The 66521-nt window shown below is 32.4% G+C and overlaps 2 protein-coding genes across 2 annotated transcripts; both read right to left on the bottom strand.

The window, feature by feature from the left end:
- Positions 1 to 32837: 32837 nt before the first annotated feature.
- Positions 32838 to 39138, bottom strand: LOC149414244 (uncharacterized). Its single transcript, XM_089644007.1, has one exon. It carries the CDS (start codon positions 39097 to 39099, stop codon positions 35638 to 35640), a length of 3462 nt encoding a protein of 1153 aa, XP_089500133.1. The 5' UTR covers positions 39100 to 39138; the 3' UTR covers positions 32838 to 35637.
- Positions 39138 to 60620, bottom strand: LOC149414243 (uncharacterized). Its single transcript, XM_089644008.1, has 2 exons — positions 60398 to 60620; positions 39138 to 41131 (listed from the first exon to the last, which is right to left on the bottom strand). The coding sequence occupies exon 2, from the start codon at positions 41097 to 41099 to the stop codon at positions 39198 to 39200; it is 1902 nt and encodes a 633-aa protein (XP_089500134.1). The 5' UTR covers positions 41100 to 41131; positions 60398 to 60620; the 3' UTR covers positions 39138 to 39197.
- Positions 60621 to 66521: the final 5901 nt, after the last annotated feature.

Below are 66521 nucleotides of genomic sequence, written 5' to 3'. Positions count from 1 at the left end.
TAAACACGGCTCAAGCCATTTGGAGCAACGTTTCAATTCTGAATGGTGGTCTTACACCAGGGCGATACTGGTAGTATCTTCCACTCTGGAACGTGCCGCAAATATACTATATATTATTTTAATTAATTAATTGTGAAATAACACAAATTAATCAAATAAAATTTATTTGCGCACGCCGGGTTCGAACCCGCGACCTTCGGAATGGCAGTCCAATGCGTTACCACTGGACTATGCCGGCCGTCTATTTGATTCTACTATCGTAAAAAAACTATTTCTGTAATGGATCATATTTGTAATTCGAAACACAAAGTAGCAAATATCCGTACTAGGTATTTACTAAACATTTCGAATAAAAAAATAATTTTTCCGTTTATTTGGGTATTTTGGCCTCAAATACAAATTTAATTTTTGCATGAAAAGGCCGAGCAAACGTTCCACTTAAGGCCCCCGTAGTAAACATTCAAAGGTGGTTTGAAATGGAGATATGTAAATGCGAATGTTAGAGGGAGCGCGCTAATATTAAAAAAACGATAATAATTAAGTGAAAATGGTGAAAATATTTAATGAAACACGACTCGTTTGAAATAGAGCAAAAATCTCTCTATGCATTTAAATTAAAAATTTTTCATACCTATAATATTATAATAGAATTTCATATAATTAGTGTTTCGGCATAACAAATGTATAGATATTAATTTTTTTTTATTTATTTAATACATGTTACATTGTTTTGAAATTTACATAAAGTAGATATAATGAATCACCATACTAGGCGGCTGCCTGTTTCATGGTGACCAATTGAGTGTAATTACTTTGTATGAAATATGAAATCTAGTGTAAACATATGAAATTAGTAACTATAGATGAAGCTAAAATTTTGGAAAAATTGTAATAAAAAGTAGAAGATAGAAATTAGAAAGGAGAAAGAAGTAAATTAGCATTAGATTGTAAAAATGTACATAATTATATATATAATTTTTAATATGTGTGCATGCAAGCACACATGTGTATATAGCAGCAGACATTCCTATATACATATAACAGCACATGTATACATACACCCATATGACGCATCCTCACGCATATAAACAATATATACACCTCTATCTGAGTACTTGGAATAAGCTACTAACACTATAACAATCACACATCAAAAAATCCCCGAGCGCTTTCCTGAAACTGTCGTATTTGGCTATTGATGTTATTTCTAAAGTTAAATTATTGAATATTTTTGGAGCAAGAAAGTTAAATTGTCTTTGTGCCATTGAGGTTTTTATTGGGGGAATAGTATAATTCGATTTGTTGGAATATCTTGTATTATGGGTCGATTCAAAAATATATTTTTTCGTATGTTTGAATTTATAGTAGGAGGATATGTTTTTGACGTATAAGGATTTTATGTTGAGTACTTTGAAGTCGTTAAATAAGTCCTTCGTGGGGTGAATATAGTGTACTTTGTAAATAGTCCGCATTATCAATTTTTGAGCTTTAATTAATGGATCTAATATCGTGTTAGAGCATCCTTCCCAGACTACTATACCGTAAGATATAATTGATTGGCATAAAGAAAAGTATACCGTTTTTAGTGTATTTTTATTTAGAATATTTCGTAATGACCTGAAGATATATACCAGTTTCCGTATACGGTTTGTAACATTTATTACGTGATCTTCCCATCGTAGTTTATTGTCAATTATTACACCCAAATATTTAATGGAGTCTACTCGTTCTAGTGGATTGCACAGACAACTAGAGTTATCTCTACAAGAATGTATTTTTAGTGTATGATTGATTGAAGGCTGACTCGGAATATTAAGACTAAACGTTATATATTTCGTTTTAGTTATGTTTAAGGTGAGTAGATTATCATCCAACCACTGTTTAATATTTTGCAATGTTAGATCCGCTCTGTGAAATGTTCCTTCCCATGTCTTACTTTTTAGTACTAGGGCAGTGTCATCGGCGAAAGTGATTATATTGCCATCAATAATAGATAGTTTACATAAGTCATTGATATAAATGAGAAAAAGTGTGGGACCGAGTACACTGCCCTGAGGCACACCAAAGTTAATGCTAGTTGAATGGGATGGTTTATGCGATGGTAGCTTAACACATTGCTTTCTGTCTGTGAGGTTCTTAAATAACATATACATATTAAGGATTATAAAAAATCGGAGAGCAAAAATTACTGATCTCATGTCAAAAAAAAGAAGATGCAGAAAAGTTAACCGAAGAAATTAATAAGGCAATTGGAAAAGAAATATTGGCCGAAGAAATAAAAAAAAAGAAACCGTGTTTAATGTTCAAAAGGCTGCAATGCCAATTGACTGAAGAGGAAATAATAGATGAGATTGTACAACAAAATGAAGGATTAACCCTGGAAGACAAAAACAACATCAAGCTTATCAAGGAATTAAAAAACAAATACAATGAAGGAAAAGAAAACGACACCACTAACTTTACATTATTGAAACAACCGGTAAATTAAGAAAAACACTACTAGAAAAGAACAAAATAAACATCAAATTCCAAAGAGTATACATAGAAGACTGTAACCCGCTTACTCAATGCTACCACTGCCTATAGTTCGGCTACACAGCGCAAAGATGTCTCGCCAGGACGCAGCCCCCCCATTTGCCCTCATTGCACAAAGGAGCACATTCTGTCTAAATGTGAAAATAAAGAACAACCTCCAACATGCAACAATTGCTGTGTTCAAAACAAAAGATTTAATATGAATTATTCTACAGAACACAGAGTTGATAGCATGAAATGTCTCTATCGGCAAAAAATGCTTCAACTAGCTAGAGTAGAGAGCGCATCGACTATGAATAATACGGTAAATTTCATTTCTTTAAACTCTAATCTAAAACTTAAAAAATGGATGATTTTTTATGTAACGCATTAGATAAAAAAAATGTATGTTGAAGAAAATTTATGTCAATCTATGAAAGATTTTAACTTAATTTGCACTGAAAAAGGATTTACCCTATTTCATGTAAATATTAGAAGTTTAGAACGAAACATGGATGAATTAGTTATAACATTAAAAGAATTAAATTTTTTCCCGGGCCTGATTGTCTTAACAGAGACACACTCTGCAGGCAAAATCAATTACACTATTCCAGGCTACACATACCATGCGACAATAAACAAAATAAACAAAAACTCAGGTATCGGATTATTTATTTCTAACCAGTATAATGTTCTCAATATTAAAGAAATAATTAATGTTAGTGTTAAATAACTGTTAGACTGTTATTTACAGACTTGGTGGAACACAATAATTATAACGCGTGTTCCCATATAATGATTTATTAACAATTAAGTGCGGATTGTCTACGTCTTATCTCTGAGCTGTCGGTTTGGGTAAGAGAGCGAGCAGATGCATCCGTCATCTTTTATACCCCTATCAGTCATCTCGCTCTTACGCATTCAACAAGCAGGCGTACCACCAAAAACCTTTCTTACATCCTCCCCTACTAAAATTGAATGCCCCTATCTATATATATCATACCCTATTACTACATATTTCATTTACAATTTTATTTTATATATTTCATTTACTAAACAATTAACACAACATTTTTTTTTATAAAATTAACTATCATATGCCGCGTTTCTTTCTGCTTCCCTTCTCTTGTCTCGTCGCCCGTCCACTCCTCCTCCTGGACTGCGAGGTCCTCATCTTGGCCGAAGTCTTCCCTGCCATGGGTTAGACCTGAAACATGGAGAAACAGTATTAGAGTCACTTCTATTACGTAACATACCTGAGAGATTAACTTCATCCATCGACAGTTCCCTAGTGTCAGACGTACCGACTTCCGGCTTATCTCCCTCCTGCCATGAAACATGTAATTCTTTTATCTGGTCTAAATGTCTTTTCCACACCATATTAGACTTGTTAATTTTTATGATATATATTTTTCTACCTTTTTTTTCAACAATAACCCCAGGGACCCATAACCTATTACCCTGAGCTCTGAAATCTCTAGTCATCACTTTCTGACCTATATTCAAATCTGACTTATTTCTACCCTTATATTGTCTTTTCTGATTGACTTGACTCTGAATAACCTTTCTTATTACTTTTTGTTGACGAGTAGAACTTGAAGTATTCGTTCTTTCCTCAACCTTCCTAGGAATCAGAGAGTCAAATACTGTTCTAATTTTTCTTCCCATTAATAATACAGATGGTTCACACCCTGTTGTTGCATGAACGGTATTTCTATAGTCAGTTAAAAAGTTACCTAACTTTTCTTTATAATCTGAAGGAAATCTATTATTTTTACAAATTTTTTTAAGAAAATTTTTACAGGTTTTAACAGCATTCTCAGCTTGCCCATTGCTACTCGGGTGGTTAACTGGACTAGTAATATGTTTCATACCATTTTTCTTACAAAAATTTTCAAAATCCTCAGAACAAAAACACGTACCATTATCACTAACTAAAGTTGCTGGAAAACCAAATTGTGAAAATAATCTATGAAGTACTTCAACATTTTCTTTTGAAGACAGACTGTTCACTTCCAGACACTCGATCCACTTCGAAGAAGAGTCTATCACAATTAAAAAGTTTTTATTATGTAAGCTACCATGATCAATATGCACCCTGAACCATACTTCAGGTTCATAAGGCCATACTGCTAATGAACTCCTCAATTTATTTAAATCACTAGGCGCTGACGCGTTTAAAATGGCTTCTTTATTCCGCAGACACGGTTGAATTCCTTGCTCACTTATTTTATAACCTAAAAATTCAATAACTTTTAAATTGAATTCACACTTTTCACTATTCACCGTTAAATTACAACTTTTTAACCTATCTAAAACGAGACACACGTTTTTTTCTAAGTCGACTTCATCTTTTCCTATAACAATAATATCATCCAAGTAGAACGTAATGTTCCGTAATCCTGATAAACAATTTGCCATTGCTTTAGCAAATACTGCTGGCGCTGGTGATAACCCAAACACTAAACGTTTATATTGAAACAATCCCAAGTGGGTATTTATTGTTGTGAAACGTCTACACTCCTTTTTCAAAACAAACTGATTATATGCGGATTTTAAATCAATTTTAGCAAAAACCTTGCCTCCATTCACTTTGGTTAATAATTCCTCAATTCTAGGTAACGGATACTTGTCAATTAATAACTGATTATTCACTGTAGATTTATAATCACCACATAATCTAATGCTACCATCTTTCTTAATCACAGGTACGATTGGACTCGCGAAATCACTATACTGAACTTGTTCTATAATACCGTTAGAAAGTAAATTACTTAATTCTTTTTCAACTTTATCCTTCAAAGCAAACGGCATTATTCTGTGATTACGAAATATCGGTACAGCACAATCTTTTAAGGTTAAATTCACTTCGTACTTGTTAAACTTTCCTATTTTATCCGTAAAAACTTCTGGAAATTTTTTCACTAATCGCTCTTTTAATGTATTCTGTTTTACACAATTAACGATCCCTGCTATTCCCACGTTAAAGAGATTCATGAAATCACGTCCTAAAATCGAAAGTGACGAACTACGCACGACAATAATTTTTAGTCGGTGTTGTAGACCATTATACTCTAGTATCGGTGTGAAAGTACCTACCACACCAATGAGCGTATTGTCAAAACTCCGTAAGCTCACGTTTTCGTGCAATAACTCAATACTGCTGAATTTATTGAGATAACATTCTTCCGGAATTACGCTACAAGATGCTCCAGAATCTACCATGAATTTATTATTTATTCCGTCGAGTGAAACTTCTATATAATATGGCTCAATACTTAGTACATCACCAACCATTCCATCCGATAACAAAATATTCACGTTTTTACGTGTTGTCACCTGTTTACACTGTTTTGCTAAATGACCTTTAGTACCACAAATTTTACATACATAATTTTTGAATCTACATTCTACCGCCGTGTGATTATTATAACCACAAACCGTACAATTACGCTTTGTAACATGATGAATCGGCGAACGAGCCCGATTACAGCTACTGCTTCGCTTGAAACTATATTCATCTCTCTTTTTCACATGCGTATTAGGTGAGACACGACCTCCGCCGACTGTTAAATTAGCTAAAACTCTGTTATCAGCTGATTGAGATTGGGTTGATGCTACAAGTTCAATACACTCTGCTACTTGCACACATTTTTCGAAAGTATATGATTCACTATCGAGAAATAATTTTTCTCTAATCTTACCGGGTTTACAACCTAATCTTTTTCTCTGATAAACTATTCCCGAATTTGCAATTGCTAGAAAGAGATTTTAAACGAACAGCAAAATCGCGAACTGATTCGTCATTCCTTTGTTTAGCTGAATAGAACTGTGACCTTTCTTCAAAGAAACATTTTGTCGTACAACAATATTCATTGAGCTTAGATATTAAATCTTTTAAATCAACCTCTGTTACTTTTTTTGGAATACACAAATTTACCAGTAAAGAAAAACAATCATCTTGCAAAGCATTTAGGAAAATAGCTCTTTTTTTAACATCCGATGCGTACTTTTCATCATTCACAAGGAGGTACTGCTCGAGACGGACCTTGAAGTTCTCCCAGTTACCGTCACGCAAACTGAAGGACCCCAATCCTGACTCCATGCTTCCTCCACCCAGAAGGTACCCACAAGACAAGAAAAGAAAAACAGAAAAAAAACTTCCCAAAGATTTCTCCGCTCTCCAATCTGCTCCTTGGACCCTCTCAGGAAATCGCTCCTTGACCCTTGTTGCTGGATGGCTCTTCCCAGACCGCTCTGAGACCTGGCAACACCGATCCTTGACCCTGGTGCTGCTGATGGCTGCCCCCAGACCACTCTTGTGGCCCGGACCCCTCCGATCCTTTGACCCTTGGAGATGCTGCCGCTTGACGCCCTGGACCCTTCCGTGCTTCCCCCTTTCGAGAAGCTGGTTGGCTCCAGTGGCTTCTTCTTCTTCTTCACTCCTTTCAGTGAAGAAAACAATATTTTCGGTCCGGCCTTTTTTACCGACCCGAATAATATGTTGCAATCCGAACTTTTCGATAATATCGCGTATTTCCTTGAGCGAAATCTCGCGCGTTGATTCTTTTAATCAATGTTTTACTGATTTCCGTAGGCTGCGCCACTGTTAAATAACTGTTAGACTGTTATTTACAGACTTGGTGGAACACAATAATTATAACGCGTGTTCCCATATAATGATTTATTAACAATTAAGTGCGGATTGTCTACGTCTTATCTCTGAGCTGTCGGTTTGGGTAAGAGAGCGAGCAGATGCATCCGTCATCTTTTATACCCCTATCAGTCATCTCGCTCTTACGCATTCAACAAGCAGGCGTACCACCAAAAACCTTTCTTACATCTAGTAATGTTAACATATTAAATATAGAATTTAAAGACGTAAATAAATATTATAACATTATTGCTATTTATCGTACGCATACATCGATAGTACCTCAATTTATAGATGAATTAAAAAATATTCTGTTAAATTTTAGAAATAAAAATACTATTATTGTTGGAGATATGAATTTAAATATTGCAAACGACTATTCTAGTAAAGATAAAGACACATATCTAAATATTTTAGCAGAACTCAATTATTTATCGTGCATAAATTCTTATACTAGAAATGTTAAAGGTCAACGCCCCTCATGCTTAGATCACATTTTTTAAAATATTCCTGATATCCAAAATATAAAATCAGCTGTCATTCATACAAATATCACTGATCATTATTCATGTATTTTTAACTATAAATTAAGCAATCCAACTTTGCCATTATTTAAACAAAATAATTGCTCAAAAAGTACTTAATATGGATACATTAAAACACCAATTAGAATCAGAAAATTGGAATAAATTATTAAAATGATATCAATATATGTTGTAAAATGTTTGAAGAAAAAATATCTAAATGCATAAATGACTCGACAAATAATAATATAATAACCAAATCCAAAGTGTCGAACTTGAAACCTATAAAACCATGGATTACTCATGGTTTAGTAGTATCTGTACGACATAAGCAAGCTCTTTACAAATTAACTACTCAACAACCAAATAATAAAAATTTACTAAATCATTTTAAAGCATATAAAAACAAACTTTCATATATTATAAAAAATACAAAACAAAAGTATTATAAACAAAAGTTGAATCAGGCTGAAAATGATAGTAAAAGAGTGTGGACAGTTATAAATGAAATAATTGACAAGAAAAAAAAACAAGAATAACGACATCGCTACTATATTTCATGAAAACATGTTGTAAAGAAAATCCCTCAAAAGCTGCAAACATATTTAACACCTTCTTTGCGAACGTAGGGGAAAATCTTGCCAATCTCATTCATACTGACCCAAATATAACATTTCCAGACTGTCGTATTGATACTGACAATAATATAGCAACATTCCAAGTCACCACAGAGAACAAAATAATATCAATCATAAACGGTATGCAAGGAGGTTCTGCCCCGGGTTTTGATGGAATAACAGTTAATATTTTTAAAAATATTTAAAATCAAATTTCTAAACCGTTAAAACACATAACAAATGTAAGTTTCCAAAGCGGAGTGTTTCCATCAATCTACAAACATATCCATTACTCCAATATTTAAATCTGGTAACCCAGAAGAAGTTAGCAATTACCGACCCATATCAGTAATCTCAAACATAGCAAAATTTTTTGAAAAGATAGTTAAAAAAGGATAAACCAATTTGTAAAATTTAATAAATTAATTAATGAAAATCAGTTTGGTTTTATGGGAGGTAGAAGCACTCAGGATGCAATTGCAAAATTAACTAGTCTTGTTCATAATTCATTAGATAAATCATTAAAATGCATTGGAATTTTTATAGATCTTTAAAAAGCTTTTGATAGAATATCACACGACAAACTTATAAGTAAATTAAGAAACATTGGATTAAGTGGTACAGCTATAGAATGGATAAAAAGCTACCTTTTCAAACGCCCTCAAGTCGTAAAAATCAACGATGTACTTAGTCAACAAAAAAACAAGTCACTTCGGCATACCTCAAGGTACAGTCCTGGGACCGTTACTGTTTATCATTTATGTAAATGACATATTCAATCAAAGATTAAATGGAAAAATAATATCTTATGCTGATGACACTGTCATAATAATTGAAGGTACTGATTGGAATAATGTTAATAACTTAGCAAATACTGAAAAATAGGTTCGATAAAAACCTCCTCTCATTAAACTGAAAAAAAAAAATGTATCCCATTCTCTATCAACAAATTTAAATTAATACCAGAATTAAAAAAAATATAATACATCAACTTAAATGTAACAGAACTAATTGCAATCAAGAATGTTCTATAATTAGTCTAACTTCTGAAATTAAATATCTTGGTATATATATAGATCAACATTTTAAATGGATATATATTTATAAGACTTAGAAATATTCTTAGACTAGAAAACCTAAAAAGAATGTACTATGCAATTGTACAATCTATATTACAATATGGCTTGGGCAATCTATATTACATTGGCTGGGGAGGAACTTATAACAATATATTAAATCCACTTAAAATAGTTCAAAGATTGATAATTAAAATAAAATTGAAAAAACCATCCAAATTTTCTACTGAGATTCTCTTTTCAATATTCAATGTACCCACAATAGACAATATATATAAAAAAATATTCAATTCTACAAATTTATAAAGAAATACAGTTAAATAACTTACAATTCAATTCATCAGCAAGATATCAAAATCCCAAAACTTAATACAAAGCACACACAAAATACCTATCTCTATCTAGGTATAACATATTTTAACATCCTTCCATTATATCTAAAAAATATTGAAGATATTCAGGAATTTAAAATAAAATTACCTAAAACTACTATAAAAGTCCATATCTTACTCTTCCTTCAAATCTTGAAACTGTATTATTGATAAATCTTGCCTATTTCTTACTTATCCCTTTGGTTTTGCAAATATATTATTTACTTACTTACATGATTCCATATAATTGAGCTAGGATTCACTCACCAAACACAAGAGCCTCGTCTCTTTATGGTGAGGAAAAGCTATTATTATTTACCTTTATAACACTGTATAATATGTATAAATTGTATATTTATTGTAAAAAACTAACAAATATTAAATAAAAAAATAAAAAAATTATTAGGATATTAAAACCTTTTTATTTTATTTTTCGACTTTATGTCCGGGTTAAATCTTCCCCATAGGAAAAACTAAACCCTTTCACACACTTTTCCACAAATGATCATCTAGTCAATCCACATTATGCAAGTGCATTATATAAGCAAAATAAATACAAAACAATACAACAACACGTCAACTCACCAGAGATCAAATGGGAAAATAATTCACCGACTCCAGATATTTTCATATCAGAGGGTTCGGCTCGGTAGAACTTCTAACAGGGCCTATAAATCCTACTGATCCCTCAACATATTATTATTTATTATTATTATTAACGTATTTCTTATTTAACAAAAAAAACAATTTATGGATTTTTACGACACCAAAAACACATAGGTATGGTGGATTATTTAGATTAACATTAATAGCCAAAACAAAAACTGTACGGAAAAAATTTAGCTATCCATTTTAGCGAAACAATCGACATGGGTTGTCAAACTAAACGATACCAGATCACACTTTTTCATTTTATCTGTTCTGAGAATAAGAACTTTTATCAAATGAAAGGTAAACTTGAATATCAAATTTTATACCTATTTACGTCTTGCAATTTGTGCGTTGCAATTTATTTTTAGTTTTTTGACATACTTCGTATTGTGGCGCAACTTGAGATTTAAAAAAAAAAATTCTCAAAGTTGAAAAAAAAACTTTTTAATGTTGATGATTCATTTTAATGCTTAAATGCATCTTGTATGCTTTGATTAGTTAACAATATTTTAACACTGCAAGCCTACTCATATGAAAAGCATATAAGCATTAAAATGAATCATCAACATTAAAAATTGTTTTTTTCAACTTTGAGGATTTAAAAAAAAAATCGCACGTTGCGCCACAATACGAAGTATGTCAAAAAATTACAAAAAAAAGTAGTATATCTGTGTGTAAGGATAGAATGGCCAACCTTATGATTCCAGAGATAGCCTCATTTTTAATGTCAATGCCATACAATTTTTTCTTAAAAAAATGATAACTCCTTCATTTGTACACGCAATTGCTTCATACGAAATTTTATAGCATAGTAATGATCAGCAGAATCCATTTCTAGCCAAAAAAATACCCTTGAAAATTCAAGTTTCTATGTCTATGAAAGGCGATTTTCAGCCCACTGTGCGGCGTTCACACGTTGGTCCAATACTCACTTCTTCTTGAGTGGGTTCTAGAGGCTTTAGGAATATTTCAAAAGTCAAGTTGAATATAACTCCTCGAACTAGTTCCCCCATTTAAAAATACATTCAAAATCCCATGACACATTTTATTTTTAAACTCTTTATTCCCATTGCGAGCAAATACTATAATAACTTGATGAAATAATCAAAACTCTCAGATCGAAGAATTGTATCCGTATATTTATGTTCAAATTGTAACTGGCAGTATAGACAGTCCTGATTTAACTAACCACATAAATCCTGTTTAAATGTAACAATATCAGTTATATAATATACAGGTCATATATAAAAATAATAAAGTGATGTTTAACCGGCGTTTAACTCGAATATAAGTATTTCTCTATAACGCATTGTTACTATTAAAAAAATACATTTTATCAACTGTAATTGGAGCAAGTATCTCATTCCATTGCAAAGATAATGTGTTAAGTCTTCCTCGGATGTCCCCGACTTATTTTACCGTTCAAACACCCCTGACACCAATAAGAACAAATATTTGAATTTTCAGAGAATTCAGTCCAGTAGTTTTAGTCTATAGGGGACAAACAAACAAACAAACATTAATTTATATAAATCTAGATTTATTTACACCCGTCGGACTTTTACATAAAACAAGTATAAATTAATTACATTACACAGTGAACTCAAATGAAAGATGGGAATAAAACTTAATACACATAAGTACAACAAATACAAAAAAGGAGAAGAGAAAAATAACAAAAAAAACGACATTAAAAGAAAATGTTAATTTAAAGGTAAACATTTACACAAAAAAGTAAATAAGTTACAGATTAAACAAGGTGTTAATCCCGTTATTGACTTACTTTATCCAGTAATTTATGATGTGATTTTTTGTTTTTATTTTCAAACCAACCAAAAATGTTACAAATTTCTGATTTAAATTTTAGTATGGAACTAATGGAAATGTGAACGGAACTGCATTTATGTCTAAGCCTCTGTTGCCTTTGGGGCATTAATAAAATAGTTGGTTTTATATGAATAAACAAAGAACAACTAAGGACGTTATTTTTTGATGGATATATTTTGAAGTTGATAGCATATTTTTTGTATGGCAAGCTCTTCCGGAATGGATAGATTCGTGCGTGCGTGCAATTGAGATCAAAGCAGATCCTGGAGGGTCTGCGTGGAGGAAGTCGCTGGGGTGTGTTAGCGGGAAATATAGTGTGGTTTGCAAGGTTTATTTGATGGAGCTTTTGTAGGTGGACATTGAGTTACAGGCGAGTCTCCAGGTTGGCTGTCAATAGGGGAAGTCGACGGAAATTCAGTTGCAGTAGAATCTCTAGTTGAAGGTCAGAGGGGTTTGAGGGTGAAGTTTGTGGTTTAGTAGTGTCCGTCGTTGGCTGGTTAGTTACAGTTGAGACTGCAGGTGGGGTGTCAATAGCGGTCGTCGACAGAAGTTCAGTTGCAGTAGAATCTGTAGGTGCAGGTTCAGTTGCAGTAGGGTTTGTGATTGGAGTTTGTAGTTCAGTGGTGTTCGTCGTTGGCTGGTTAGTTACAGATGAGACTACAGTTGGGGTGTCAATAGGGGTTGTCAACGGAAGTTCAGTTGCAGTAGAATCTGTAGGTGGAGGTTCAGTTGCAGTAGGGTTTGTGGGTGGAGTTTGTGTTTCAGTGATGTCCGTCGTTGGCTGGTTAGTTACAAGTGAGACTGCAGGTGGGGTGTCAGTAGGGGTCGTCGACAGAAGTTCAGCTGCAGTAGAATCTGTAGGTGGAGGTTCTGTTGCAGTAGGGTTTGTGGTTGGAGTTTGTGGTTCAGTGATGTCCGTCGTTGGCTGGTTAGTTACAAGTGAGACTGCAGTTGGGGTGTCAATAGGGGTCGTCAACGGAAGTTCAGTTGCAGTAGAATCTGTATGCAGAGGTTCTGTTGCAGTAGGGTTTGTGGGTGGAGTTTGTGTTGCAGTGGAATTAATGGGTATAGGTTCTGTTACAAAGGAATTTGTCGGTGTAGGTTGGCTTCCTGGAATTGGGGATTGAGTAACGGTCACGTTCGTGGGTGGAGCTGCTGTGGAATTTTTCGGCGGTGGTCTTGGTATACAATGCCTACAACGTTTACGTTGCTGCAACAATCTAACGGATAGCTCTGGAAAGAACTTCCCATGGGGACTCAACTTGGGCCAACGGTCATTCTTCTTTTCACCATCTCCAAATTCACTATGTTCTTCTTTGTCATCAGCTTCGTGTTCTGGAAGATAAAGAGAAGGAAGTCATCATTAACTTCTGATTTATTTTCACAGTTTTTCTGAATATCTCCAACTAGAACATTGTCTCTACAGAAATCCTTCAGATACGACAAAGGGTCTTTAAAAGACTTCTCAGATTCTTTATCAGGCTTTAAAGACAAAGGTTTTGGTGGGAGCACTGGCTTAGATAACTCTGTAATCTTTACTTCCTGTGTCTGGCGGTGTTTTGATGTTGTGTGTTAATCGTTTTTAATTATTTCATATATGTCTAAATCTTGTGGTTTACCGTTTTGTGGGGAAGTTGGCGGCAAATATTTTTGCGGAACTTGTGGCAAATCTAGCGGCAATTGTTCCAGTGAAGACGCACCCGCTAGTGTCATCCATAGTTCCGAAAGTTTCTTCAAACACCCTCGCGGAATGCTAATATTTTGCCCACCGGTTAGAAACACCTCATCATTGGGTTGGTCTCCCTTAAAACAAACAAACAAAAACAATATAATAACCATTAACACGATGAATCATCAACTCCGAAATCCGTATAGCATTGTAAGATTTGGTAGGTCCTAAATATTGAGATTAGTAATTGTGTATAATGCTCGCTTAACATTTCATAATCATATTGAAAAAATCTGCAAATCAGCCACAATGTATTGGGTTTTGTCATACACAATTCAAAGGAGTTAACCAACCTTGCAATTATAATACTGATTTACTTTAGCTTAGTGTGTCGCATTCTCCAGAGTGGATCTCAGAAAATCTAATATAATTAAAAATGTAAATGATAGTTTGTTGGACGTAAAACCACCATGCGCTATTGTTATTATATCTACACAGACAGACTGAGCCATAGCAACGCGTACAGACAGTACAAAAAAAACGATATTTCTACATGAGAGAGTTCGGATTTTACCCATTGTTGTTTCCAAAATTTATCTCTGTAATGGTGGGGATCTGCAGCCTTACTTCTAGGAGAGATGTTACACAATACCGTACATTCTGTCATTATGTCCCGGATAATTTCACGCGAGGCCGCCAACACAAGCTTTTAATTCTTCCCAGGTGCAGAACAAACTTACCGATGGTTATGCCCCTGGGAAGAGTCTACAGTGCTACAACGAAAGAACGTCGTCGAAAGAACGTCTGATGATAGGGCGTCGGAAGAACGTCAGATGATGTTTCGGCGTCGAAAGTACGTCTGATGATAGGGCGTAGAAAGTACGTCTGATGATAGGGCGTCGAAAGTACGTCTGATGATAGGGCGTCGGAAGAACGTCTGATGATGTTTCGGCGTCGAAAGTACGTCTGATGATAGGGCGTCGGAAGAACGTCTGATGATGTTTCGGCGTCGAAAGTACGTCTGATGATAGGGCGTCGGAAGAACGTCTGATGATGTTTCGGCGTCGAAAGTACGTCTGATGATAGGGCGTCGAAAGTACGTCTGATGATAGGGCGTCGGAAGAACGTCTGATGATGTTTCGGCGTCGAAAGTACGTCTGATGATAGGGCGTCGAAAGTACGTCTGATGATAGGGCGTCGAAAGAACGTCTGATGATGATTCCTAGTTGTGACCGTTTTCTTTGTCTTGTTCTGTTTCATATTTTGTTGAGCGTTGTTAGTATTATCTTCTTCTTCAATGTAAAGAAATGCATGTTCACATATAACTATCAACAAACACCGATTCTGAATATACAGGGTGCCCTAAAAGTCAACGTTATCCACTGGAGTATTTGTAAACCAACTCATAACATGTATGAATTTAGTAAAATGTTCTTAGTATATGAGATGTTGACACTTAACTTGATTAACATCAAAAGTGGATAGAATGCATTGTCATTGAATACAAGTCTATTTGCTGAGTTTCAGCTCGATCGCATATCGGAAAGTGGGTTAATATCGACAGTAAAGAATTGCATTCACGAAAACCAAAGTGGAATTTTGAATTTATTTGCTAAAACCAAGTAGAGTTGGAAAGTCTAGTGGAAGAGGATTGTAGAAGAACGGGAATAAGTTTGATTTAGCACATCTTCTACGTGATTTCTGCAGTAGTAAAGGACAGCGCTTGGCGAGGCTAATAAGACAAGGGGAAGAAGATGAATTAAGATTAAAAATAACAATAATAATTACCTGTGCCAAAACCGTGAGTATTCCAAAAACCAATACAAACAATAGCGTCTTCATACTAACAGTGTGCGTAAAGACGTGCAGCTCAACTTAACGTATATTTTCATAAACTCCACAATTTATAGGCAGATTTTAAAAGATTAGAAAAATCTTAAAAACTTTAAAACGTGATTTCGTGCTATTTGGAAAAAAAATCCGTCACTTGTCTTTATACTAATCAGCATTATTTAAAACGTGTGAGAAATCAATTAAAATTTTGTTGACGGCATTTTTTTACGTATGATTTTGCATTCTTCACTTTAAGTAGATAAGCGGGTGGAACTATATTTTGTTACAAATTATTTTGAAAATGTTGCAAATTGTGGAGAAGGTTTGAAGGATGTTTATTTAATTTTCATTTCGGTGAAATATTTTAATTCACTACAAAAGTTGAAGTGATATTTCTCTGAACAGTGATTGACACGACTTGATTAAGCAGAACAGTGATAAAATAGAACATGATCAAATAGAACAATGATCAAACAGGATCTGGTAATGCAGAACATAATAAAACAGTAAGGATACGCTAAAGAGAACATAAAACTGAATATGTAAAACAGAGCATTGATAAAACAGGACAGCTTTAAAACCGAACATAGCTAAACATTACATGGAAATCAGAACATGTAAAACAGATAATTGATAAAACGGGGCAGTGTTAAAACCGAACATGGCTAGAAAGAACATGCAAAACAGGATATGTATAACAGAGCATTGATAAAACAAGAAAGTGTTAAAACCGAACACGACAAAATAGAAGATGGCAAACAGAACATGGAATAAAAGAACATATTAACACATAATATTGCTAGAACAGTGATAAAACAGGACAGTGTTTAAACCGAACATGGCAAAATATAAGAATGAAAGCAGAACATGGAATAAAAGAACATGTTAAACATAACATTGCCAGAACAGTAATAAAACAGGACAGTGTTAAAACCGAACATGGCAAATTAGAAAATGGAAAACAGAACATGGAATAAAAGAATATGGTAAAACATAACATTGCCAGAACAGTGATAAAACAGGGCAGTGTTAAAACCGAACATGGCAAAATATAACATTGATTAAACATAACATGGCGAACAGGACATGTAAAACAGAACAGTGATAAAATAGGAGAGTATTAAAAAAGAACATGGTAAACAGCGATAAAACAAACAGAGATAAATGAAACATAGCAAAACAGAACATGGCGAAAAAGAACATGAAAAACAGTGATGCAACAGAACAATGATAAAGCAGAACTATCAGATTTCCAGTGCCAGTTAGACAAGTATACTATGACATCCCCCCCATTACAAGGAAGGAAAAGTTCAACAAACTGGAAAAATTCAACTTTTAAAAATTGAAAAACTGGAACAATTCAACAACAAAAAAATCGAGCCATTTTTGGATTGAATGAAGATTGAACCTTCCTGTCCAGGAACTGAAGTCATCAACTCTACTAACCTCGCTAAATGGCGATCGGGTATTATGCGTAGTAATAATAAAAATGCAAAATCATCAATTTTCAATCCACCTACTTGCGTCATCTCGGTCGGCGTGTTTTGCTAGTAGCCAATTTCTAAGAAAAAATCTTTTTTTTTTTGGTTTGTCGGAGGACCTGTTAAATGTCTTTTAAAACTTAAAACAAAAACAAAAATGTTTCGATTGAGGATTGAATCTTCCTCCCCAGGTACTGGAGTCAACACCGCTAACACCTAAGCCAAATACTATTGGATAGTGCCGATATTAATTTTGTACCCAAAATGATGTAAATTTTTAAATACAACGTCATCCAATATTATGTGAGAATGCATTGTCATCGACAACGAGTCTTTCTGCCGTGTTTCAGCTCGATCCGATATCGGGAAGTGGCAATATTTGCATTCTTCTTTCCGAATACGAGTGAAATTTAATATATGTAAAAGAATAAGTACTAATAAGTACCTACCTAGAAATGCCTAGGATTCCTTTGTGTTGTGAATTATGAATTTTTATTTTATTTTATACGCTCTTCAAATTTCATTGATGTGTTGTCTTGGTTACACATTAAACAGCATTATTGTTTACTCGCTATGTGGCTGACATTTGAGTGATTGAAAAATTTGATTTGTTTATAAAAAGATCGACAAATAAACTTTAAATGTCGTTCAGGTAATGTTTGTAACGTTACGATAATTTAATTGGTATTTTACTAAATGTGAAATAAAAAATAAATCTTTGTATTTCAGAGCAACACATGGTTTAATTTATCTTATAGATATTTTAGAACTCCTTGGACTAATGTTCTTATATTCATTACCACAAAGATTCAAAAATATTAAAAATAATTTCAAAGTTTTTTTAATTTTAAAACTACATACCATATAAACGTTTTTCTTGCTTTGGTAAATATTCGGAATCGCTGGACACGGATTATACGAAATATTTTTTTAATAAAACCTTCTGATTTACTTTAATTACTATAAAAGGAATCTGACTGCATTTGTGATATTTTTAATTTTAGCATTTTAATTTTTAATTACTTAAATCTAAAATTCACTTTCGTTGTATGGGATGACAGCTGGAATGATTTCTGTTGATAAATTTTTCTGTTTTGACAACCGATTGTTTTCTGTGTTTGAACCTAACCTAACCTAACCTATAATATCCAATCTATCCTAACCTAACCTAAATCCTAATAATAAACCAACCTAACCTATAATAACCTCACCTTTTTTAATTTTTCTATTGTATAAAACATTCCTAAATATCTTTATAATATTTTTAGAGTTTGGCTAAAATAGTACCTACCTAGTATTTGCACATGGTAAAAAATCTAGCCACTCGTATCAGGAATACCAACAAAAGAAAAAATTATCAACAGAAACCATTCCAGCTGTCATCCCATACGAGAGTGAATTTTCGATTTACGTAATTAAAAATTAAAATGCTAAAATTAAAAATATCCCAAATGCAGTCAGATTCCTTTTATAGTAATTAAGGTAAATCAGAAAGTTTTATTTAAAAATATTTCGTATAATCCGTGTCCAGCGATTCCGAATATTTACCGATCATTTAATTAGTATTTTGCTAAAGGTGAAATTAAAAATAAATCTTTGTATTTCAGAGCAACACATGGTTTGATTTGTCTTACAGATATTTTAGAACTCATTGGACTAATGTTCTTCTATTCATTACCAGAAAGATTAAAAAATAATTTCAAGGTTTTTTAATTTTAAACCTACATACCATATGAACGTTTTTCTTACTTTTTATACCTAATTGTACGTATTATTTAATACTTTATGTAGTTATACTTATACAAATGGTGGAAAAGGGACTGCTTGGCCGAGCTCCAGAAGCGGCATAAATGGAAGGACAGCAACCAGAGAGGTGTTACCACCATGTGGAGGATGGCTCGCATCATATCCACACGTCCTGGAACTGACGGAGTAGTGCGGGTTGGCCTCAGAACCGGGAAATACATGAGATCTATCACAAACATTTGTTTGCTACCTATGGAACAGGATCCATTAACATTACGTGCCCTTCCTTTACACGCTAGTGCCGAGGTATCGCTCCCCCTTGGCCCGGATAGAACAAACGGATGATTTGCTAGCCAGTGGCGAGTGGCGTCCATTAAACAAATTCGAGTTATCGTGATGATTTGCTAGCCAGTGGCGATTCGAGCTGTCGTGATGGTTTGCTAGCAAGTGGCGAGTGGCGTCCATAAAACAAATTCGAGATATCGTGATGATTTGCTAGCCAGTGGCGATTCGAGCTGTCGTGATGGTTTGCTAGCAAGTGGCGAGTGGCTTCCATAAAACAAATTCGAGCTGTCACGATATCGTGATGATTTACTAGATAGTGGCTAGAGGCGTCCATTAAACAAATGTGACACTTTTTATCCCATGTGTTTTAATTTTTTATATTTTGAAAACAAAGACCGAAAATTTCAAGTGATTTACAACTTACTAATGACGTAAATCTATACATATTTTTATGACCGATTGGGTATTTACACAGTACCACTATAATGTGACTTTTAGAATTGACTAACATACATATTTATTTACGTTTGAAAATATATATTGTTATGATTTATGCCCGTGGTGTCAGTGGTAAGGTATAAAATAATACAAAAATAGTTTACGCATAACATAGGTCTGCGACTTTTTTTTCTTTGAAATAAGAAGTAATTCTGATGTATTTTTGATTGCTGAATTCGGTAAAATTATCTAAAAAATTCCATCACGTAAGTTTTTCTGCAAATCGCAAAATACTGTGGGATTGCCTATATTAAGACGCAAAACGGGGTTTATTGCAGAAATATATATTTTTATTAATTCCAACTTATTATAAGATAATGTTATGTTTTATAGACAGAAACAAAACATTTAGTAACTCATGACGATAAAATTAGTAAGCGTTGAATCATTTATATCGGAATTTTCCATTATAAGTATGATGAGAGAAAGCCAGAATTCTCAAGGTGCCCACTTCCTTCCATGTCCTTTCATTTATTTATTTCTGTTTCAACTTTCGTAACGTGCGTTTCAAAAATTACTTCAAGAGGTTGTGTAAATTCTTCTGAGAGTTTTTGCTATATTTGTGGTGAATTTGTAGTGAAAAAACTACAAAAAAATATTACTGCTTTTGTTTAAAAAGTGTATAGTGACCAGGACAAATCTTGGGCCCCGCATGGAGTTTTTTCAGGATGTGTTGAAGGATTTAGAATGTGCTCAAAGGATAAAGTTAAATCTTTTCGTTTTGGTGTTCCCATGATCTGGGGAGAGCCTCGAAACCACAGCGATGACTGCTACTTTTGTTCGTACAATGTGCAAGGATAAAGTACCAAAAAAAAAAAACCAATTTGTTACCCAAACATGGATTCGGCACTCCGCCCAGTCAAGCAAAGCACCCCAAAGCCTAAACGATTTACCATCATCAGAAAGTGAATAAGAAGAAAGTTCTAGTGACGAGTTTCAAGTAGGCGACTCCAGTGGACCTAAACTATTTTCTCAAGCTGAATTAAATGACCTGATCCGAGATTTGGGACTCCCAAAAGAATCTGCTGAGTTACTAGGATCCAGACTGCAAGAAAAGAATTTATTGACACATGGAACTTCTTTAGATTGGTATAGAAATAGAAAAAAAGAACCCTGGGGGACTCCAGAAGTCAGGGTCACTTAGGAAGAGTTTTTATCGCCCGCTTGTACAGATTGGGTTTGGCCACAGTGAATGATTATCCACTTAATAATTTCACTACCCAGTTCAAAAGTTTTTTCCAGTCTGTCGACAAATTGTGGTCAATGGTGTCGAATGCAGCACTCAAATCTAATAACGATAGCAAAGCTAGTGTTATATATTAGGGTCCTTTTAATTAAACTCCGTTATTGAGAGCAACTGAATCACTTTATTTAACAATAAATATCCACTATCACATGATATGACTAGGCACTTTTTACACTAAATACTGTAGATATAGCTAGTTCCTGTGGTTCTTTAGGAAAGGTGAAACCTTTGGTTGTTTTTGAGCAAGAGAGAGTTTTTGAGGAAACCCAACCTTTTATATGACAACAGACTGTTAATAACCTTCAAATTCAAAAGGCCGCAAAACAGGAATCGTCTTTGCTGACACAATTTAATCACAAACAAATAGCAGAGGCGAGAACCTTTCATAAACAATATAATCTAACCTTCATAGGTGTCACTAGTGGTACATAATTACTCAGTATTACTCTAAATTATACAGCTAGCTTACCTGACTCATTTGCAAGCAAAAAATCTGACAACACGCGCAGTAATCCAGTCTCTGTAGAATGGTACTTCCTATAAGCTGATTGGTACTTTGACAGCAGTTCATTTATCGCCAGATGGGCGGTTATCTGCCTGGTCAAATTTTTTTATAGGATTTTTGAGATAAACGGTATATTTGACACAGTACGATAATTACTTAAATCCTCAGAATCTAGTTGGGGTTTCTTTAAAATTGGTGAAACAAGGGCCGTTGGGCTAGCCTAAATCGAGAGTTTTGTTATACAGGTAACTACATGTTTCAGACACTTTTGTGAACCCACGTTGAGATTGAGTATTATTTAAAAAATATATTTTTAAGGTTTTTTATCCTTTGTATATCAAAGTTTGAGATTATTGTAGTACTAATATTTTTTTTCAAATCATGGTTTAAATACTGAAACTCTAAAATACGGAAAATTAAGATTTAAATACTGAAACTCTGATAGATGGTAAATAAAGGATTAAATACTAAAACTCTGATATATGGAAAATTAAGGATTAAATACTAAAACTCTGATATATGGTAAATAAAGGATTAAATACTAAAACTCTGATATAATGTAAATTAAGGATTAAAAACTATAACTCTGATATAAGGTAAATTAAGGATTAAATACTAAAACTCTGATATATGGTAAATTAAGGATTAAATACTAAAACTCTGATATATGGTAAAATAAGGATAAAATACTAAAACTCTGATATATGGTAAATTAAGATTTAAATACTAAAACTCTGATTTATGGTAAATTAAGGATTAAATACTAAAACTCTGATATAAAGTAAATTAAGGATTAAATACTAAAACTCTGATATAAGGTAAATTAAGGATTAAATACTAAAACTCTGATATATGTTAAATTAAGGATTAAATACTAAAACTCTGATATATGGTAAATTAAGGATTAAATACTAAAACTCTGATTTATGGTAAATTAAGGATAAAATACTAACACTCTGATATATGGTAAATAAAGGATTAAAAACTAAAACTCTGATATATGGTAAATTAAGATTTAAATACTAAAATTCTGATTTATGGTAAATTAAGGATTAAATACTCAAACTCTGATATAAAGTACATTAAGGATTAAATACTAAAACTCTGATATAAGGTAAATTAAGGATTAAATACTAAAACTCTGATATATGTTAAATTAAGGATTAAATACTAAAACTCTGATATATGGTAAATTAAGGATTAAATACTAAAACTCTGATTTATGGTAAATTAAGGATAAAAAACTAAAACTCTGATATATGGTAAATAAAGGATTAAAAACTAAAACTCTGATAAATGGTAAATTAAGAATTAAATACTAAAACTCTGATATAAGGTAAATTAAGGATTAAATACTCAAACTCTGATATAAGGTAAATTAAGGATTAAATACTAAAACTCTGATATATGTTAAATTAAGGATTAAATACTAAAACTCTGATATAAGGTTAATTAAGGATTAAATACTAAAACTCTGATATAAGGTAAATTAAGGATTAAATACTCAAACTCTGATATAAGGTAAATTAAGGATTAAATACTAAAACTCTGATATAAGGTAAATTAAGGATTAAAAACTAAAACTCTGATATATGGTAAATTAAGGATTAAATACTAAAACTCTGATATATGGTAAATTAAGTATTAAATACTAAAACTCTGATATATGGTAAATTAAGATTTAAATACTAAAATTCTGATTTATGGAAAATTAAGGATTAAATACTAAAACTCTGATATAAAGTAAATTAAGGATTAAATACTAAAACTCTGATATAAGGTAAATTAAGGATTAAATACTAAAACTCTGATATATGGTAAATTAAGGATTAAATACTAAAACTCTGATATATGGTAAATTAAGGATTAAATACTAAAACTCTGATATAAGGTAAATTAAGGATTAAATACTCAAACTCTGATATAAGGTAAATTAAGGATTAAATACTAAAACTCTGTTATATGGTAAATTAAGGATTAAATACTAAAACTCTGATATAAGGTTAATTAAGGATTAAATACTAAAACTCTGATATAAGGTAAATTAAGGATTATATACTAAAACTCTGATTTATGGTAAATTAAGGATAAAATACTAAAACTCTGATATATGGAAAATTAAGGATTAAATACTAAAACTCTGATATATGGTAAATAAAGGATTAAATACTAAAACTCTGATATATGGTTAATTAAGGATTAAATACTAAAACTCTGATATAAGGTAAATTAAAGATTAAATACTAAAACTCTGATATAAGGTAAATTAAGGATTAAATACTAAAACTCTGATATAAGGTATATTAAGGATTAAATACTAAAACTCTGATATAAGGTAAATTAAGGATTAAATACTTAAACTCTGATATAAGGTAAATTAAGGATTAAATACTAAAACTCTGATATATGGTAAATTAAGGATTAAAAACTAAAACTCTGATATATGGTAAATTAAGGATTTAATACTTAAACTCTGATATATGGTAAATTAAGGATTAAATACTAAAACTCTGATATATGGTAAAATAAGGATAAAATACTAAAACTCTGATATATGGTAAATTAAGATTTTAATACTAAAACTCTGATTTATGGTAAATTAAGGATTAAATACTAAAACTCTGATATAAAGTAAATTAAGGATTAAATACTAAAACTCTGATATAAGGTAAATTAAAATTAAATACTAAAACTCTGATATATGTTAAATTAAGGATTAAATATTAAAACTCTGATTTTATGGTAAATTAAGGATTAAATACTAAAACTCTGATTTATGGTAAATTAAGGATTAAATACTAAAACTCTGATATATGGTAAAATAAGGATTAAATACTAAAACTCTGATATATGGTAAATTAAGATTTAAATACTAAAACTCTGATTTATGGTAAATAAAGGATTAAATACTTAAACTCTGATATATGGTAAATTAAGGATTAAATACTAAAACTCTGATTTATGGTAAATTAAGGATAAAATACTAAAACTCTGATATATGGTAAATAAAGGATTAAAAACTAAAACTCCGATATATGGTAAATTAAGGATTTAATACTAAAACTCTGATATAAGGTAAATTAAGGATTAAATACTCAAACTCTGATATAAGGTAAATTAAGGATTAAATACTTAAACTCTGATATAAGGTAAATTAAGGATTAAATACTAAAACTCTGATATAAGGTTAATTAAGGATTAAATACTAAAACTCTGATATAAGGTAAATTAAGGATTATATACTAAAACTCTGATTTATGGTAAATTAAGGATAAAATACTAAAACTCTGATATATGGAAAATTAAGGATTAAATACTAAAACTCTGATATATGGTAAATAAAGGATTAAATACTAAAACTCTGATATATGGTTAATTAAGGATTAAATACTAAAACTCTGATATAAGGTAAATTAAAGATTAAATACTAAAACTCTGATATAAGGTAAATTAAGGATTAAATACTAAAACTCTGATATAAGGTATATTAAGGATTAAATACTAAAACTCTGATATAAGGTAAATTAAGGATTAAATACTTAAACTCTGATATAAGGTAAATTAAGGATTAAATACTAAAACTCTGATATATGGTAAATTAAGGATTAAAAACTAAAACTCTGATATATGGTAAATTAAGGATTTAATACTTAAACTCTGATATATGGTAAATTAAGGATTAAATACTAAAACTCTGATATATGGTAAAATAAGGATAAAATACTAAAACTCTGATATATGGTAAATTAAGATTTTAATACTAAAACTCTGATTTATGGTAAATTAAGGATTAAATACTAAAACTCTGATATAAAGTAAATTAAGGATTAAATACTAAAACTCTGATATAAGGTAAATTAAAATTAAATACTAAAACTCTGATATATGTTAAATTAAGGATTAAATATTAAAACTCTGATTTTATGGTAAATTAAGGATTAAATACTAAAACTCTGATTTATGGTAAATTAAGGATTAAATACTAAAACTCTGATATATGGTAAAATAAGGATTAAATACTAAAACTCTGATATATGGTAAATTAAGATTTAAATACTAAAACTCTGATTTATGGTAAATAAAGGATTAAATACTTAAACTCTGATATATGGTAAATTAAGGATTAAATACTAAAACTCTGATTTATGGTAAATTAAGGATAAAATACTAAAACTCTGATATATGGTAAATAAAGGATTAAAAACTAAAACTCCGATATATGGTAAATTAAGGATTTAATACTAAAACTCTGATATAAGGTAAATTAAGGATTAAATACTCAAACTCTGATATAAGGTAAATTAAGGATTAAATACTTAAACTCTGATATAAGGTAAATTAAGGATTAAATACTAAAACTCTGATATAAGGTAAATTAAGGATTAAATACTAAAACTCTGATATATGTTAAATTAAGGATTAAATACTAAAACTCTGATATATGGTAAATTAAGGATTAAATACTTAAACTCTGATTTATGGTAAATTAAGGATAAAATACTAAAACTCTGATATATGGTAAATAAAGGATTAAAAACTAAAACTCTGATATATGGTTAATTAAGGATTAAATACTAAAACTCTGATTTATGGTAAATTAAGGATTAAATACTAAAACTCTGATATATGGTTAATTAAGGATTAAATACTAAAACTCTGATATAAGGTAAATTAAAGATTAAATACTAAAACTCTGATATAAGGTAAATTAAGGATTAAATACTAAAACTCTGATATAAGGTAAATTAAGGATTAAATACTAAAACTCTGATATAAGGTAAATTAAGGATTAAATACTTAAACTCTGATATAAGGTAAATTAAGGATTAAATACTAAAACTCTGATATATGGTAAATTAAGGATTAAAAACTAAAACTCTGATATATGGTAAATTAAGGATTTAATACTTAAACTCTGATATATGGTAAATTAAGGATTAAATACTAAAACTCTGATATATGGTAAAATAAGGATAAAATACTAAAACTCTGATATATGGTAAATTAAGATTTTAATACTAAAACTCTGATTTATGGTAAATTAAGGATTAAATACTAAAACTCTGATATAAAGTAAATTAAGGATTAAATACTAAAACTCTGATATAAGGTAAATTAAAATTAAATACTAATACTCTGATATATGTTAAATTAAGGATTAAATACTAAAACTCTGATATATGGTAAATTAAGGATTAAATACTAAAACTCTGATTAATGGTAAATTAAAGATAAAATACTAAAACTCTGATATAAGGTTAATTAAGGATTAAATACTCAAACTCTGATATAAGGTTAATTAGGGATTAAATACTAAAACTCTGATATATGTTAAATTAAGGATTAAATACTAAAACTCTGATATAAGGTAAATTAAGGATTAAATACTAAAACTCTGATATAAGGTAAATTAAGGATTAAATACTAAAACTCTGATATAAGGTAAATTAAGGATTAAATACTTAAACTCTGATATAAGGTAAATTAAGGATTAAATACTTAAACTCTGATATATGGTAAATTAAGGATTAAAAACTAAAACTCTGATATATGGTAAATTAAGGATTTAATACTTAAACTCTGATATATGGTAAATTAAGGATTAAATACTAAAACTCTGATATATGGTAAAATAAGGATAAAATACTAAAACTCTGATATATGGTAAATTAAGATTTTAATACTAAAACTCTGATTTATGGTAAATTAAGGATTAAATACTAAAACTCTGATATAAAGTAAATTAAGGATTAAATACTAAAACTCTGATATAAGGTAAATTAAAATTAAATACTAAAACTCTGATATATGTTAAATTAAGGATTAAATATTAAAACTCTGATTTTATTGTAAATTAAGGATTAAATACTAAAACTCTGATTTATGGTAAATTAAGGATTAAATACTAAAACTCTGATATATGGTAAAATAAGGATTAAATACTAAAACTCTGATATATGGTAAATTAAGATTTAAATACTAAAACTCTGATTTATGGTAAATAAAGGATTAAATACTAAAACTCTGATATATGGTAAATTAAGGATTAAATACTAAAACTCTGATTTATGGTAAATTAAGGATAAAATACTAAAACTCTGATATATGGTAAATAAAGGATTAAAAACTAAAACTCCGATATATGGTTAATTAAGGATTTAATACTAAAACTCTGATATAAGGTAAATTAAGGATTAAATACTCAAACTCTGATATAAGGTAAATTAAGTATTAAATTCTTAAACTCTGATATAAGGTAAATTAAGGATTAAATACTAAAACTCTGATATAAGGTAAATTAAGGATTAAATACTAAAACTCTGATATATGTTAAATTAAGGATTAAATACTAAAACTCTGATATATGGTAAATTAAGGATTAAATACTTAAACTCTGATTTATGGTAAATTAAGGATAAAATACTAAAACTCTGATATATGGTCAATAAAGGATTAAAAACTAAAACTCTGATATATGGTTAATTAAGGATTAAATACTAAAACTCTGATTTATGGTAAATTAAGGATTAAATACTAAAACTCTGATACATGGTTAATTAAGGATTAAATACTAAAACTCTGATATAAGGTAAATTAAAGATTAAATACTAAAACTCTGATATAAGGTTAATTAAGGATTAAATACTAAAACTCTGATATAAGGTAAATTAAGGATTAAATACTAAAACTCTGATATATGGTTAATTAAGGATTAAATACTAAAACTCTGATTTATGGTAAATTAAGGATTAAATACTAAAACTCTGATACATGGTTAATTAAGGATTAAATACTAAAACTCTGATATAAGGTAAATTAAAGATTAAATACTAAAACTCTGATATAAGGTAAATTAAGGATTAAATACTTAAACTCTGATATAAGGTAAATTAAAATTAAATACTAAAACTCTGATATATGTTAAATTAAGGATTAAATATTAAAACTCTGATTTTATGGTAAATTAAGGATTAAATACTAAAACTCTGATTTATGGTAAATTAAGGATTAAATACTAAAACTCTGATATATGGTAAAATAAGGATTAAATACTAAAACTCTGATATATGGTAAATTAAGATTTAAATACTAAAACTCTGATTTATGGTAAATAAAGGATTAAATACTAAAACTCTGATATATGGTAAATTAAGGATTAAATACTAAAACTCTGATTTATGGTAAATTAAGGATAAAATACTAAAACTCTGATATATGGTAAATAAAGGATTAAAAACTAAAACTCCGATATATGGTTAATTAAGGATTTAATACTAAAACTCTGATATAAGGTAAATTAAGGATAAAATACTCAAACTCTGATATAAGGTAAATTAAGTATTAAATTCTTAAACTCTGATATAAGGTAAATTAAGGATTAAATACTAAAACTCTGATATAAGGTAAATTAAGGATTAAATACTAAAACTCTGATATATGTTAAATTAAGGATTAAATACTAAAACTCTGATATATGGTAAATTAAGGATTAAATACTTAAACTCTGATTTATGGTAAATTAAGGATAAAATACTAAAACTCTGATATATGGTCAATAAAGGATTAAAAACTAAAACTCTGATATATGGTTAATTAAGGATTAAATACTAAAACTCTGATTTATGGTAAATTAAGGATTAAATACTAAAACTCTGATACATGGTTAATTAAGGATTAAATACTAAAACTCTGATATAAGGTAAATTAAAGATTAAATACTAAAACTCTGATATAAGGTTAATTAAGGATTAAATACTAAAACTCTGATATAAGGTAAATTAAGGATTAAATACTAAAACTCTGATATATGGTTAATTAAGGATTAAATACTAAAACTCTGATTTATGGTAAATTAAGGATTAAATACTAAAACTCTGATACATGGTTAATTAAGGATTAAATACTAAAACTCTGATATAAGGTAAATTAAAGATTAAATACTAAAACTCTGATATAAGGTAAATTAAGGATTAAATACTTAAACTCTGATATAAGGTAAATTAAGGATTAAATACTAAAACTCTGATATATGGTAAATTAAGGATTAAAAACTAAAACTCTGATATATGGTAAATTAAGGATTTAATACTTAAACTCTGATATATGGTAAATTAAGGATTAAATACTAAAACTCTGATATATGGTAAAATAAGGATAAAATACTAAAACTCTGATATATGGTAAATTAAGATTTTAATGCTAAAACTCTGATTTATGGTAAATTAAGGATTAAATACTAAAACTCTGATATAAAGTAAATTAAGGATTAAATACTAAAACTCTGATATATGGTAAATAATGGATTAAAAACTAAAACTCCGATATATGGTAAATTAAGGATTTAATACTAAAACTCTGATATAAGGTAAATTAAGGATTAAATACTCAAACTCTGATATAAGGTAAATTAAGGATTAAATACTTAAACTCTGATATAAGGTAAATTAAGGATTAAATACTAAAACTCTGATATAAGGTAAATTAAGGATTAAATACTAAAACTCTGATATATGTTAAATTAAGGATTAAATACTAAAACTCTGATATATGGTAAATTAAGGATTAAATACTTAAACTCTGATTTATGGTAAATTAAGGATAAAATACTAAAACTCTGATATATGGTAAATAAAGGATTAAAAACTAAAACTCTGATATATGGTTAATTAAGGATTAAATACTAAAACTCTGATTTATGGTAAATTAAGGATTAAATACTAAAACTCTGATTTATGGTAAATTAAGGATAAAATACTAAAACTCTGATATAAGGTAAATTAAGGATTAAATACTCAAACTCTGATATAAGGTTAATTAAGGATTAAATACTAAAACTCTGATATATGTTAAATTAAGGATTAAATACTAAAACTCTGATATAAGGTTAATTAAGGATTAAATACTAAAACTCTGATATAAGGTAAATTAAGGATTAAATACTCAAACTCTGATATAAGGTAAATTAAGGATTAAATACTAAAACTCTGATATAAGGTAAATTAAGGATTAAAAACTAAAACTCTGATATATGGTAAATTAAGGATAAAATACTAAAACACTGATATATGGTAAATAAAGGATTAAAAACTAAAACTCTGATATATGGTAAATTAAGATTTAAATACTAAAATTCTGATTTATGGTAAATTAAGGATTAAATACTTAAACTCTGATATAAAGTACATTAAGGATTAAATACTAAAACTCTGATATAAGGTAAATTAAGGATTAAATACTTAAACTCTGATATATGGTAAATTAAGATTTAAATATTAAAACTCTGATTTTATGGTAAATTAAGGATTAAATACTAAAACTCTGATTTATGGTAAAATAAGGATTAAATACTAAAACTCTGATATATGGTAAATTAAGATTTAAATACTAAAACTCTGATTTATGGTAAATTAAGGATTAAATACTAAAACTCTGATATATGGTAAATTAAGGATTAAATACTAAAACTCTGATTTATGGTAAATTAAGGATAAAATACTAAAACTCTGATATATGGTAAATAAAGGATTAAAAACTAAAACTCTGATATATGGTAAATTAAGATTTAAATACTAAAATTCTGATTTATGGTAAATTAAGGATTAAATACGTAAACTCTGATATAAAGTACATTAAGGATTAAATACTAAAACTCTGATATAAGGTAAATTAAGGATTAAATACTAAAACTCTGATATATGTTAAATTAAGGATTAAATACTAAAACTCTGATATATGGTAAATTAAGGATTAAATACTAAAACTCTGATTTATGGTAAATTAAGGATAAAATACTAAAACTCTGATATATGGTAAATAAAGGATTAAAAACTAAAACTCTGATAAATGGTAAATTAAGAATTAAATACTAAAACTCTGATATATGTTAAATTAAGGATTAAATACTAAAACTCTGATATATGGTAAATTAAGGATTAAATACTAAAACTCTGATTTATGGTAAATAAAGGATAAAATACTAAAACTCTGATATATGGTAAATAAAGGATTAAAAACTAAAACTCTGATATATGGTAAATTAAGGATTTAATACTAAAACTCTGATATATGGTAAATTAAGGATTTAATACTAAAACTCTGATGTATGGTCAAATAAGGATTAAATACTAAAACTCTGATATATGGTAAATTAAGATTTAAATACTAAAATTCTGATTTATGGTAAATTAAGGATTAAATACTAAAACTCTGATATAAAGTAAATTAAGGATTAAATACTCAAACTCTGATATAAGGTAAATTAAGGATTAAATACTAAAACTCTGATATATGTTAAATTAAGGATTAAATACTAAAACTCTGATATATGGTAAATTAAGGATTAAATATTAAAACTCTGATATATGGTAAATTAAGGATTAAATATTAAAACTCTGATATATGATTAATCCTCTGATATAAGGATTAAATATTAAAACTCTGATATTTTTTTTTTTTTTTTTTTTTTTTTTACAGTATTACCGCACAAGAGTCCCAACTGCTCCCGTCTGGAGCCAGTGAGACTATGGCATCCCCAATTGGGGTATGTTGTGAGGCTGAGGGTATTGGGGAGGGGAGGGAGATGGGGAAGAGGAAGGTGGGGAAGTACCTGGCTATTCAGATCTGGTCACCAAACACGGCTAAAGCCATTTCAAGCAACGTTTCAATTCAATTCAATTCAATTCTATGGTAAGTTAAGGATTAAATATTAAAACTCTGATATATGGTAAGTTAAGGATTTAATACTAAAACTCTGATATATGGTAAGTTAAGGATTAAATATTAAAACTCTGATATATGGTAAGTTAAGGATTAAATATTAAAACTCTGATATATGGTAAGTCAAGGATTTAATACTAAAACTCTAATATATGGTAAGTTAAGGATTAAATATTAAAACTCTGATATATGGTAAGTTAAGGATTAAATATTAAAACTCTGATATATGGTAAATTAAGGATTTAATACTAAAACTCTGATATATGGTAAGTTAAGGATTAAATATTAAAACTCTGATATATGGTAAGTTAAGGATTAAATATTAAAACTCTGATATATGGTAAGTTAAGGATTAAATATTAAAACTCTGATATATGGTAAGTTAAGGATTAAATATTAAAACTCTGATATATGGTAAGTTAAGGATTTAATACTAAAACTCTGATATATGGTAAATTAAGGTTAAAATAATGAAACTCTGAAATTTTTTTTAAAACTGAAATTTGTAAATTTTTATTCATATTATTTATTTATTTAAACGCCATAAAATGGCTTTTACAATAGAGTGATACAATAGAGTGATTACAGAACAAGTAATGTGTACACAAAATTATTATTCCAAGTGACACGGTTGTAAATAGAAGTGCAGTTAAACAATACATAATTAAAAGAAATATCTACTAGTCTAGTAATAGTTGAATGAATACTAGGTTTGTATAAGACCTGACATAAATCGAGGTATGAGGTGTTTATAATAATGAATAGTAATTAATATAAAATAAATTTTACTAAGGTTTAGAATGTTATAATAACAGAGAATGTTTTATTTGAACAGAATATTTATATATATATATATATATAAAAAAAGTAACATGTATAATCTAGCAAAATATTAAAATAGAGTAATTAGTAGTGAGTTTATTGTTGCCTTCAAAATTAATTCTATTTGGAATAGCTGTGCAAGTATCGCAATTTGGCTTTAGTAAAACAGGGCTGTCAGCGATTTTATGATACTTTTAATAAAATTGTTTTATTTTCCGACTATGCACCGGTGCCGAAGGGATTAATGACACTGATTCCTTCCCAGTAGAACAAGTATGGCATTTCCACATGACGTCTGTAATCTAAAATGTAGTCTTCCAAAGGGTCACCCATTTCTGCACAGCATTGAGTCAGGATTTTCAAATTATTTTGGGGCCCCAAATTATAGGTGACAATATTATGTACAGAGATGGATGGAATATAGTGGGTAGGTAAAAGTGGGTGCATAAAAATATTTTTTTTTTTATTTTTTATTACAAGATAATACATTACAAAATGATAACAAAGCAGAGATGTACTTTATTTCAAATAAATCCATTTCAAATGGAAATGCAAAATGCAAAATTGGTATTTTCCATTTTGCATTTTAAATGCTTTTCTCAATGCATTTTCCATTTTAAATGCTATTTTGCAACATTCTTCCTACTATCTCCACTCATCTTTTTTTCATAAGCCCCAAATATCAGTCGGTCCTCAACCTCGCTCTGAGAGATAATTTACATTTGTCAAGTTGCTCCCTGGTAGGAGCCCTGGCAATTGAGTGATACCATTACAAAAAATACTGATTCAAATACTGAACATGGGGCCATGACGCTGTAATATTAAATGTTAGATAGCAGTTCCTATGTTTTTACGTTGGCAACATTACTCCCGCGCAAAATTGTGGTTTCATAATCTGTAGTCGTGGTGTTTTTGGATTTACCATCATGTAATATGTTTGTTCTACATTGATGTCCATTATTAAATGACAAAATTGTGTAAAAATTCTATAATTATTTTAATTGTTTGACCTGAGAAACCATTTTGCATTTTCAATGCATTTTGAAAATAGGTATTTTGCATTTTGCATTTGAAATGCTTTTCTAAAAACATTTTGCATTTTCAAATGGAAATGTTTTGACCCATTTCCATTTTGCATTTCAAATGTTTTTGGGTACGCATTTTGCACATCTCTGTAACAAAGTAATAATGTATTATTCTCAGTGAGTTTATAAAACTCATTTCGGACAAGACAGCATTAGATTAAGGACAATACAAATAAATAAAATACATTAAAATAAATAAACGCAGATGTTGTTATGGAGTTCCAGAGAAAGATTGTGTTAGTTTTAATTGTGTTTTAAAGGAAGAAAGATTGAAACAAGAAAATAATGTTTAGTTTTGTAGGTACCTAGATACTTAAAACAACTCTTGACTAATATCAATTTGGTGTGTTAAAATTTAATTAACCATAGCTAAAAATATTCTTTGAAAGAGATAAATACATTTGTTTTAAAAAAGTCAGTAGACATAGATAATAATATATACATTCACGATACAAGCTCTCCAAAGTATAAGGCATAAATAATAATAATCCACATTCACGATACAGCTCTCTAAAGAATCCAGGCATAAATAATACCAATTCACATTCACAATACAAGCTCTTTGAAGTATCCAACCATAAAAATAAATTAATAATTAGAATAACCTCTCCTAAAACAGTAAATTTAATAAAAACTAACTAACTTGACTGAAATTTTGCAAACACATACTACAATAGTTATTACATATTTTCTATTTATTGGTTTACCGGAGAATCCAGGTGGATAAACTACATATTTGTAAGTTTAATTTTTTTTCATTATTTTCGATACCGTAAAAAATCCAACAAGCACGAAACTTAAAAGTAAAAACTTATGTAAAAATGTATAATAAAAACCAAAATATTTTTTACATTTAAAATAAACAATATTAAGGATAAGAGCCTTCGAAATCCTCAAAAAAACATCAAAATTTAAATATCTTCAAATAGGGTAAAGTTTGACCCACGACTACGTCCACGCAGGTTGCATAAAAAAATTACATAAAGATAATCCTCAAAACATAGTTTCAATCATAAAAAGTGTTGATTTAACATAACAGTAACGTCAATATTCACAATTTCCCATCAGTTCTATGGGATGAAGACACCGTGCTCTGTGTGGGCGGGGGCTTCTGATGTCGTGGTCAACTGGTGGTGAAGATCATGGATCCTCCTGTGTTTCTGCAGACGGATGCTCGTAGTCAAGATCACGGATGTTCCTCCAGTGAGATGATCGACATCGGGGGTGGTGGAGATCAACGGTAGCGAAGTGTGGTAGTAGTTGACGCCATGCAGGCGGAGGCTCGTGATGTTGTTGTCAGCTGATGGGAAAGATCACGAATCTGAGCTGCTGAGTACTTCTGGACTGACTTATTTGAACTGTGTAGCGCAGCGCGGGTTCAATCCCGAAGTTTCCAGACTGTTTTGCGTGCATTCCGTATTGCTACAAGTGTAATACCTTTGTAATGGGCTTGTAAACAAAACAGTAATATAATCATAAATATTTGTTGAAGTTGAAGTCCAGCTGATGGTGTAGTCCTACAGTTGCTCAGCGGGTGTGGCTTGCTGGTGACCACGGAGAAGATCAACAATCTCTTTGTGCCCCATTTCTTCCGCACTAGAAAGAGCTGTGCGCCCATCCAGGTCTTGCAGTGATATGTTGGCATTGAACTGCAGAAGTAATTTCACATTATTCACATGTCCACAGAATGCCGAGTGAGACAACGCTGTTTGACCCCTTCTATTCTGATGGTTTATTTCTGCCCCGGACTCTAGCAGCAAGCGCACCACCTCATGGTATCCCTTCCATGCAGCGAACATCAGGGCAGTATTACCATTGCTATTTGCAGAGTTAGAATCTGCCCCGGACTCCAGCAACATGCGTGCTACCTCGCGGCGTCCTTTATATGCAGCCAACATTAAGACCGTAAAACCAGTGCGACTTGCAGAGTTAGTATCTGCCCCGAACTCTAGCAGCATGTGCAAAACCTTGTATTGTTTATTATGTGCAGCGTACATCACGGCAGTATTACCTTTGCTATTTGCACGGTTTGCATCGGCTCCCAAGTCTAGCAGCACGCGTGTCACCTCTTGGTGTCCTCTCTGTGCAGCGTATATTAGGGCAGTATATCCAGCTTTATTTGCAGAGTTAGTATCTGCTCCGGACTCTATCAGTATGCGCACTACCTCATGGTATCCCTCTCGTGCAGCCTCTATCAGGGCAGTATCGCCTATGCCGTTTGCCGAGTTAATAATATTAGCCCATATGTCTCGAGAATTTATTATGATATTATTGTTTTGGAGTATTTTCTCATTTCCAAGGCATCCATCGTTTATGTGTTTATAGATTTCTTCAGATTGATTTAATAAAAAAAGAACAATACAAACATACCCTTGTTTTGCTGCACATTGCAAAGGGGTCCGTCCAACTTTATCATACGATACACAAACTCCTTGTTTTGCAAATAATTTAAACAATGTATGATTTTGTTTACTCGTCGCTAGATTTATGACAGTATCGCCCTTACCATCAGTGGCAATCAATAAGTAGGCTCGCTCTGTGTCACTTTCCAGGCCACTGAAGATATTCAGCACAGTCTCGTAGTCATCATCTCTCACTGCTGTAATAAATGTCTCAAACTTATTTTCTCTTATGAGACGTGTTCTTTCCAAGGCCAGGTTTATATTAGGTAACTGCTGTGTATTTGAAATATACTCTTCAAAATGCATATTTTTGCCACTGATGTCGGCTCCCATATCTAAAAAAGTAGCAAGCATTAGTCCTACCATTGACTTGTCCGAACAACTCCTCACATTTTCAGTTATTTGGTTTACAATATTGGTATTTCCCTCCTCTAATGCTATGTTCAGCACGGTTCTCCCGGCCTTGTCTCTTGCTGATATAAAGGACATATAGGCTTCCTCGTATATCCCGCTGCTCGTGCCACTGAGAAGGACTCCAACAATACGTGTATTCTGTTCTTCAGCTGCTATATGCAATGGAATTTTGTTATTGGCATGATAGAATAGTTGACAATGTTCAAACCAATGTTGGTACATCTTCGGGTGATTTTCCAGTTCTTCGCGCAGTATTGGCGTTGTTTCAAGCTGACTCTCGATGAACATTCTGATTATTTTATAGTCTGGCTTGAGCAAAAATTTACAGAATTCATTTTTAATCAGTACGTTTTCTTCTTCACTGTTTGTGAACTCTCTTCTGAGCCATCGGACGAAGAAATCAGCGCAAAAATATTCTTGGAACGTGCGGTGAATGAAATCTAAAGTTTCATCAGTTTTATATTTTATCAGCCCGAGACTACTTATGTCTTTCACTTCATCGATCGTCGGGTCAGATCGTTTTATGTTTGTGAAATATTGCGTAGCGAATGTTGGGTCGATGGTCTGGAAAGCCAAGACACAATGCTTTTTCATTATATCTTTAACCATGGAATTAAGTAAGGCTTTAGGTATCTGGTTCAAATTAGTCTTCTGGTCAAAATATATTGTTTTCTTGACTTTAATAAACTGTTTATACAAGTCAAACATATTGGTGATTTTGCTTAAGTTATTAACTTGATCAGGAAACAATACAGCCTGTATGGCCTGCTGGAGGAACACTTCGGCCAGCATACGGATCTGCAGCGGGACGCCCAAGAAGTTGGCCACGTCAACCCCCAGCACTTCCTCCACCTCCTCCCGCAGCTCTCTGGCAAAAGTGCACAGTCTTTCCTTCTCTAGCTCTCCGTGTTCTGGGAGTTCTAAGGCTAGGTGAGGTAGCCAGAAGTTCACCAAATAATCTTCCTGGTTTTCTCCTGTAATTTTCTCCAATTCTACCGCAAATTCATCCAAATCTTTTTCAAGCCATTTTTGTTGATGTACACGTGTGGTGACTACTGTTTGACACGTTGTAGCCGTTTTTAAATATTTTAGTAACTCTATCATTTTAACTTTGTTTTCCTCAATAATCTCGTCAAATGCATCGATCAAAACAAAAACCTGCCTCGAATTATCAGATTCGAGGCAATGCTGCAATAGACTGCCTAACAACTTTTTATCCGTAGGTAAACCTGATGCGTGTATCAAATAATTTGTAACCGATTGCATGGTAAGTCTGTTAGGTAATTTTTTGAAACAGTCAGCCTGACCTTTCAAACTGTGGTCAATTCTCAATACCCAGGAGTCTCGGATGAGTTCAGACATGCGCGTCAGGCTGGTGGACTTTCCCATACCAGGATCGGCAGCAATGATGGTTTGCTTCTTCTTCATAATGCTGAAGTCTCTTTCCTCGATGGGGTCCCTGTAGTCCATGGTTATGAAGGGGCGAATGGCATCCAGAGAACCGTGAGAGTATTGCCAAACCAGAAAAGGGTTACCTTCAATCTCAAACATTTTAAAATAATGTTTGTTGAACAATCCATCAGTATTTACATTTCTGATATTCAATTCGCTAGAACGCATTTCAATTTTAAAGTGATTTTTTGTGACGAACAAATCCTCAACCACTTTGGATAATTTGAAGGGGGCAATAAGTGATAATTTATCCACCACATCTTTGAATATAAATAAATCCTTATCTTCCACAAACTGAACGAATTCATTCACGGATCTTATGATAAATCGACTATTTAACTTCCTGGGGAGGTATACATTTCCATTGTAAACTTTGTTCAGGGTGAAGCCTTCAGCGGATAAATGGAACCAATAGATAAGTCTAGCAGACTCCTCTCGACACTTTTCCAGAAAAAGGTCCTGTCCATTTTCCTCGGTGGTGAAGATCCTCCCCCGTGCAGCCTCCATCCCTTCCCAGTAGTCCTGGCTGAGCTGCTCTGGATCGCTGATCACCAGCAGTGGTAAACCGGCCCCACTCCTCTCCAGTATTGCCGTAAGCCTCTTCCTGTCTACTAGTTTGTTCCCCTTGGAATAGAGAGTATCTGATTCGCAAAGCCTCGGAAGGTTGTTTGTGATTTTTTCTATACTCAGGTTGTCCATCGCAAGGTTCATCAAAATGGGTAAAATTAATTGACTTATTTTCTCGTTGGGATTTTCACAGTCATTTCCCAGTAAAAGATCGAGGCTGAGCGTTTCTTCACCTATGGTAATTACATTTCTGGAGAATATTTTTTTCTAGACGAAGGAGTTAGGTCTTCTAGTTTAAATGTTTCCAAAGTTTTTGTTTCAACGGTTAATTTATATTCGTAATATAATGTTTTATCAATTGGTTGCGATAGAATGATCACAAGTTTCTTGTCGTTGAACTCTACTAAATTTTTTAATATTGGTGTTAATTGGCTAGTGATTATACTTGAAGTTTCAATATTAAGAATGATCAGGTTACTGATGTTAACATCAGTCTCGCTTAAGGCTTTGAAATCTAAAAACTCAGCTAAAGTTGTCATATGTTTCCAACTCAATATAGTGTGATATTTTTCTTTCAAGTATTTTTTGTCCAAAGCTGTGCTTTCTATGAGAATCAATATATTGTACAATCTGGCGGCTTGAAATTCAAAATCACTAGTTACAATTATTTGTAAAACACGTTTAGAAGATTCCAAGAATGACTTCAATCCCAAGGTGTCCTCGCAGTCCAGGATATCAGGCAAGGTGTTGGTGTAGGCCAGGCTAGCCATATGCAATGGCGCTGACTTTATACTCTGGTTCTGTAAACGCATAGCTTCCATGATCTCTGCGGGAAACCACCGCAACAATTGTTTAGTTAGACGAATAACATTTTCTAAATCTTCCTTCGAATCACAAGTAATAGTGTTTCTTCTTGAATCAATCTCAAATGGTGGGAAATCTATTTCTTCAAGGTTTTGGCGGAGGAGAAATTTTTCAATTTCAGTTTTTTTTATTATCGCATTATTTTGAAAAAAGCTCCAATTTTCTACAAATTTAAGCTCTTCTGTGGAAAATACCCCGAGCTGGCATACTGTTCCCAGCGATTTAACAGTGCTGTATTGTAAGATTGGTGTTTCTTTTGAGTGCTTGCTATCAGCATTTCCTTTAACTGGTTGTATATTCTGATGACTGCAACTAGAACTGTCAGGAGTAGCTTGATTAGCCTCTTGTAAGATGTAGGAATTACAGAACATTTCTATTCCGTGGTAATATTTGCGTTCTCTCCATCCTTGTGGCCAGTTCCAGACCACATATGTATTCTTCTCATCATCAAAAGCTTTGATGAAAACGTCTAACGCATGTTTGTCTATATTGGACATGAAAGAGGGTTTATTCGAATCACTGGGGAGAGCGACCCGTTGAATATGGACTTGAAGTAAGTTTCCCACCTGATGGCCAGTGCAGTTTACAAGATTAGGGGCAGCGAGGAAATTGGTTAGATCTAAGTGCTTAGTGCACATGGATCTGTCGTATCGTATACCATAATTTCTGCGTATCTTGGTTAAGATATTTTCGGTCCCCGGGCTATCTAGAGCTAATGTGTGCGCGTGTAGACCTTCGTCAGGGCTGGCAATCCCCCGGAAGCCACCGCCTTCCCTCTTCAGATATTTCACAGTGAAGGTGGTAACCCCGGCCAACCATCCTCCGAGGGAGTGCCCTGTGAAGGACAAAACGAAGAAACCTCCACGGTTTTTATTTATTTCGATGATTAGCTCCTTTATCTTATCTGCGAAAGAGACGGCAGAATTCATGAATCCGGTATATTTATTGCGGTAAATACCTTGTGCGTCAATCCAGATGGCTCCCAAATTCGTAATGACTGTCCCTCTATGGGCAACTACGATCTGCTGCTGCAAAGGGTTCCAAACCGCGCAACCGAAGTATCCGTTATTATTGTTTCGTGCCGTGGTGAGCAGGTACCACCCTTCAGGCATTTCCCCCGAACAGTCCGAGTACGCCAGATTGGCAAAGGCCACCAACACTTTTTTATCTGGATAAGGTTCCATCGCCAGTTTTATATTGTTGTCTTCATTGTAAGGGATGTAGGACATGAGGGTATTTTGCCAGTCAGAGCAGTACTTCAAGCCCGTGTCCACCTGCATGTTGGAGTGATGAAGATTTCTGGAGACTGATTCTGCAACAAGGAAAACAACAACCAGATTTGGTATACATAAGTTTTTTTGCAGTTATAAAACATTTCAAACAACAAGTAGTTTATCAAACGGGTTCCTTAAAAAAATAATTTATTTCAATAATTTTATCAAAGAAAGAAAAATAAAATTAAACTTGGTTTTTTTTTTCACTGATGACAATATTATCCAATGTTTTGTTTACATGTATCGCATGACAAGTTCACTCGGAACAGTTGTTTTATATAAAGCTTTAGAAAAATAATTAGTATAAAACAATACCATAAAATAAGGTAATCAGTCTACAACACCACTGTAGCATCCCACCTGAATTGGTCTACAACACCACTGTAGCATCGCATCTGAATTGGTATACAACACCACTGTAGCATCCTACCTGAATTGGTCTACAACATCACTGTAGCATCCCACCTAAATTGGTCTACAACACCACTGTAGCATCCTACCTGAATTGGTCTACAACACCACTGTAGTTTTAAAACAAAAACAAAAAAATAATGTTTAGATAGAAATAAAAATAGTTTTATATGGTCTCTGTGTAATGTCGATTCACCAGTTCTATATTTGGAGTACAAAATCTTATTTTCATTTTGCAGTCTGAGGATTTATTATTCAATTTTAATAATCTATCATCTCCTGTGATGTCATCCAATTTCAGAGAAATGCGTGTGTGTGAGTGCCAAAAAAAGTTCGTGGAATGCATTGTCATTGACAACGAGTCTATCTGGCGATTTTCGGTTTTAGTTCGATCGTATGTTGGGAAGTTGGTTAATTTCCACTTCCAAGAATCAAGAATTTCATTAATTCATTAATGTATTAATTCAATCGAGAAAACAAAATCTAAATTCAAATCGATGTATTAAAAAAAATTAATAGTCGTCGCGGGGAAGCTTGGCAGATTTGAAACATCGAAAACGGAGAGAGGAGAGCAAGCGAAACGTCGTTCCCTCAAACCACATAAGAATCGGCCTTCCCCTCACAGAGCTGTGGCGGATAGAGCCGACGAGTAATGTTCCGTGCTAGCGTCGTCCCGTCAAATTATGGAGTTTTATTCTAGAATGTTTCTAGCGAGAGATGTAACCAAATTGTGGAGTTATATTCTAGAATATAACATACAACAATACTAAGTGCCACAGTCAACACGTAAAATTTTGCTCCAAAAAATTATCAATTATATTAAAACTAAGAACTTGTAGTTGTGTTTTTCACCCACGAGTACTTTACCACAATCATAATCAAAATTTAACATTGTGTACCAACAGTTGCAGCTGCCTAACCGGTAATTCTTTATTATTAATTTAAAATTTCAACTGTCACCGGTTGCAATAGACACACACACACAAAGCCGAATAGAAGGAAGAATACAAATACTGACTAATACAATCAAAGTTTCGAAGAGTACAAGTGAAACGCCCACCCACTTCTCGCCATAGACAACGCATGGTTGTCACTGCATCTTATATAAATTATTAATCTACAAAATCCAATTGCAAGACTCATCTTCACTTCTTCTTCTTCTTGCACTCATGCCACCGATGCACTATCATATATCAACAAGGCCAAGGAGGAAATTAGTGCTTTATATAGCAATATTACTGATCCGGCACTAAAACTAACTAAAGATTAGATGAATAAATTACTCAACAAACTTTCCAACCTCTCCGGCACCATGCTGGATGTTGGTGTCAAAGTTGGAATCCTCGAGGGACAGGTGAAGTCGTATGAACACATGGTCAAAAAATTTTAGAATCTAAGTCACAGCATGAATCTTCAAACTTACCAAATTTATCCACGTGCGAAGCTGCTGACGAGCTCGAGGAGAGAAAAAAACGTTCGAAAAATTTTATCATTTTCAACTTTCCAGAAAGTTTGGCCTGTTTCCAAATTGATAAAATTACCAACGATACGACAAGAATATCTAACACACTAACAGCCTTAAACTCAACCATCAATAAAGACAACATCACAACCTTTCGTCTGGGGATCAATAAAACGGCCAAACACAGACCTCTAGAAGTTATACTTGACAACCCCGCCTAAGCCATTGACATACTGAGAAAAAAAAACAGCATCACTGATTACACTGGTATTAAAATTAATTCCGACCAAACTCCAGCCCAAAGAAACCATCTCGCAAACTTACGACTAACCCTAGACCTAAGAACTCAAGACGGTGAAACAGGTCTAACAATTAAATGCAAAAACCATAAACCTGTAATAGTAAGTACTAATCCAAAAAACTAGAACCTATTATGGGGTAACCTATTATACTACCAGAATATTAGGGGCTGCCGCACCAAACTTACTGAATTAAGATCATCAATTACAATCCATCCCTTCCATATATAATTCCTGACTGAAACTTGGTTGGAACCATAGACATATGAATGTTAGTAGACCTGCCCTAAGTGATTAAAAGCGTATTATCCCCACTCCCCATACCGGTTCCATTGGAGCCGGCTGTGCTCGCGTATGGCCTCAAGTGAAATTTGAAAACGTGACGTCATCATTCTTGTGCGAAGTATGGTCGAGGCATCATCGGTTCATTTTACGAAATAACACGGCAAAATGTTGACTTGTACTATGAAAGCTTGTAAAAATAGATGTGAAAAAGAGAATAAACCCAATTGTCGTATTACATTCCATATATAAGCATTATTTTACTTTATTTTAAGCATATTCACATCGTATAATATAGATCAGTTTTAGAAACATAATATACTATCACATCGAGAAACGTCTGGACGCGAAACACAAAGCTGGTTTGTTGCTGGGAAGTAAATTATGAACATTTATAAAAGTGTCTTAACTAAATACTTAAACGAAATATTCGACTCTGAAAATAGAACCGAATTTTTTTGCCGAATTTGGACTTCGCAAATTTGTTCATAACGTGGCGAGTAATTTGCGCTCCCATGTAAAAATGTCTATTCATTCAAAAGCAGATTTTACTTTTAAGAAGTAAATGGTGATATTATAATGCGAGATGCCTATTTACTGTCAGATTGATTTATTGACGAATCACAGTCAGCTTCACCCCCTTCGTTCTTCAACAGTTGATTTTACCCCTCGCCATTATCTTCTCGTCTATTAATTCCTATGTCTGTGGTTGGATCCATCTATCAATACAGAGGAATTAGGCTTCACCTCTAACAACACATACCGCTTCGATAGAAGTACCTCCACCAGCACCAAATCAAGAGAAGGGGGTGTAATAATATCTGTCACAAAAACTGTAGTTTCATCCAGATTAAAATGCAAACACAAAAATGTAGAACAACTTAACGTACTATTCAAGACGAACCTAGGAAAAAAATATTCTTTGATGTTCCATATGGCTGGATATTCCACCCGGATCAATTACACAAATTTACGAAAACCATATTGAAGATTTAGAGGCCCTTAAACTCAAATATCCGGAAGCTAGAATGCTGCTAAACGGTGACTACAATCTTCCAAATGTAGACTGGACTACCCTATGTAATAACCAAACAGTATTTTTAAATACGTCAGCTAATGCTCGTGAAATTATAAATATGTCAAATTTCTTCGGTTTTAAACAAATTAATAACGTATTTGATTCAAATCACCACCTGCTAGACCTTGTGTTTAGTAGCGATCCTTAAGTAAAATTAAGCAAATCAAGAGACCCCTTTCTCCCAATAGATTTCCACCATCCTCCCTTAAACATCACCTTTATGAAGAACTTTCTTAATACTTACTGTAACATTATTACCAATTACTCATACCACTTTGAAGAAGCTGATTATCCACTGATAATAAAACACTTAGAAAGTGCAGACTGGTCTTTTTTTAGACAATAACACAAATTTCAATCATAATCTAGAATTTACTCCATCATTATCACGGCTATCGAAAAATATGTACCCTCAACTCAAATCAAGACATCGAAATTTCCTAAATGGTTTAATAACGACTTAAAAGACTTACAAAATATTTCATAAATACTGAACTGACTGTAAATTATTCACCAATAAATTATATAAAACATACATACATTATACAGAAAAGTCTATTTCATCAGATACCAAACACTTTTTTAGACACATAAACTCACTAAGAAAAAATAAACCCAGCCTACCCATTTACATGTATTTCGAGGGGAAAAGTAGTAGTGATACTAATGACATTGTTAATTTCTTTGCCGATTTTTTCTAAATGTATACGATATAGACATCCCAAACGATCAAATTCCACCCTTTCATCCAAATGAATCGATCCACATTCCAGCTTTACATATAAATGTTCCTGATGTTATACACAAAATAAAATCACTCGATATAAAGAAAAAAGCGGGTCCTGACAAAATCAATCCAGCTTTTCTAATAAATTGTGTATCAATACTTGCCAAGCCACTATGTCAACTATTCAACCAATCACTAATAGTCCAGTCAGTGGGGGATAAAAAAGGGCTCCACCTTGCAAAAGGTTAGGTAGTAGCGATTTTCACATATGTTGTTAAGATTGGGACTCTAAAGAAAAAAAAAAGTTTTCGACCTTGGGGGGGTCGAGCTCGATCCGCCATCTTGGATTGAAGGTGCCAAAATTTGGTTTTTTCAAAATAATTATGTAGTGGTTGATTTAACAAACGAATTGCGGAAAACAAACTTAAAAACAACTAAATTACCTACATTTTTTGTAGAAAGTTTTTTTTTGTAAGTCTAATAGGTAACGAGTTACAGCGGTTGAAAGAAGAAAATTTTGACAAAAAATTGTAAAACTCCAGTTTTCTTGATAAATTTTGTACTAACATATTACACAATATCAATTTAACGTATTTCTACGTTACAATATACTTATATAGCATCATCCGTGTTGCTCGATGACGTTGATTTGTTATAGTGGGATCCTAGTCTACAGCTGACTTGGCAACACTGATTGAGTCCTGGTTACAGGACGTTGCCTGGATGCTCATGTCTGCAGATGTTCTTTTCGATGAAACAATGCCAGTTCAAGTTTCACAAGAACGATTTTTAGCCAATGAAAATAAAAAAGTCCGTCTGATTTCGATGCTTACAAAGCGATATTATACAGGATGATTTTACAGTTAAGCAGGCTGAAGAAGATGCTGATGAGTTGATTGTCAGTACTGCGATTTCCTTGTGTTCATCATATGACGCTGTTTTCATTATTGGCGAAGATGTTGGAACTAGGAGATCCTAGTTCTGCTGACAGCATATGTACCACCCAAAATTAGTATATATCTTCGCAAACCTGGGAGAGGCAAAACTTTTGAAAGACTGTATTCCGCGAATAGTGTGAAATACAAAGAGGCGGCTGAGAATATTCTGTTTCTTCATGCCTTTAGCGGCTGCGATACAACATCGTCCTTCTTCAACCAAGGAAAAACAAAATTTTGTTCGCTTGTGCAAAACGACACAAGACTCAATGCCATGATAGGAATCTTCAAACAACATGATGCAACACCAGAAGACATAGCAGTTGCAGGAACACGCTTCCTTGTTGCTTTGTACGGGGGTGACATGGATAAGGAAACCTTGGAAGAAGTCCGCTACAAACGTTTCGCAAAGTCGACAACAAAAAGCAAATTCAATCTTGCCTCTTTACCACCAACGAACGACGCTGCACGGTACCATGCATTTAGAACGAACCATCAAGTCCAAAAATGGTATGGAATCCAAAAAAATCCAGAAAACTGGGGCTGGAAACGTGACACCAACGGGCTTTTTCCATTAAGAATGACAAAGAAACCAGCACCCGAGACTTATTATTAAAATTTATTTCATGCAATTGTAAAAAAGGATGCGGCGTTGCATGTAGCTGCAGGAAAGCTGGATTGAAGTGTTCTATTGTATGTGGGTGCTGTAATGGTCAAACATGCCGAAATTCGCCAGAGGTTCACATCGATGTCGAGGACGAAGAAGAAGAGATTTTGTCAATGGAAGCCCAGAATCTCAGTATCACAGGCAATGAGTTAGATGATGACATTGATGACGAAGACTGTTATTAAGTAACATAATTCATAGTAATAATAATCTGTGAAGTAGACCTACTGGGGATACCACAATAAAAAAAATTCGACATGTTCTCTACCTCATGGTGGTGTGGAAATGAGTTAACAAAATTATTATAATTATGTAATGAAAAACCCGAAAAATTTACAATGTTGGGAATTTCATCATTTTTTAGAAAAATATTCACATTTCCGCCACTGTAACTCGTTATCTATTAGACTTACAAAAAATAACTTTCTACAAAAAATGTAGGTAATTTAGTTGTCTTTAAGTTTGCCTTCAACAATTTGGTTGTAAAAACGACCACTTCACAATTATTTTGAAAAAAACAAATTTTGGCACCTTCAATCCAAGATGGCGGGTCGAGCTCGACCCTCCCAAGGTCGAAAACTTTTTTTTTTCCTTAGAGTCCCAATCTTAACAACATATATCAAAATCGCTACTACCTAACCTTTTGCAAGGTAAAACTCCCCACTGACTGGACTATAAGCTCAGGCTGCTTCCCTGATCTATGGAAAGAATGTTATCTAACACCTGTATTAAAAAAGGGAGATATTCATGATGTCACAAATTATCGACCCATTTGCATGTTATCAACTATCCCCAAATTATTTGAAAAACTTATCCTTGAAAAAATCTCCGTACATATCAAGAAAATCACTGTACCAAATCAACATGGCTTTATGCCGGGCAGTTCCACTATCAAATCTCTCTTTGTATGAAAAATTTATAGCTAGTTCGCTTGAAAATAAAACCCAAGTCGACTCAATATATACAGACTTCGTAAAAGCTTTTGAGAAAGTTAACCACAAAATTCTCCTCAATAAACTTTGAAAAATTGGAATAGAGGATAAACTATTGGAATGAATAAAGAGCTATTTAACTAATAGCAGTCTGCAAGTAAAAAACAACTCTAACTTATCACACAAATTCATGGCTACTAGCGGTGTACCACAAGGGTCGCTTTTAGGCCCAATACTTTTCTTACTTTTTATAGACGATATTGTCACTGTTTTCGACAACAATGTTGATGTGTTGCGTTTCGCCGTTGATTTAAAAAACTATAAAAACGCTATCTGTCCGTATCAATATTCAAATCAATTTAAACAAATTACAAGATTGGTGTCAACGAAACAAACTTCAACTTGACTTTAATAAATGTCACATTATAAGATTTTTCAGAATAACTCCACCTTTTAACTACCAATATAAAATCAATAATGTTCCCCTCACCTCTGTCAGTGAAATTAACGATCTCGGCGTTATTTTCGATTCAAAATTTATCTTCATTTCACATATAAATTCAGTTACCAACAAAGGATTAAAAATTCTTGGTTTAATTCTTTGAAATGGCAGACTTTCGTAAGATTTCAACATTAAAAAATATTATATTCTTCTTTAGTTCGTAGTCAAGTGGAATATAATTCTTCTATCTGATCCCCTCACTTCAAAATCCACTCTGACTCCATTGAAAAAATTCAACATAAATTTATAAAATATGATTTAAGATTTTCACGGCCAAAAGTATTTTTGTTATATGTTTTTGGGGTATTATGCCGTGTTGCGCTAACTCCTTCTTTAGCCAACGTTTCGGACAGCATTGCAGTGTCCATCATCAGGGCAGATGTTTTATTTTAAATTAAATATTTATTGGCAGATGTGTTATTTAAATTTTATTTTAAACTGCAATGCTGTCCGAAACGTTGGCTAAAGAAGGAGTTAGCGCAACACGGCATAATACCCCAAAAACATATAACATAAATTTATAAGATTCATTAAATATAAACTCGGTCTACCAACTGAAACAATAAACTACAATCACTTGATGAAAGAACTAAACTTATTAAAACTCTCAGATAGAAGACTTGTTTCCGACTTGATTTTTATTTATAAAATTGTTAATGGTATTATAGACAGCCCTGATTTATTGAGTCTAATTACCTTTCATATACCTACAAGAACTAGCCGATCTAAAAAAAAATTTAATTGCAACAAAATTATCAGGACTGAGTCATTTAGATACTCCCTTATACCTAGATTGTATGCAGTTGGCAATGTTTTCTCAGAAGTAGTAGATGTGTTCAACTGCACGGAATGTAGTTACAAGAAGGCTATAATAACATGCTTCATAAATAAATGTGAATGTTAGCTTTTGTTATATTAGTGCTAAATTATTAAAATTATATAACATGTATGTAAAAGCCACTATGGGTGTTTAATATGTGACAATTAGTATATCATCAAAAAGTCAGCCTTCTGACACTCATAATCTGTAATTGTCTGCTAAATTGTAATTGCCACCCCTTGGAAAGTGTAGATTGTATCATGTATCTAGGTGTAAAGATTGATAATTTTTTAAGATGGAATGATCATATCGATATGTTAACAAAGAATATCAGGAGACTTACATTTATTTTTAAAGAACTTCGACACATATTGGACGAAGAGAAATTAAAAACTGTCTATTTTGCTTTAGTCCAATCTCGACTTTCTTATAACATAGTATGCTGGGGATCATGTCTAAAGTCCAATGTTGAACCACTAAATATTACTCAAAAATTGATCCTTAAAGTAATGTACAAAAAAAAAATTCAGTTATCCATCCAACCTACTTTATAAGGAATGTAATGTTATGTGCATAAAACAGCTATATATCACTCAAATACTTTGTCAATATTAAATTTGCTGAAAGAACACATCAAACGCGGACAACTAGAATTAGCTCTACATTGAACATTGTGGCGGTATATACTAAAACTTCTTTTAGTCAAAGAAATTATTTATATCAGGCACCACTTACGTTTAATATTCTTCCAAATCATATTAAGTTTACCAATTTCTTAGTTAAATTTAAAAAGTTAATTAATGTTTTTGAATTGACAGACGATTGTGTGGTAAGTTTTTTTTTTAGATTCTCACGGCCAAAAGCATTTTTGTTGTTTGTTTTTGGGGTGTTATGCCGTCTTGACAGATGATTGTCTTAATATTTTTTCATCCTTGTTCTTTCTTAAATAATAAGATTTCGTATAAGTACCATTTGCTAAAAACTGAATGTCACCCTATCTGTCTTTATTATCTACTTTGTTTCTTCTTTTGAATAATGATTAATGATTAGTTTTGGTTCAAATATTGTTACAATATACTGTCAAATTACCCATCTGGTAACACATCCAATACTTATTTTTATTTATTTATTTATATATATATACGCCTAAAAAGGCTTTTACATAGAAGTGATACATGATGCAGTACAATAAGAGAATATGTATTATACAGGAGATATTGACAGTAAATAGATGTAATCCATTTTAAAGAAGGAAAAAAATAACATAAAGTAAAAAAAAAAATTACAACAATATTACATATAAAACAAATCATTAAAACTAATTTACCAAAGCTACTCTAATTTGTAGGATTCAACAAAGTGTTGATGTAGATTATGCTTAATTCTATATATGGAGTCAATAAATAAATCAATAACACCCCCATACTTGTTGCCCAGATCATGCATCCTATTGGTCAGTGAATGTGTCTGATAGTTGGTCGAGTATGTATTACAGAAGAATGTTATATTTTGCCTTGTATTCCTAGTCGGCACATGTAGTTTAATAGTGGCAAGGATGGCAGGACTATCAATTAAGTTGTTAATGACTCTGTGTAACACAACCAGGTCTGAAATAATTCTCCTGTCAGACAGTGTTATTAGATGCAATTGATTCATCAAACTGACATAATTAATGTAATCAATAGGAATTCCGAGCTTAAAATTTACGTTCTTAAGAAATTTGTGCTGAACTCTTTCTATATTATTGGAGTGAACTTTATGTAAAGGGGACCAAATAGGTGAATTATACTCCAATTGACTTCTGACTAATGAAATATAGAGGGTTCTCATACAATCTATGGACTTAAAATCGGTTAAAGTTCTGCAAAGGAAGCCAAGCATCTTTAAAGCCTTATTAGTCATATAGTTGATGTGTTCAATGAATGACAAGTTTTCAACGAATATTACACCCAAGTCACGAATATGTGATACTGGTATTAATTTAATATTATTTAATGTATATTCATGTAATATATTATAACGAGTTTTGGAAAATCGTATTACTTGACATTTCTGAATGTTCAAAAATAAAGCATTTTGTTCACACCATTGATGAAGTTGTTCTAAATTACTCTGTAAAATTTGACAATCGGATACATTTTGTATTCTTTTATATATTTTTAAGTCGTCAGCAAATAGCAGAACTTCTACATCATTAAATTGGTCAACAATGTCATTGATGAATAATAAGAAAAATATTGGGCCGAGGTGGGACCCTTGAGGAACCCCACTTGTGGCCTCGAATATATAAGATTGTACAGAATTAATCTTAACACTGAGCACCCTATGGCTAAGATAACTAACAATCCAACTCAATAATTTACCTTTGATGCCCAACGATCGAAGTTTATAAATAAGTATGTGATGTCGAACCTTATCAAAAGCTTTACTAAAGTCAGTGTATATACTGTCCACTTGTTGTTTGAGACCCAGAGATTCAGATATGTAATTTTCATAAATCATTAAATTACTTAAGGTAGAGCGACCTGTGATGAAGCCATGTTGGTTAGGAACAATAATGTTGTTGATAGGTTTTACAATGATATCTAGGACTAATTTCTCAAAAACTTTCGGTAAAGCAGACATTATACAAATTGGTCTATAGTTTGATATATCGCTTTTATCTCCTTTTTTATGGATAGGGGTTAAATAACTCTTTTTCCACTGAGCTGGAAAAGAACCAGAACTTAAAGAATTGTTAAAGAGTTTATAAAGAGGATATATCAGACTACTAACACAGGTTTTGAAAAATATTGGAGGAATACCATCCGGTCCAGCAGATTTATTGCTATCTAATTCTTTTATGACTTTTTCTATAGATTCTTTTTTGATGAAACATTGGCTTAGATTTAATACCTCTTCCACTGAAATATCGGGAATCGTATTGACACGAATATGTGAGTCGTAAACACTTTTAAATGAATCAGCAAATAGATTAACTATACCTTCGATACTGTCGGCACATTTTTCTTTTAAGTACATGTTATTGGGAAATCCACAATCATTTTTTTGTTGACTTTTAGAAAAACTCCATAATTTTTTAACATTTTGGTGTACCTCTTTTTCAATTAGGCTTATATAATCACTATAGCATTTTATTGATAATTCTTTACACTGCTTACGTAATTTAGTAAAAGTTATGTAATCATTAGGATTTCTGGTATGTTTATATATTCTATGGATATGTTTTTTATAATTAATATGTTTTTTTAATTCCCTCGTAAATCATTTGGGATAGTTAGATGGTGTGAAGTTGGCCCTAGGAACAAAGCGCTCTATCGAGGTATTTAAAATTGAGTAAAATTGTTCTAATTGATTATTTAAATTATTTTCGTTGTCTAAAAATGACCAATCTACCGAGGTAAGGTACTCATTAATATTATGGTATTCGGCTTTGGAGAAATTATACGATGTGGTAGTTAGGTTTGGAGATCTTCCAGACATATTTGTTATGATAATATCTAATGGTGGATGGTGTTTATCTAGAGGCAATAATAATTCGTCAGATTTCTCAACCACTATTTTTGAATCACTTGAAAACACTAAATCTAACATTCGATTATTAGAATTAGACACATTGTTTGATTGAGTTAGTCCTAGGAATATGGACATATCACGAATTTCACTGGATTTAGCGCACTGTAATTCAACTTCGTTTGTGGCAGCTCCGATGTCATCTTGGCTGGTCCAGTTCGGCAGATTATAATCACCAGCAATTATGAATTTTGCTTTCGGATATTTGAATTTCAGCATTTCTATGTCCTCATTGTGGTTTTTATATATTTGCAAATCCGATGCAGGTGGGATGTAGACACAACCTATAATAATTTTACTATAAGGTATGTTGAGCATTACAAAAGTGTGTTCAACATTTGTGTGCTTGACCGGTAGTCTACAGGATGAGATATTTTTAGACACACGTAACATCACGCCTCCTCCGTTAGACTTTTTGCTCGAATTAGGACTCCGATCAAGGCGATAGATAGTATATTGATTAAGGCCTAATTCTGACGAAGCGATATCTGCATTTAACCATGTTTCAGTTAATAATAAAATGTCATATGAGAAGGTGGGTGAATTCCTTTTAAGTTGTTGCAATTTCGTACGGATTCCTCGAACATTTTGATAATATCCATTGATTCTTAAGAGTGTGTTATGTTTGTTTATCAGTTTTTTGCGTGGCTTTTGATAATTTTAGGAATTCCATTAAAATGTTTGATTCGCAAATCAATTTCACCCTTTTTTTTTCTCTCATCCATTTCCTTCCAGAGGTCAGTCAAATGTTCTCTTTGTTGGAGGGTCCTATCCGGTTTCATTTTTATTCCATTAGGCAAAGTATTTTTTTTAAAGAGAATAAGTTTTGCCAGCTTAGGGTCTTCAAATTCGACTTTAATGGGCCTGATTTTGTTTGAAATTTTACTACCAAGCCTGTAAATTTTTACTTCTTCTGGTTTGAACTCGCTATTTATTTCACTAACGATAGTTAAAACTCTTTTTTTATCTTCCAAGATATTCTCCATGCTTGAGTTGGAACTAGACTCGGGAACGTTAAGTAAAATCACATTCTTGGTGCGGATCTTGCGTTCCTCTATCTCTGCGAGCAAGTCACAAATTGGTGTTGTTTCTTGGGGTAATACTTTCTTTTCTATGATTTTTTCAAATGTCATAACTTTCCCCTCCAGGACTCCTACATTTACTCCTAGGTCCTGCATGGTACCAGAGAGGTTAGATAGTTTGGTGAGTATTTTAGCCATTTGATCTTTAGTGATTTTTAAAGAGGGATCGGTAATGACACTATGGATGCCAGTAATCTCTTCCTTGGCTTTATTTAGAAGAGAAAGTGCTTCATTCGTATTCATTTTGAAAGCGATATTCAGCGGAATTTGGCAATATAATTATTAAGAAGAAACAGATTTTTCTTTAATTTAGAAATATTTTGTGTTTGTATGTAGAATTACTTTATGTTTGTGATTACTCTTATGTTTGCTTCACTCAAATGAAAATTGTTAACCTCAATACAGGCTTAGTCCTAGTGAGGTTGATTTTTATATGAAAAAAAAGTGTTTTATGTATAGTGAGATGCAATAAATAAAGAAATATAACTTTAAAAAAAACAATTATGTAAATTTACGAAGTTAACTAAATTTATCTAAATTATCAGAAAAGCGAAAAATACTTGATTTTCTTTTATTGTATAAAATTATTAATTTTATGTTTGACAGACCTGACATTATAAGCTTGTTGTCACTACATGAACCTCCCAAACATACTAGGCAATATTGGAACAATAACTTTGTATTCAATTCAGTTATCGAAAGGGTACACAGGCCGGGCAATGAGTTTATGGATGTCGCTGATATTTTTGCTCTAATTCTAGACCCGTACAAATCCAAATCAGTTCAGAAATTTTCGGATCATGTAAATGAAGAGTAGGTAATCATAATTTAAGCATAATTTGCTTTTGTATTAAACGTATATAAATTTAAAGAGTTTCTTTTCAAGTTAATTGCGATAATAACTTCATTTAAGTTTACTGTATTTTATGCTTTATTATTTGTGTTTTACTGTGGTTTTAAATTTATGCTGTGATCTTTATGTAAAAGCCCAGTAGGGCGTTGATAAATGAATAAATGTTTCTAACGAGAGATCTAATCAAATTGTGGAGTTATATTCTAGAATGTTTCTAACGAAAGATGTGTACAGAATTTTTAATGTGTGCATATTTTTGAAATCGCAGAAATTATTATAAGAAGTATAAAACATAATTAACATACTCATCGCCTAGCACAGCAGTGGGATGGATTGGGATGGAGTGGGTGGGACACACGTTGGTCACCCCTGGACACGATGATCTGCAGATTCTTGCCCATCCCTCATACCTGTTTCCTTCACAAAACTTCTTCTCCTTTATTTCATTAAAAATACCCTTCACACATCATTCCCAAAGATGACACAGGTCATGAAGGAAATTATTTCCTTCTGTGTGGAGCTGATGTAAAAAAAAGGACGCAATGAAAATCTAACATACACAAAAGATAAGCCTAGACCTAACCTAACCTAAACTAACCTAACCTAACCTAACCTAACCTAACCTAACCTAATCTAACTAACCACCTGTATTGAAAGAGGTTAACTTATGTCCCTACAACAAGTATACTCGTGGAAGATTCCAGGCACTTTTTCATACTCCGAAAGCGAGGACTTCTGCCAGTCAGAAAGCGTTAATCAACATACCAACTCAACTTAACCCCCCGCAAACCCAATTTCTACCGATTTATAACAACTTTCTTTTTAACCCCTTAAGTTACCAGAAAAATGTTAATTTTGAATATGATATCTATACATTTGTTATGCCAAAACTTTAATTATTTGAAATCCCTCGATAGAAAAAAATCGCAAAAGAGCTCCGAAAATTATTGAAAACACGTTTTTTGTTTTATTTAATATGTTGTACGCATGAAAAAAATCACAGTGTATCTTTAAATGCAACTAAAGCATTGGTCAAGATATTTTTGATCTATTTCAAAAGAGTCAAAATAAGTGTTTTGTTAAACATTTTCGCTTAATAATTATTGTTTTTTTTAATATAAGCGCCCTATAACATTCGTATTTCGATATCTCACTTTCAAAGCATCTTTGAACGCTTAATACGGGGCCTTAACGATTCTGCATTGACATCTTCAACGCCACTTACAGACAGTTTAGATATTATATTTTGACGCATGTCACAAAATAGTAAAACTGCCCCCATCACCTTTTATACTTACATTTACCTCAAATTTGTGATCTTCTGTAATTCTACTATCTCCACTCATCTTGTGATCTTCTGTAATTCTACTATCTCCACTCATCTTTTGTTCATAAGCCCCAAATATCAGTCGGTCCTCAACCTCGCTATGAGAGATAATTTACATTTGTCAAGTTGCTCCCTGGTAGGAGCCCTGGCAATTGAGTGATACCATTACAAAAAATACTGATTCAAATACTGAACATGGGGCCATGAAGCTGTAATATTAAATGTTAGATAGCAGTTTCTATGTTTTTACGTTGGCAACATTTATTCCGCGCAAATATTTTGTGGTTCATAATCCGTAGTCGTGGCATTTTTGGATTTACCATCATGTAATATGTTTGTTCTACATTGATGTCCATTATTAAATGACAAAACTGTGTAAAAATTCTATGATTATTTTAATTGTTTGACCTGAGAAACCATTTTGCATTTTCAATGCATTTTGAAAATAGGTATTTTGCATTTTGCATTTGAAATGCTTTTCTAAAAACCATTTTGCATTTTGCATTTTCAAATGGAAAACTTTTGACCCATTTCCATTTTGCATTTCAAATGGTTTTGGGTACCCATTTTGCACATCTCTGGTCATAATAGACCCGATATAGTTTTACATGACAAAATTAAAAAAAATAACTTAAATCATTGATGTCGCTATTCCTGTAATATTCAAAAATCTGTTAATGAAAAAATAAGAAAATACACAGATTTAGGAAATGAGATTAAAAGAATTTGGCATTCTTAGACTATAAAAATATTACCATTTGTTATTTCGGCTACTGGCATTGTACCTAGCTCTCTCATTCAAAATTTAGGCGTATTAGATCTATCAAAAAATTTATATATAAAGATGCAAAAGTCAGTCATTTTGAAAACATGTAGGATAACAAAAGATTTTTTAAATATTTATGTGGAGGGATCAGTAGGATTTATAGGCCCTGTTAGAAGTTCTACCGAGCCGAACCCTCTGATATGAAAATATCTGGAGTCGGTGAATTATTTTCCCATTTGATCTCTGGTGAGTTGACGTGTTGTTCTTGTATTGTTTTGTATTTATTTTGCTTATATAATGCACTTGCATAATGTTGATTGACTAGATGATCATTTGTGGAAAAGTGAGTGGAAGGGTTTAGTTTTTCCTATGGGGAAGATTTAACCCTGACATAAAATCACATAATTTGATATTAAATTTATAATATCAAATTGTAATATTCAATTATAATTTACATTTATAATATTAATTTTTATTTTTTTATCTTCCAAAAGGATAATTTATACTTAAGAGAGATAAGGATCAAAAGTCTTTATTTCAAGTTTAAAAATGGTTATTTTTGTTCCTAATATTTGATCTTCATTGTTGTTATTATTTCAATTGAAATTTGCGAATCTTTTGCGCGGTTTTATTTCAATTACTGTATAATAATGACTAGTCATTTAGTAAATAAAGATTAGAAATTTTAAAATTGGAAATTCATAAGTCATGCGGCATATATCCTGGTCTAGTAATGTGTAATTTCTATCACCTAAGAAATTCTAAAAATATAGTACTATAGGATTTATATGTCTTATACTGATTTATAAATGTGGAAATTCTAACTATACAATTGTAAATGTTCTACAAAATGCCCTGGAAAGAATCTCAGACTTGTGATGTCCCGAAAGAAACCATTCATCTGTTCTGAATGCAATTACTAATGTTATCCAAATTGACCCTGGTAATAAATTACATCTTTGCGATTCTTTCAAGGATAAAGAAACCATCCTGTCACTTCGAATGTGTGCTGAAATGACTGCAACATTTAAATGACAAAGCTGACTGTCCAATAGACGTTGTCTTTTACAATGATAATTGTTGTGGACAACAAAAAAATAACTTTATGATGGCAATGTACCAATATGCTGTTACAGCATTAAAAAACATAAAATCTATCACTCACAAATTTTTAGTAAAGGGCCACACCCAAAACAAGGTGGATTCGGCTCATTCAACCATTGAAAAATAAGTTAAAGCACTCCGAAGCGGACCGATATACTTACCTTCCCAATACGCCATGGCCATGAAAACGGCAAAGAAAAGTGGCAAACCTTACCTGGTTCATGAGTTGAGTCATGAGGACTTTTTGATATAAAAGCTCTGAAGGACCCCCAAGTAATTTTACCCATTTTGGACATTCGAATGTTTAAAGTAATTAAAGACGACGGCAACTTTTACTTCAAAACATCCTACGGATCACATGCCTGGGAGGAGGCGAAGAAAGGGAATAGACGGGGCAATGGGAGCGTGAATCCTGTTCTGATGCAAGCTTATTCCAAGAGACCATTGATGAAAGGAAGAAAAATGGTATCCTAAAGTTAGTTACCGCCGGGATAATACCGTCAATTTATTCAGATTTCCATAAACGATTGGGAAACTTTGAAGTTACCAGCAAAGGGAAGAGCAGTTTTATGTTAATTGTTTATAAAAAATTGTGAAGCAATAAATTGTTTTTTCATTGACAACATTATCTCTTTTTTATACCTAAAACTGGTTCCAAAAGAAGAAGCCACTATGACACAAAAGCAAATATTACACAAGCCATACTGGCATATCTGCATTTTATTCTTAATTTAAGCAATTTTCGTTTTATTTGCAACAACTACTTCAATAAGCAGTATTCGTCTAAATTTTATTCATTCATAAGATAAACGCTCTGTCTAGCTAGGTCCTCCATCACTGCACAAGCAACACGCACTATAATGATGGTAAAAGGAGGAATTATTCAAATATTGTCAGGTTATTCATAACCACGGAATGTTTATTAAAATTTTAATAATTACATAATTTTCCCTGTAGCTCAAATATTAGTAGAAGCGGAGTGTGGTCACAAGAACTAATCACGGTCCGGCCAATCTCTGCGGTTAGAACTTCATTTCTTTGTATAATATATTATATTGACCGTTTGAGTGCCAAAAAAAATCATACAGTTGCTTGTAAAATGCCATTAAAAAAACATTATTTTTTATGAAACTATATATTTTTTTAAAACCCCATAAATTCTTTGAATTTTCAAGGATTTCGATGATTTTTTCGGTGTGTTTTAAAGAATATTGGTTTAGAATCACGCGGAGGAGGATCCCGAAGTTCAGGCGTTTCGAAAAAATGAGAATTTTACGTACAGACGTACGCGCGAATCAGAACACGACTGACGCAATCGACGGAAATCGACGATCGGCAATCTTCGTTAAAACACGAATCGACGAAAATCGACGATTGGCACCTAAACGGTTAATAATAATTTCTTGTCTAACGACGCTAAAGATCACAATGGAGTACTGATACCAACCCTGAAGTATGGCAGTGAAGCAAGGAATTGTAAGACGATGAAAGTAGACTGAATGCTGTAGAAGTGACATCCCTGAGGCGTATGTGTGTGAAAACGTCGAACGTGAACCTTGTCTAAACTAGGTACTAGGTATATTGAAATAATATTAATTTTGTGTCACGAGAAATTTATATCCGTTGACCACCGGCGTATTAAATAATAATTAGTAATCTGTAAGCAATACTCGGCTGTTGGCATCTACATGTCGGGAGAGATCGATAATTCAATGGTTCATTGTACAAATGAGTGAATAACGTTAAAATATCAAACAGAACAAAGCACACATCAAACATCGTTCCGTGCAAATACATTATATGGGTACTCAGTAAGTTACCTCTTGCACCTTGTGTCCAAAAGCAATATTACTCATATTTCTATTTGCGTCACTAACTATCTGGCGTTTCATCGCCATCAGACCTCACCCATATTCTGTCTTTGCAATCAAATCCAAATAAATGGAATATTTTGAACGTATCCGAAAACTAAAAACTGTTTTTGTAAGGTGTTGAAATACGCTATCATATTTTTTCCATTAGATATGAACATATATTTGTTTATGTATTAAAATTTGTGATGTTCACTTTACGTTTTTTGTAACTAAAATTACCGATAACAAAAAAATACATTAAAACAATCTTATTTTATTAGACAAATGTTTTATAAACGTTATCGTAAGCTCACTTTTTTGTAGTTTCATAAAAAAATAATTAATTTAAAATTAACAAAGTTTCATTTTTTTTCAAATTGCAGTCGGAATCATTGGTTTAGATTTAGAGGTACACATTTTAATTTGTCTGTTGTAAAATACTAAATTAGAATATAAAGCGTGGTGTTTTCTCTTTCTGACAGCGTTTAGATCATTTTTCCCCACCACCGTAAGAAAGACACAAATATTTCTGTGATACCATATGAGTTGTTCCCAGAAGCGAACAAATTAGCCAAAATAACCTAAAGAATTGAAACACTCAGAGTAATTACCTAACTTGTAATATGCTTACCTATAGAGGTGGTCTCTTGTTTCTCTGCTTGCTCCTTCTTTTAGTCCAGATTTGATTTTAATTGAACGTTCTTCTCAATCACAAATCACAAAATCAACCGGTCAGAGACGAAACTTAGAAAACTTAGTAAAACATTCTCAATATCTCAGTTCGCTTTGATTCTAATTTACAATAATAAAGAAACCCATGTATTGTTTAAAGAGTTTAATGAAGAAATCTGGCTTACAAGTTGTAGCGTGCTTTTTAGATCAGTGACTTTATAAGACGCAAGAGTGAAAGAGATTGCGTTTTTCGTTTATGTTTTAGTATGTAGCCACGGTGACGAATCATGACTATTGTTAATGTGATGTCATTCCAGTGTTGTGATGCCTAGGAAAATTCCCCTAGATCTAGGGGAGAAAAAACTTAACAAAGCATACAATCTCGGGAAATTCTGAAATGTTGACCACAAGTTCTCTAACCCACAAGAATCTATAGCTTGAAATACTTCACTTTGCAAGAGGGAAAAATAAAACATAAAAATATTGTAATAAATGTTGAAAAAACGGTTCAATTGGTTTAACCCCTCAGGGCGCTGGCGTGCTGAAAGTTAAATTATTTTCTTAAGGATGCTGTCAGCAAGTCTGAAAATTAGTGTGCATCATGGTACACCGTACGTTTTGTTATCAAACTTAGTCTTAGATGGATTCAGCTTCAAATTGTTTTTTTTTTAAATTTAAACGGCAATATAAAGTAAGGTAAAAAAAGAAACAATATTAAGTAAAATAAAACTAAAAAGTGATGTAGTTTGTTCTCAGTCCTCCTCACTAGATATTCCTATTTCCTGTTCCGGGGCGGACTGTAGGTTGTTGTATTTGTGTTGATCATGATTTCCTCATCTTCTAATTTGTTGGTTTCTCTAAAATATAAAATAAATTAAGCAAAAAGTATTTATGTTTGTCGTCTGTAGGTTGCGTTGGGGTTACTTCATAAATGTAATGATTTCCTCATCTTCATGTTTAGTTAGCCATAATTTGATGTCTTTTTAAACTTTTCTATATCCATGGTGTTTTTAATTTCAATAGGAAGGGCAATAAATATATTTTTTTAAATTTATGAGCACAGTTTTATAATGCTGAAAACGTATTTTTTTTTTTTAATTTCTTGTTATGGAGTTCTCATTGGTACTTTCAGGATTATTTTTATTATTACTTTTTGTGTTTTAACGCGCTGCTTCATGTGAAGGTTTGTGGCAGATCCCCATCCAATAATTCCTTATTCTATGCGTGATTGTCAAAGAGCATAGTAGACTTTATATAGATCATTTTTATTTAGAATATTGCGTACGTTTTTAAAGTAGTACATGAGCTTTGTAAGTTTCTTTGTAATGATATTTATGTGAGTGTCCCATCGAAGATTTTCATCGATTTCAACGCCGAGATATTTTATGTTTCTAGAGTGTGTAATGGTGGGGCAGTGACATGATTGCGTTAATTTTTTTCCTTGATAATCATGTATTTTGAGAGCATAATCCTCAGCTGGTTGTCCTCTGGCCGTTATAGAAAATGTAGTATTTCGTTTTTTTTGACATTTAGTGTAAGTGAATTTTGTTTAAGCCATTTTTGCAGAAGTACTAGCAGTATGAGTTATTGCTTTTAGACTATAAGACTGTTAGGATATTGAGACTGCCTATTTCGTTTGGAGTGCAGTAAAAATAAACATTCTGATCGCCAGCGTAGTAGTGAGACAAGAGACTGAATGACTCGATTATTTTGGCGACATCATTTGTAAAATGGATGGAAGAGAAGTGGACCCAAAACGGATCCCTGGGGTACCCCTGAAGAAAGTGTTCAATGGATGGTGCCAATAAACATTATATTTTCGGTACGGAAACCTCTGACTGCCTATTTGATAACCTAAGATATGAAAAAATTCCCTGAAGTAATTTTTTCTCCCGAGATTTAAGGAAATTTCCCATAACCACATCACCGGTAAAACATGATATCATGGCGGCTGACAGATGACATGAGGCTTATTTATGCAGATGTGGCGGGTCGCATAACTCAGCTCTGGCCTTGAAACCCATTTGATACCGACACGCCCACCTCCGTTTTCTAATAGAAAAAAACATTGTGGCTGAAAGCTCAGATCTCGTTGGCTTAGAGTTTGACATCTTCAGACATCTCGCTCGAGGTCACGCGGGACAAGACACAGTTGTCAAATGCTCTTAGGGCCTGTTCCCACTTCCGTTTTAAAAACGGAGGCGGGTCCTGTTTTCAAAACGGATGCCCTAGTGGCTGTAGTGGATGTATGGAGCTGTTCACACTTGTCCGACACGATTTGAAAACGGATCCGACATTTTTTGTCGGATGGATCGCCAGCGCAGCGCGTCCGTTTTCAAATCGTGTCGGAACACGCTCGCTCATAGTGTTGTATGGAGCTGTTCACACTTGTCGTCTAGTCGTTCCGGCAGAGTCCCCGCCACACCCCGACCCCTCCCCGCCCGCTCCCAGTCGCAAGGAAGCAGGCACGCTGCGTGCTTGTATTTGGTTATTTTTCTAAGTAAATAAATCAAAACTACAATAATGAATAAGGAAATAAATCCCGAAAATTTAATACAAGAGTATAGTAATATTTTATCTTTAACTAAATAAAAACAAAACACTTGGTGTACACAACTTTTGTTTATCAAAATTTATATTTTAATTTTTTAAAGTTTACTTTTTTTTAAATTTTAAAGCTTTAATGAGATGCACGATGCACGGAAGAGCGTATTAGTTTAATAAACACATAATAAAAAATATTTGAGTTGTTATTGTTTTCTTATTTTAAAATATCGATAGCCTTTCTTCAGGACAAATGCACTCTCTCAACTTTGTATTTTGATATGTTAAGCTCTCTGAAACTCATTCCAGTAGATGGTTAAAGGAAGTGATAGACATTCTCTTAAGCCATTAAGCGCCCTTGAGCTGATTTTCTCACGGTGAAAACGGCGCTATATAAATAATCCAATCATTATTATTCTAAAATAATTAAAGAACTTTAGTTCATCACTTCTCAACTCATCAATTAACACTTGGAAAATTCCTACAGAAAATCTTTTAGCTATGATTGGGTGTACCCAAAATTTTCTTTTCCCTTTTTTTCTTCTTTTTAATAAGTACCACATGACAACAAGAGCTTCATCGTCGTCCATTGCGCACCATTACTGAAGAATGAGCAAATAAAATGTTTTGGTTGAATCGACCATTATTTGTTTTCGTAGAGTATGATCCGGTTTTAAAACGGAAGTGTGAACAGGGCCGTAAAGCATCCGTTTTTAAAACGAGACCCGCCTCCGATTTGAAAATGGAAGTGGGAACGGGCCCTGAAATGGATTGAGCTTCAGCTTGTTTGAAGACATCCAACGAGTTATTGCTTCTAGACATTCAGTTATACGGATCTTGAGATTATTGATTTCATTTGGAGTGCAGTAAAAATAAACTTGCTGATGATCACCGTAGCAGTGAGACAAGAGACCAAATGACTTGATTATTTTGGCGACATCATTTGTAAAAAGGATGAAGTGGACCCAAAACGGATCCCTGGGGTACCCCTGAAGAAAGTGTTCAAGGGATGGTGCCAATAAACATTATATTTTCGGTACGTTAAGACGATACACTACGTAGTAATGCAAAATCATGTATTTTTGGTTGGAAAATTTGGTCGCCTACAAATGTTTCAGATGCTTTAATTTAATACTGCGAGTAGAATACATCTTGGCCTTTAAAATAGTCTAGTATTTTTTAGATATGTCTTTTTATACGCCTAGAAAAAATAATGTATAAGGTCTATGAAAAGTGCTTTAAAGTTCAAAATCTCCTACTTACGTACACATTTTCGGTTATGATTTTATTGCATAATGTGGAAAATTAAGTTGTTTATAAATATAAATTTATAAAAAAAAAAAATATTTTTGCCTGAACATCCACAAAAGAAAATAAAAGGTACTTTTTGGCAATGTTTTTTTCTTGCATAAATCAAAACAGGCGGATGTTGTTAAGCGGGAATTTAAACCTTATCGCCATTTACGTAAGGGCTGTTAGTGATAGCGGCTCGATTTAAAATATTATACGACGTAGAGGATTATTTTCTCCCGAGATGTAAGGAAATTTCCCAAGACATCACATCACCGGTGAAACATGACATGGCGGCTGACTGATCACGTGAGTGGCTTACACACGAATACACGCGCTCTCGTTGGTTGGTTTTCGCCGCCATATTTCAAATCTCCCAGTTGAAATTGCGTGAAATAGAAATGAATGAATCAGTATTGGGTGTGACTCACATTTCACAGATTGTTCAATTCTAAAGAAGAAATGAGTACATAAGTCAACATCTCTGTACTTTGCACCATTCGGGACAAAGTTGGTAACTACGCGAGACGCAATGTTTTGAGGGGAGCGCTAGTGTAGGTTAGTTTTAGGTCCTTACTTTCAAATTGTTTTATCACGCTCTGTTTTATCAGGTTACCGTACAAATAAATGGAATGGTAAGATACCTATTGCAATTTTGTTGTACCTTTTTTCAATTCTATTATTCTCTTATTAATTTTATTTTATTTATTTATTTATTTATAATGTATTACAAAAAACATGGTAAGTAACACATTATTCCCAATGAGTTGAGATAAAACTCATTACGGGAAGTACAGACACATAAAATACATTTTACAAGGATATTCCACTTTTTAAAAAAAATACAACATATTGAAAAGTAAAAGAAAAATAAATAAAAAAGGAAAAGTGCATTGTCGAAAAAAAAAAGAAAAATACATTGTTAAGAATAGAGATTTTAGAAATACTGAGAGACATCTATACACATGAAACATAGTAAACCAACATATGAAAGCGAGCGAAAATTCACTGGTTTAAAAACATTTTCAGGAAATAATCTTTAAGCGTTTTAACTAATATTTTTTTGTTAGTTACTGATTGCTTTATTTCATTAGGTAATGCATTGTATTGTCTATATGCAATATATTGTAATGAGTTAATACCAAATTTTGTTGTGTGGGTAGACGATGCTAGGTGTATAAGATTTTGGGACCGTGTTTTGTGCTGGTGTATGTCTGAATTAAATGCTGGTTTGATGTTAGTGTGTGAGGATCTATGTATGATTTGTAAAATTGTACAAGTGATATTGTATTTAGGTAGAACCGTAAAAGGAAGTATGTTTGTCTTTAAATATATATCTTTGATATGTGTATCCCACGATAGACGGTAGATATTCCTTATTGCTCGATTTTGAATCACTTGTATTTCTGATATTTGTTTTTTAGTAATAGTGCCCCAGATACTAACTAAATAACTCAGATGGGAGTGAATCATCGCATAGTATGTGGCCCGTAGTAGAGATGTAGAGAGAAGACCTTGGAGTCGGTACAGTTCGCCGGTTATTGGGGATATTTTAGATTTCACATGCTCAACATGGGAATTCCACGAAAGTTTAGAGTCTATTAATAGCCCTAAATATTTCGTGACTTCTATATTTTGGAGCTTCTCAGTTCCAAGTGTGATATTCATGGGCACATAATCCTTATTACCGAAAGTTAAGTAGTGCGTTTTTTTTTATATTGAGGCTCAATTTATTAATACGCAGCCAATTAGCTAGAATTGAGACATCTACATTCATTTGAGACTCCAGGTCACTCAGGCTTGTACTGTGATAATAGATTACAGTGTCATCCGCATAAAGTTGGAGGTTTCCAGAGATACCACATTTAGTTATGTCATTGACATATAGCAAGAAAAGCAGAGGCCCAAGAATTGATCCCTGTGGCACTCCACATGTGATTTTACCTAAGCCACTCGAGACACCTTTGACTTCAACAAGACAAAATCTATCATCTAAGTAGCTTCGGAGGAGATTTAGGGGCTTCCCAACAATTCCCAAATATTCCAATTTCTTTAAGAGTATTTCATGATCGACCGTATCAAAGGCTTTTTTGAGATCTATAAATATGGCTGCCACATATTCACCCTGGTCTATATACTGTTGAAGGTTGGAGATAAAATCAAAGGCGGCACATTGAGTACTAGAATTTTTCCGAAAGCCATATTGTTGTGGTGTAAGGATATTATTCGCAGATATGTATTTTAGGAGT

This window comes from Hesperophylax consimilis, chromosome 20, assembly GCF_061612785.1.
Source record: "Hesperophylax consimilis isolate HC1 chromosome 20, BYU_Hcon_1.0, whole genome shotgun sequence".
NCBI classification, from domain to species: domain Eukaryota; kingdom Metazoa; phylum Arthropoda; class Insecta; order Trichoptera; family Limnephilidae; genus Hesperophylax; species Hesperophylax consimilis.
This window is presented reverse-complemented; position numbering and strand designations above follow the sequence as displayed.

Bases quoted from the DNA above. Each gene is read 5' to 3' on its own strand.
- LOC149414244 (XM_089644007.1), bottom strand. From the start codon at position 39,099: ATGAACCTTGCGATGGACAACCTGAGTATAGAAAAAATCACAAACAAC.
- LOC149414243 (XM_089644008.1), bottom strand. From the start codon at position 41,099: ATGCAGGTGGACACGGGCTTGAAGTACTGCTCTGACTGGCAAAATACC.